Raw genomic sequence first — 72,089 nt, forward strand, 5'->3', positions numbered from 1 at the left:
AGGAATGAAGGCAAGAAATAATGCTACTAAATATGTCTGAGCCTCATACTGCATGACATCTGGACAAAGCCTGACATCATTTGGGGACAGAGGCATAAACACAGGTGTAGACTGGACATACTGCTGTCAGAAATTTAGACAGTTGCTGATGTTACTGGACTTGTTGTAACATATACTTTATGAGGAACATGAAGGCAGTAATACCAATAGAGTTTAGTATTTACTGACTGCATTCCCCAGAGATCCTGATTGATTTTTCAAGGATAACAACTGTCTGGGGAACAGACAAAACATAACAGGCAAACATGTGGCCAATGTGTTGATGGCATGCCAGGGGAGAGGTATGTAAGAGTCATATTACTGTCAGACGTGAAGTCACTCACTAAATGCATGTACACACAAACCCTGTCAACCTATCAAGTCACCATGTGTATAACAACACTGATGATGACATAGAATCTGTTCACAATTCTGGAGATATGTCCCCCATGTTGTTGTACTGTCTCCAGATGTCCTCTCCTGTGAAGTATTCCCACCTACTGTCTGCATATCTGTAGCCCATCACCTCTGTAATGTCCCTTACACAGGCAAGCAATAGAGCCAAGGCCCACATGAAGGACGTTCCATTTGTTGGAGCTAGCAGCAGTGCCCAGGCCCACAGCGCAAAACTATGTGGGCACCTACATAGTTGTATGGCGTTAGCAATACCTGACATCTGCACATCTGTACAGAGGACAGATAGGAAGTGGACAGCAAACATGTTATGCATTAGGATGAATGTCCTGAAGGATAGAAGTCTGAAACTGAAATGTAGGGCAGCATGCACAGTTGGATACGAAAGTACCCATGACACTCACATCTGCCCCCCCCCCCACAGTCCAAATAATAAAACCATGATAGGCCATACACAATGCCCATACATATGTGGTGACCTCTTAGCAACACAACTACAATGAGTGAAGATAGTAAACAAAAATACAAACAGCCAGTAATTCACACAAGTTCATTTTACTCTGGTGTCTTTGCCAAAGCCTTCAAGGAGTAACACATTACAAGAAATACGTGCCTTAGTTAGAAGAAGCAATTAATATTTAAGTACATTTAAATACACAGCCTCCAATTACACTTCTCAGTCAACCCCCTAGGGGATAAAGTATCACATTTAAAAACATACATTAATTCTGTGCATAACAATTGTTCTTTTATGACTGTTTGACCAAACTGAGAAACAGACTTTTTCCAAAGCAGTACCTTGTAACCCACTACACTTAATTACATGTATATACACAGCTTCCAATTACACTACAGATTCAACCCCCTAGGGGATTAAGTATCATATTTAAGAATTTAAACAGCTTCTGTACAAACAAATCTTCTTTCAAGACTACTTCCCCCATGGTGAGAATTATTGAAAGGTACAGCGATAGAACTGTCTTCTTCCTCATCAGTAATATGTCTAACATGTTCTAACAGCCTAGTTTTAAAACACTTCTTACTCTCCCCCACATAAAATATGTTACAAGGGAATAAAAGAGCATTCTCCATACACCAACATCTTGAATGTACAGAGTCCCACATGTTGTCCACCTTTTCTCTTCAGTAGGAATGACAGAACAAAATAATGGTAGACTCTACCTCTCAGCCTCCTACTGTATGGCATCTGTACCAAGCCTGGCATAATTTGGGACTGAGGCCCAAAACATGGGCATACTTGAAATATTGCTGTTATACACTGAGAAAATTGCTGGTGTTACAGGGTATGTTGTAACATCTTTTCTGAGAGATATAAAGCCTGAAACATAAATGGATGTTGGCATGTACTGATTGCAATCACCAGAGTATGCTACTGATTTGCCAAGGACAGCACCTGTTTGGGGAACAGACCAAATATAACGGGCAAACCTCTGGCCATTATGTGGATAGCCCTACAGTTGAGAGCTATGCAGACACAGAACATTGTCAGACTGAAACCCATGCAGGTGTAGCATGTTCAGACAAACCCTGTTAAACAAGCAATATTCAAAGCATATAACAGCAATACTCACATTCTGCCCCTAAATCTTGAATCTTCTCCACCATTTAGTTGGCCTGTCTACACAGGTGTTGTTGTAATGGGTATTAGCTTACACGCCTCCAGGATCTCTTCCTCACAGGTAAGGGAAAGGGCCAACACCCACATGGAGTACTCAATTATAGGGGTGTGTTGCCATGACATTGGCTATTGGAAAACTACACAGCTGCTCTGCATGCAATCAGCAACCCAGAACACCAATTGGTGCTCAGGCCATCACATGGTCATGAGCATTACCTACAAAAGACAAGCTATCATCTATTCAAACCATCTCTGTCATAGACAGTCCATCAGTGCAAAGCTGAAGTAGTGTGAGAAAATAAAATAAAAAAGGATATATCTGTGAAATATCCAGAAAAAAAGGTATGTGAAACAAGTAAGCATGTAAATGAATGCAGTACGTTATCTGTAATAATGGAAAATAAGGGTTTGAAAGCATATGTCTGAACAAGACTAGCTGCACTGATGTACCTATTAACAGAACTGATGGCCATAGCATGTGGCTCTGTCTGTAGTGAATATGCCAGCTGTTGGGATGTTGTACATATTCATATGTTACCTGTGCATATAACTATGATACACATTGTGTCTAGTAAATGTAAGACAACTATACAGAGCATGTGCAGAGTAAAATACTGCTGCAGATGTGTGTGTTGAACTCCATGTTATATACAGAGTTCATACCATTCAGCTGTCCAGTGTTCTGCATACTGACCATATGTGTGCCTCGTATTTGTATCATTTACCCATACAGTCATGTAATGTCAGTCAAATCCTTGCCAAATCTGTGAAGACTGACATTACAACATCCCCCTTCATTGTCTGCTGGCTTTTCACATTCAGGATTGCCACAGTGGATCATCTGTTGTCATTTCTGCCTGTCCTCTGAATCCTGCTCTCTCACACCAACTACCTGCATGTCCTCTCTCACCACTTCCAGAAACCTTATCTAAGGCCTTCTTCTATTCCTCTTACCTGGCTGCTACATCCTTACCATACTTTTCACAATATACTCAGCACCCCTCCTCAGCACATATGCAAACTGATGTAATGCTGCCACTCCAACACTGTCTCATATCTGTCTAACATAGCCTGAGCCTGTCATATACACGTTGCTAAACCTGTGCACCTGTGTCCTACCCAGTACAAATCATAACATCTGTAACTCTGTCATGGACAGCTCTGACCCACCTTTTTGTCAATGCCACTGTCTCCAACCCATATAACATAGGTGGTCTCACTACCCTCTTGTAGACCTTACATATCACATTTACTGGTACTCGTCTGTAACATATCACTCCTGACACTCTTCTACACCCTCTTCATCCTGCCTGTACTCTCTTCTACACCTGTCCTCCATAGTCCTCATTACTCTGAAATGTTGATTCCAATCATTTGAACACATTCACCTTTGCCAACTATACATGCATCCTCAATATTCTGCTATCCTCCCTCTCATTCACACACAGATATTCTGTCCTAGTACTGCTGACCTTCATTCCTCATTTCTCTAGAGCATATGTCCACCTATCCAGGGTCTCCAAAAGCTGTTCTATACTCTCAGTACAGTCATCTGCGAACAACACAGCCAACGGGGACTCCCATATGATCTTGTCTGTCAAGCTGTCCATCACCATTGCAAATCAGAAAGGGCTCACAGCTGATCCCTGATGTCATCCCACCTACACCTTACACCCATCCATCAATCCCAATGCAGACCTTAATGCTGTCACACCACCCTTGTACGTATCCTGTACCACTCTTACATATATCCCTTCCACTCATGACTTCATCATACAATACCACAACTCCTGTCTAGGCACCCTGTCATATGCTTTCTGTAAGTCCAGAGAGATACAGAGCAACTCCTGACCTTCTCTGTATTCCAGCAGTAACAGTTTCAGAGCAAACATCACATCAGTAGTGCCCTTTCCATGCATGACGCCATACTGCTGACCAGTACTCCTCACCTTCCTGCTTAACCTAGCTTCCACTACTCTTACCCATAACTTCATGCTGTGACTGGTCAATGTTATCCCTCTGTAGTTATCACAGCTCAGCACATCAACCTCATTCTTAACACCATACCCAAGCACTTTCTCCCCACTCCTCATGCAACCTCACACTTCCCAAGATATCAGTAAACAGTCAGGCTAACACACCACTCCCATTTCCCCTAAACAACCCCATGCTTCCACAGGTGTGTAGTGTGGACCAACAGGCTTGCCAGTATTCATCCTCTTCATAGCTGACTTTAAATCCTCCTTGTTAAGTAATTGCACTTCCTGATTCACCATACCCACATCATCCAACCTTTTCTGTCTCATTCTCTTCATTCATCAGCCTCTCAAAGTACACTCTCCATGTGCTCAATACACTCTCCTCGCTTGTGAGTACATATACCTCACCATCCTTTATCACCCTTATCTGCTGCATATATTTCCTAGCTCAGTGCATCTGTCCAACCAATCAGTACAATTCTTTTCATCCCTTCTTAGTGTCCAGCCTGTCATTAAACTCTTCATATGCCCATCCTCAGCCTTTGCCACCTCTCTTTGCCATGCACATCACCTCCTCATACTCCTGCCTACTTTCCTCATCTCTCTGACAATCTCACTCCTTCTTCCCCAACCTCTGTCTCTGTATACTGTCTAGCACTTCCTCAGTCCACCAACAGGTGTCCTTGTACTGCTTCATCCATCCACATGTCACCCCAAGCACTTGTCTATCTGTCTTCCTTACCAGCTCTTCTGTACTTAACCAGATATTTGTTAGATTGTCACTGCCACCCAATGCCTGTTTGAACTCTTCCCTGAACTCCACCTCACAAGCACACTTTTCCAATTCACACCATTTGATTCTTGGTGCTGGCCCCACACTCCTCCTCATCTCACTCACCAACATCATCTCACATACCAAAATTCTCTGCTGCCTAAATACACTTTTCCCTGTCACCACTTTACAGTCTTCAATCTCCTTCAAACTTGCTCTCCTACATTGGATATATTCCACCTGTGTACATCTTACTCCACTCTTGTATGTCACCCTATGCTCCTCCCTCATGTTATAGTGCATATTCACCACAGCCATGTCCATCCTTTTTGCAAAATCCACTACCATCTTGTCATCTCCACTCCTTTTAACACCATACATACGCATCAATCACCCATCCCCTCTGTTCCCTTCACCAACATGCCCATTGACATCTGCTGAAGTGACCAGTCTGTCACCTTTGGGTACAGGCATCACCACGACATCCAACTGACATCATATTTCTCTTTCTCATCCATTGCACAACCAACATGCATAGCATATGCACTAAAAACAGACATCATTACACCATCAGCTTACAGCTTCAGAAACATCACTCTATCAGACACTTATGTCATCCTCCAAAAACACTCTTGGCATACTGTTCCTTCAGCAGAAGCCCTACCCCCTTCCACCTCCAGTCCACACCTTGATAGCACAATTGTGACCTGCCTACCATATACCCAGCCATAATCCCCTAGCATGTGGTCTCTTGCACACATACAATATATCAACCATCCCCTGGCCATCATATCAGCTAGCCTGGTCCCTATACCACTCATACAGCAAACATTAACCATTCTTACCTCAATACCACCCTCCTAGCCTTTTCCTTCTCTTCCTGCCATATGACTGTTGGACATCCTCCAGGGAATGTCTGTCAGTGCAAAGGCTACTGTGCTATTGAATGTCTCAAGTATGTTACAGCAATATTGAGACACTGTCACTGATTTTGTCCCATTGCATCCATGTATGCATGGCATCCTACAAATGTCCTGCTGTAACAGGTTGAGAGGGATGACTGCACAGCAAGAGTGTGAATATAGTGTGGCATACTTGCATAGAACAGACATGTATGTAAAGCATTAGCTAGGCACATGTCAGTATGAGTAGGTGTCTGTGTCCACCTCATGAAAATAGACTTGGGATGCACAATGTCAGTTAAAACAGCTATACATGTTGTACATGTGTGTAATTTTAGTTACTGTGCACCCAAAAGAGTGGCATTTCTACAGCTACTGGTTGTTGCATTGCCCTGACAAAGCCATGGTTAGTACAATAAGCATGATTATCATTACTACATTAGAGAGGTGTCCAACTGTGTTATGACTTTGTGGTCATGCCCACTACAAGCAACTGATTGAACACATACATGGCTGTATGGACTCAGTAATACCTTACTTGTCATACCTGCCTCCACCAAGATAGAGTAATCCCCTTTTCTGGACAGCAGCATTACACAAACCACAGACTTGGCCCCTATGGTGGCTGTACAGGGCAAAGTAGTGGCAGGAACCAACCTGGCATCAAGTCAGCCATTGTCTGAACAACCATATAAGGTCACAGGTGGATTACTGTAAGGCTAAGTATGAGTACAAATTGGAGACATCCACCAGGGACAATCACAAGGCCATCTTCCCATATGTCTGCAATCTCGGAGGCAACATAATAACCCAATCTGTAATGGTGACCAATCAGATCATACAACATAGCTACAGGCAACCTGATACAGATATGGTTAGGGCAAACACCCCCCCCGGCTCAGCATCACTATAGGTGGATATGTACTGCACCCACACTCCTCCACTCATCACCAGTGAGCAGGTACATATTGCCTACTGAAAGGACAACAAATTTAAGTTTCCATGGGATGTCATATCATCCCTGTCTGCATCCTACATGAACGCAAGCATGTGCTTCCAGCTGCATTACACACTGTAGCCACACCAAGCTGCAGCACCATCCACACACCATCCACATGGAAGATGGCTAATGTTATCAATTTACACAGACCTGAATGAGGAATCATGGATTATGCAAACAACTTGCCCTCACTGTGGGCAATATGACTCATCAGGACCAGGAGTTCAATGCAAGCTGATACTGTGCTGATAGATTACATGGGTATGGTGTGGTTGTGAGTGGTGGCTACTGGTATGGTTGTGAGTGTTGGCTACTGGTATTCAAGGTACATGTGCAGGTACTGGACATATTGTTGCCAAATGTATGGGGTCCTGTGATATATTTCCCTGTTAGTGTATACCAGGTGCAATGTCACATCATCAGCGGGAGACCTTTTCACCAGTGGAATACAACTTGAGAACGGAAACCATAATACAGAACCACACAGTACTTGGGCCAGTGTCAGCAATATCTGTGGGAGAGACCACCCTGTGGGAGGACTCTGTCCACAGGGTGAATAAGGTGGGCCTGCACACACGTACATATGAGCAGGTGTGGAATCATGCCAACAATCTCATATGCCATGCCTGGCAAAGGGCTGCTGCCATGGCCAGAGACCCCACAACCACAGGTGGGAGCCCAGCCCTGCAGCCCACACTGACACCAAATGAAGATCTCATTGCCAAGCTTGGGCCACCCATCACAGCACAACACCAGGGTACAAAGATCCACTAGCTGGAGGTGGGTGGCACCAACACAATGGACAAGGAGCATGCAGGTAAGGTCCCAGTGGGGATTATTAGACTAATTATGAGACATACAAACACAAATGGGTCAATTACCCTAAACCAAAACTGTTTAAAAATAAAAAATAAATCCACCAACACTGGATAGCCGATAACGGTTTAATGCTCCAAAATACACAAATAATCACAGTTGCACCGAACAACTAAGCGCTTTCGCCGTGGTTAACAAACCTTGGCATCATCAGAGTTGTTCGCATACTCCGCTCCCATTGCTTATATTCAAACTTGATTAAAATTAATTAATACCAATTAATCAATTGAAACATTTTAAAACATTCTTTAAAAGTCTCTTAAATCAATCTACAGTCTTGCCTCTGTATTATTCCCCAGTGTCTATTTCTAACAATAAACCCACTAAACAAGTTAACATAAAAAAACCTAAAAACTATTTTAAACACTAAATAAAACATTTTAAATATAACAAATTACAACAAATTAATAATATATATTATATCCAGATGGTATTGATATAATATCATGATAGCATCTTGTACAATGCAAATTTTCGAGAGAAGGGTGTTGATAATAATTGAATATATGCTTAGCTGGCTGAAACTACACAATTTTATTGTGTTTCATTTTTAAAAAGGGCTTGATGGAAATATACTCATTAAGTCCCGGAGGGTTACTGGCATTGGTACGTATCTGCCACATAGATTCTCTTGCTTCCAAGATGGATTCCCAATCACCCCCCCATCCATTGTCATATACCTTATCGATGATAAAGAAAAGAAATTTTTTTAAAATTCAAACACTTCCCTGTATGTAAAAACAAAGCATTGTTGATATCCTTGTTTTTTATAGTTCTAATATGTTTGCTCATCCTGTCTTTGAGTCTACGTGAGGTCTTCCCTATATAAAAAGATGTACAGGACAAACAGGTAGCTACATAAACTACCCTCCTAGTACTGCAATTACATTTACCCGGACACTTAATTGGTCTACCAAATGTTTAGAAAATTTACCCAGGAGATCAGAACGAATAAGGAATCAGGGTGGTTCACGAGAGGTGAGGTGGACGTGGGGATGGAATCAGGGGAGACAACAACAGCAACAGAAACAACAACAACAGTGGAGACCGAGGGGGAACATTCAGGACAACAACTGGAAATAACAGTAATTAACAATGAACTAGGTGGAACAAATAGTTGGGGTGACCCCACCAGCTTGTTAGATGAAACTATTGAAATGTAACAGGAATTAAAATGCCAAGTGGTGGTAAGGGAAGGCTTTCGCATCTTTAACTATACTGAACTGATTCTAACAGAAGGGCATTTTGGTCTTTTTAAGAAAGGCATGTCCTTCGTTCCACTTATAGATTTAATGCAGCTAAAACTTTATTGAATATAAAATTATATTCTAGGCAATTAAATCTTAAAATATTTTTTCAGGGGATAAATGACAAAGATAAAAATGAAAGAAATGAATGTGTGCGGTCCAGTACATTCATCCCCCCTCAAAATCCAATTATACAATTGTTTGAAACATACTGTGAGAAGGAAATCAGAAACTTGGACAAAGGCAGAAGTTGTGTAGTGTACAATCTAAATGAACAGGAGAAAGAGATTTTAAATTGTTTAGCTAGAGATCGACAACTTCGTATCATGACACCAGATAAAGGGGGAGGGGTGGTGATCATGCAAAGTATAGATTATAACACACAGATGGAGAAAGTTTTGAATGATGAGAATACTTATAATCGAGTTTCTCAAAATGAAATCAATCTAGCATATAGATGGATTGATATCATACTGGAAGATGAAGTTATGAAGGGTAGAATTTCAATGAAGGAGAAGGAATTTTTATCGGTTCCTTTTCCTATTACACCTAAGATTTTTGGAATACCTAAAACAAACAAATCAGTAGAAAATCCACCTTTCAGACCCATAGTGGCTGCAAAGGGGTCAAAGACTGAACCCCTGGCAGCCTGGGTTGATAGAAAGATAGGTAAACTAACTGAGGGAGTGCCTCATATAATTAGAGATTCTTGGCACTGTCTCCAGCATTTGTCCAAGTTTCATAATATAGCTGATAATACTGTGAGTTTTTTGACAGTTGATGTAATAAATTTGTTTACAGTGATACCTCACACGGTGGGTATTGAAATGTTTGGAAACAGCATAGGGTTTTTGTCTGACATGAGTGAAGTGGAAGTTGATTTGATGACTAACTTTATGGATATTATTCTTAGGAATAATTTCATGATGTTTGAAGGTGAATTGTTTCACCAAACATCAGGTGTGGCAATGGGGGCTAAATGTGCCCCCATTTATGCAAACCTTGTACTTTTTGATTGGGAAAGAAGGTTTGTGTTAAATTCCAAGTATAAATCTTACATAGCGAGTTACAATAGATTTTTGGATGACATTCTTATACTTTGGAAAGGAGACTTTGATGAAGCTAAGGAATTTATTGATTATCTAAATGTAATAACTGAGTTCTTAAAGTTTACTTTCCAATGTAACAGTAAGACGATTAATTATTTGGACATAAAATTTGTTATTGAAAATGGTATTTTGGAAAGTTCTATTTTTAGAAAAGAAACATATTCAAATAATTTGTTGTATTATACTAGTCAACATCCTTTTTTTCAAAAACGTAGTGTAGTTAAAGGTCAGATGGTAAGAGTTTCCAGGTTAACAAGTGAGGAAACTATGTTTAGGGAAGAATTATATAAACTCATTGGAATGTTTTTAGAAAGAGACTATCCTCTTAAATTATTGATTAATGTAAAAAAGGAAGTGGTGAAGAAAAGAAGGAATATGTTTCTACCCATTTTGTTATCTGAGAATAACTTAAAAGAACATAAAGAAAATTTAGGTTGAACAGGAATGGTCTTGCAGTTCAGTGATAAGACCATTGAGGTAATGAATATCATCCATAAGGGTTGGGATTTATTTTTTAATGAAAACATAACCGCCATTGTTGGAATGAAACCACAAATAATTCACAGTAGGGGAAACAACATTAAAAATATTTTAGAGTCAGTATGGTAGTGACAGTATTATTTCTAAAATGTCTAAGTGTGAAAATTGCAGGTTTTGTCGATACATTAATGATGGACCCAATGTTGATATAGAAACATTTGGTAGACCAATTAAGTGTCCGGGTAAATGTAATTGCAGTACTAGGAGGGTAGTTTATGTAGCTACCTGTTTGTCCTGTACATCTTTTTATATAGGGAAGACCTCACGTAGACTCAAAGACAGGATGAGCGAACATATTAGAGCTATAAAAAACAAGGATATCAACAATGCTTTGTTTTTCATACAGGGAAGTGTTTGAATTTTAAAAAAATTCTTTTCTTTATCATCGATAAGGTATATGACAATGGATGGGGGGGTGATTGGGAATCCATCTTGGAAGCAAGAGAATCTATGTGGCAGATACGTACCAATGCCAGTAACCCTCCAGGACTTAATGAGTATATTTCCATCAAGCCCTTTTTAAAAATGAAACACAATAAAATTGTGTAGTTTCAGCCAGCTAAGCATATATTCAATTATTATCAACACCCTTCTCTCGAAAATTTGCATTGTACAAGATGCTATCATGATATTATATCAATACCATCTGGATATAATATATATTATTAATTTGTTGTAATTTGTTATATTTAAAATGTTTTATTTAGTGTTTAAAATAGTTTTTAGTTTTTTTTATGTTAACTTGTTTAGTGGGTTTATTGTTAGAAATAGACACTGGGGAATAATACAGAGGCAAGACTGTAGATTGATTTAAGAGACTTTTAAAGAATGTTTTAAAATGTTTCAATTGATTAATTGGTATTAATTAATTTTAATCAAGTTTGAATATAAGCAATGGGAGTGGAGTATCCGAACAACTCTGATGATGCCAAGGTTTGTTAACCACGGCGAAAGCGCTTAGTTGTTCGGTGCAACTGTGATTGTTTGTGTATTTTGGAGCATTAAACAGTTATCGGCTATCCAGTGTTGGTGGATTTATTTTTTATTTTTAAATAATTATGAGACATACTTGTATCTGTACAGTATCTACATGCATGTTCCAGGTCAGATTGCAGTTGTGGATGGGGATTTCTAATACACAGAAGTACAAATCTATGGTGAAGGACTACAAATTGTGTAGTTTTGGGTATTGTACTGTAAATCTGTAGACATGCTGCATCCATCCTTTACCAATTTTCTTAAAATTGCATTTTACCTGCCTCTGACCTAGCACACACGTGTTGGGGTCATTTATTGCACTGTTCTGACTAGTTTGCTACTTGTGTGTCTCTGCTATCTTTAAACAAAAATAAAAATCTTGCTATTTTCCCACTTTCTATAATTTAAAAGAAAGTTCAGTTACAGAGTTGCTGTTCTGAACTGTTTGTAAGTTTCCTGGAGGCCAGTGCTTGCTTCAGCTAAAGGGAAGTCTCTGTGTTCACCAGTGGCAGTGGTTAACACTGAGCAGCCTGCCTGTTCCTGTAGTAGTGGTTACTGCCTAGAAACTGTAGTTTTATTGGCCATTTTGGGTCAGTTCCAAACTCCTTGATCTCTCTCTCTTAAAACCCTGCAGCCTCGTGGTTTTGGCATCTTTCCAGGCTTTGGCATCTTTCCAGGCTTGATAGTTGTTGCTGAAGCACCTACCAAGAGGAGAAAATGCTGAGAGAAGAAAGGAGCCACTTTTGAGATTTTAAGTATTTTCTTGTGATTTATTTCTTAGAAAAACTGCATTGCCACCTACTTTTTGGCATTTTCTTGATTGCAAAAGTTGATATCTGGGTTAGAAACAGTATTTAGAACATACCTAGAGCCTGTTTACTGCATTTTTTGTGTTGCACTTAATTTAAAATTGTTCTTAAAATTGCATTTTACCTGCTTCTGACCTAGCACACATGTGTTGGGATCATTTATTGCACTGTTCTGACTAGTTTGCTACTTGTGTGTCTTTGCTATCTTTAAACAAAAAAAAAAAAAAAAAAATCTTGCTATTTTCCCACTTTCTATAATTTAAAAGAAAGTTCAGTTACAGAGCTGCTGTTCTGAACTGTTTGTAAGTTTCTTGGAGGCCAGTGCTTGCTTGGGCTAAAGGGAAGTCTCTCTGTTCACCAGTGGCAGTGGTTAACACTGAGCAGCCTGCCTGTCCCTGTAGGAGTGGTTACTGCCTAGAAACTGTAGTTTTATTGACCATTTTGGGTCAATTCCAAACTCCTTGATCTCTCTCTTAAAACCCTGCAACTCTCTTTTTGTGTGGTCTTGCACACAGAGCAGCGTTGGGCAGCACCACTTAAACAGGTTTAAACTATTCCTGGCTCCACAAAGTCTGCTCTTCACTTTTTCCCTTGGAACTACTCTAAATCTCAAAATAAGCACTCTATTTTCATTCTAAAGCCCTGCACTTGCTCGTATAAATAATCTCATAGGTAAACACTAATAAACTTAAGCACTACACCCTCTTATACTTCTTTTAAGTACTTGCTCCCTATTGGTTCTTTCTGATCAGTCAATAAGTAGTTCCCTATATTATTCAGGCATGTCCAAAGGTCAGTTTTGGGTTTACTCTCCAGTCTAGCTGGTGAATCTGGGAATCTTGAGGCAATGTTACAACTGTCTTAAGTACACAGACCACCCTCTCCTCCTCCTAACAAGCTCAAATATATGTGAGAGATGCAACTATATAGCCAAACTGGAGGCTGAGCTCTCTCAACCCAGTACTGGCACAGCCAGTCAGGAGGAGAAGGTAACCACACACGCACCACAAATCCAGTCTCACATAGACCTATCGCATCAGCAAACCAAACACATAAACACACAAAAACATACTTAGAGGCTCTAAATTAAAATCTTCCTAATCAGCAGAGACCACCAAAGCAAACATCCAAGCAACCCCTACCACGAAACAATACCCACGTAGCACATAGCTCACAAAGTCAGTGTGCCACGCAGTCACAGACCTTAAGGCTAAACAACACACCTAATACACTTGTAATAGGTGACTCTATTGTCAGACACACTGACGTCCCACTCACCAGACTGAACAAGGAGAAGGTCACTGTAAGCTGCCTGTCAGGTGCCAGGATCTACCACATAACACAAGCACTCAGGTCACTCCAAAGCAAGTACAAATATGACTCTGTCATTGTCCATGCTGGTGTGAATGACCTGAGACGTACCTCCCTGGACTACATGAAAAGAGACATAGAGGAGCTCTCTGATCATATAGCCCAGGCCGGTATGACCCTGACCTTGAGTAGCATCTTGCCCTCACCAAGAATGATGCCACAGTATAAAGACAAAATGACCAATTTTAACAGTTGGCTTAAGTATTGGTGTCATTCAAAGGGGATCCAGTGTCAGTCAGCCTGGGATGACATGCTTGACAAGCCATGTTGCTTTGCTAGGGACGGCTTGCACCTGTCACCGCTGGGTTTTCAAATACTGGCAAAGGCTCTTGCCTCCCCCATAGTGCCTTTTTTAGGCAAGGCTCAAAAGACAAACTCACCTCCATAGGCAACACAAAGAAAAAAAAAACTAAGGGTAATGCTGCTCAACGCCAGAAGTCTAAACCTCAAGATGCACATACTTGAGACTCTCCTCAGTATGAAGAATATCGATATCTGTGCAGTAATAGAAACCTGGTTCAAGGCTCCCGAGAGCACCCCAGCACTAACAGGTTATACTTCATACTATGCTTTTAGGCCCCAAAACTTAGACTGAACCACAAAAGGAGGGGGAATATCCATATTTATCAAAGATACCCACACCTCCAGGTTAGTGGCACTGCACGAAGCATCGGAGACCATCCATGTGCAACTAACAGTGGTCAAAACTGCCTTTCAGTTTATAGCCTGCTACAGACCACCCTCCCAAACACAGGAACCCCACTTGCCTTTCCGCAGAACACTGGAGAATATGAAGGTCTCTCCAAACACCATTATATTGGGTGACTTCAACTACCCAAACATTGATTGGGAAAACTACTCAAGCCCAAACACTCTCGCCCAACGGTTCCTAGAATTTATAAACTCAAATGCTATGGAACAATTGGTCACCACTCCCACAAGAGGGGAAAACATATTGGGTCTGGTCATCACCAACATGGGGTCTCTATGTTTCACAACAGAGGTATACCCCTCATTGGTAAGATCAGACCATAAACTAATCTCACTGGACATCCATATTCCATCCCCACCCCCAGCCAAGGAAACCACGGTGAAGAACTTCTCAAAAGAAAACTTCACACTTCTCAAAACTGAGGTGGAATCCTTCAAAGCCCCCAGGCCAGGGGAAAATATGGCCCAAATGCAGAATCCTTTACAAAAGCATTTTATGGACACCTACAGGAATGCATGGAGCATGCTATTCCAAATAAAACCAAGACTCACTCCTCCAAAGGCAGGAGACTTGTCTGGTGGACCCTGGCCATAAATAAGCTATACAACAGAAAGAGAAAGCTACTACATGATAGAGCAAAACCCTGAAAAGGGAAGGCGTCTCTGATCAGTACTAGCAAGAAACTATGATCCCTCATAAAATCATCTAAGGCCAGCTTCAAAAGAAAAATTGCACAAGACATTAAAGATAATCGCAAGGCCTTCTTTAGTTATGTCAGGAACCTGGGAGTCAACTCCCAGATATGCTCTGAGTTAGTGCAAAATGACAAAAAATACACTGAACCCACAGACATTGCCAACATCCTGGCAGAAAGGTTCAGTGCAAACTCCCCTCCCTTCCCCCCAAAAGAGCAAATGTCTATCCCAACAGAGTGTAGCCTTCCTGAGATCACAGATGCACAGGTGAGAGCTGCCCTCTCCAAAGCAAAAAAACACTGCATCAATGGGACCAGACGGTGTCTCGGGCTGCATCTTACACGAGCTCAAAGAAGAACTAAACCCTCATATAAAGTCACTGTTCGATCTCAGCCTTACTACGGGATATGTACCCAAGGAATGGCGTACAGCAACAGTGGTCCTGCTCTACAAAGGTGGTGCCACAACAGACCCCGGAAACTATATAAGCCTGACTAGCCTGGTCTGCAAAGCTATGGAGCGTATCATCATGGAAATCATAAACAAAGACATTGGGAACCTCCAGACACTGGATCCTACCCAATCCGGCTTTGTTAAGGGCAGATCTTGCCTCTTGAACCTGGTTGACTTCTTTGAAACAGTTACCAAAGCCATAGATGAAGGGAAGGTAGTCCACACAGCCTACTTGGAACTCGCAAAAGCCTTCGACACAATACCCCACTCGGGCATCATAAATAAGCTCACCAGCTTAAATATCAACCCCTATGTCACAAGATGGGTTGCAAACTGGCTCAGGGATAGAACCCACATGGTCAGAATAGCAGGTGCCATGTCAGACTCTAAACCAGTTACAAGTGGTGTCCCACAAGGCTCAGTCCTGGGACCTCTCTTGTTCGGTATATATTTCTCCGAGGTACAGGCTAACACGGGTGGACTATGGCTGACCAGGTTCGCAGATGACTGCAAACTGGGTGCCATAATCGACTCTCCGCCTGACACAAGCATCCTCCAAAAGGGTCTCACAGAGATGGATAACTGGTGCCAGAGCCATGGCCTAAAGCTAAATGCCAAAAAGTGCATAGTCATCCCCTTTGGGAAAAACAAAGTGCCCACAAATTACCTCATAGGTGGTAATCCATTAAGTACAGAAGAAGTAATTAGGGACTTGGGGACCCAAGTAGATAGCAATCTCTCCTTTGACAATCACACTGCCAAAGTGGTTAGAAAGACCTTCTATATAGCCCACCTTATCATGAAAGGGTTCACATCTAGATCTAGGGAGGTCATTGTGCCCCTCTACTCATCACTTATCAGGCCCATAATTGAATACAATGCCCCATTTGGGATGTACCTTACCTGACATCTGCAGCAACTGGAAAGACCCCAAAAGTACCTCACCAAGAGGATCAAGGGACTCAAACAGATGCCCTATGCAGTTCGGCTAAAGAAACTCCAGCTCTACTCAGTTGCGTACCGCCTACTCAGAGGCGATCTGTGTCTGACGTATAATGCCATGTCCAACCCAGCATTAATGGACATGCTTTACCTCAGGAAATACAAATCCCTTAGAGCTACACGATCCAGGGACTTGAACCTCAGCACAGAAATAAATAGGACATGCTGGAGGGACAGATTCATATCCCAGAGGCTCCCCTCTCTCTAGAACAAAATCTCAATCCATGTTAGGCAGAGCCCCTCACTGACCCTCTTCAACAGAAATCTTGACAAGTGGATGGGAGATTGTAAGTTTACCGCTGGGATCTCTTCTGTGTCCCTGCTTGACAGAGGTACAGTAAACTAACCTTAAAAGGGCTACCTACTATGTCCTACTATACAGAGGCACAGTCAACTAATCTAAAAGGGTGGTGAAAGCCAAACACACTCTGGCTAGGCTTAGAAATGCCCTAGGTCAGATGGCCTAGTATTGACCTATGAGCCTATGAACCTATGTGAGTCTGCTGAGAATACCTCTCTCCCACAACTTCATAGGTCACTCTGGTCTGCATATAGGACTGAAGCGTGAAGCTGGTAAGTATGGAATTGTTCAATTGTTCTTTGGCAATAACCCAGGCATATGGAGGGCATGCATTTTGCCATGCACACAACCATGACTAATAGCCATATTGCTTTATGTGCATGTTCACTTATGGTGGGGTTAACTGTATTGCATCACAGTGGTCACCACAGGGGCCTATCAGAAGAGAATGTAACATTCCTGTAGCATACTCCACAACCTGTCAGTGCAAGATGTCTGGACAGACACCAGCAAAATGTGTTGGATAAACTGACTAAGGTGGGGACATGTGTGAAACATCACTGCTATACAGTGGATATAAAATGTGTACACACACCTGTTAAGATGTCATTTGTTTCTGATATATACTGATTGAGACCACACTATGTTAGTCCACACCTTTCCCAACCTTTCATGAGACTCATGACATGAACAATTCACTTGTAAAACTAAGCATCTGGACTCATGTATTGCACCTACACGCCTGTACTAGTGTGAGGGTAGCAGACATTGTATCAGTATGCGGTTTCAGTCAGGTATGATACCTGATGCTGTCATATGTGTCAGTACACTCACTGTGGCCTATTTGGCAACTATATCACATACATGGGCATTGTTATGGCAGGCAGAGCACTAATTGGTTGCAAACATCTGGATGTTCCAAACACATCTGTACAGAGGACTGGTCCAATGATTTCACATGCTGTATGTGAGGCAAATGCCATTACCATACTATATAAAGTAATGGCATCGGGAGGTGGTCACCTGCCATGTATGGTACACACATCAAAATGGTATCAGCCACACAAGATATGATCCACACACACACACACACACACACACACACACACACACACACACACACACACACACACACACACACCTATAGTATTACACAGTTATCAGACACATTACAGAGCTTACACAATTTCACCTTGTCCAAAGGTACTTGTAAGGTGAATGACATCAACAGGACTACTAAATTAGGATGAGTATGGTGGTGCACAACTCAAAATGGTATAACCTTCACAGTACATGATCCTCACAACAAACACACCCAACAGTTACCAGTATTAAGATTAGAACTCCTGCCTATCTAGTTATTTGTATTATGGTAATACACAGTTAGCAGATGCACCATGCAGCTTGCACAATTTCACCTTGTCCAAAGGTACTTCTAAGGTGAATGACAACAACAGCACTAGTAAAGTAGTGTGGGGGAAGTGTAATGGGTGGTACATAAATCAGAATGTTATAAGCCACACAGTATCAAATTCACACACACACACACACACACACACACACACACACACACACACACACACACACACACACACACACACACACACACACACACACACACACACAGTTGCCAGTATTGGGATCAGAACTTCTGCCTATCTAGTTATTTCTACTATAGTGTTACGCAGTTATCAGATGTGCCACAGAGCTTATACAACTTCACCTACTCTAAAGGTACTTATAAAGTGAATGGCATCAGCAGGAGTATTAAATTGGTGTGAGGGGAAGTGTAAAGGGTAGTACGGAAGTCAAAAGTGGTATAACACACACAGTACACGATTCTCACACCCACACACACAAACACACTTGCCAGCATTGAAATTAGAACCCCTGCCTATCCAATTATTTGTACTATAGGGTTACACAGTTACTGCATGTGCTACAGAGCTTACTGGGCTTACAACTGGCCAAAGGTGCCAATAACTGCACAGCTGAGGTAGAGTATTGCAGGTGGCAGGAAGTCTGCCTTCAGTTTCTCCCATACATCTTGCTAGATCTTTCTGTCTTGCACTTCAAATAGCATTATAGCTTTGCACTTCCACAGGTTATTGTATCAATAAGTGTATCATATCTGGGAGCCATCAGCAGTACTCATTCATCATGAAATTAGCCCTAGTACCTGCTACTTATGACCACCCCTCCTGGCATGATTGAAGTGTGGTTGTCTGTGCTTTCACCCATTAACCTGGTGCGCTTGTCCATTCTGAGGCAACTGCCTCATGTACACAGACAACCCTCTCCTCTAAACTCCAAACACTCAGACCAATAAGAGTTACCTCTATATCACCAAATGTGGAAATATGCACTCTTCAACAAAGACTGGACTAGCTAGTCAAGAGGATGAGATCAACACCTGCACCACACCATGTGGACCACATAGCTCACCACAAAACCAACTATGACAGTCCTGACATACACTGAAAAGTCACATGACCACCTTGACAGAGGCACTCAAACAGCACAGACCAGCAAGACAGACACCCACTCAGACACCACAACACAGCACATGCCAAAGGACACATATTTCACCTACACAGTGTGCCCCTCAACCTAACCTCCTATGGCTGACCACCTTGCACAATACAGTGATCATGGCTGACTCAGTACTGCAGCACACAGATGTCCCACTCACTATGTTGATTATTGAGGAGGTAACAGCCAACTGTCTATCAAGTGCCAGCATCCAATACATGACACACCCAGTCAGGCCACTCCACAACAGCTACAAGTATCACACTGTCATCATCCATGTGGGTGTGAATGACCTGAGAGACACCACCCTGGGGTACATGACAAGAGATGTGGTTGAACACTTGGATTATGTGGTCTAGGCAGGTGTGACAGTAGCCCTGTGCAGTATACTGCCATCACCCAGAATGATGCTGCAGTACAATCAACAGATAATTGACTGCAACATTGGCTTATGTGTTGTGTGTCATTCTCAGGAGACCCAGTACCTCTCTGCTTGGGATAACATGATTGACAGACATCAATACCTTTCCAGAGATATAAGCCAAATAACCAGTCCCAGATGATTGTTTATTCCACAAATCCATGAACCAACACTGATAAAGCACACTGCAAACCAAAGAACATTAACGTAGTATAAAATACCCTAACATTTTTGTCATATCATTTCATCAGATGAATACCACAATCAAAATTGACTGTTTAAATAGAAGTTTAAAATGTTGACATCCAATGAAAATACAAAAACAATTAAAACCTTGTTAAAATTGTGACGTGTTTGAAATATTTTGTTAAATGCTAAAAATATATCATATATGTACGTATTTAAAAAAACTGAGAATATTATTCTAAAAACTGAATGTTCACTGTCAGGACCTGATTTTATAAATCAATAAAATCAATAAAGTAATAAAGAATTGAATAATATGTAAATGAAAGTGTGTCAAATATATGCAATAAAAACAGCTCCATCTGTTGGTGAAAGTAAAAAGCATTCTTAGAACATGAATATACTTTTCCAATGTTTCCCTGAGTTGTGATATGGATAACAAAAGTGAAAGCCATAACTGTTCAGTACTAAATCCTTAAAACATATTATGAACAAATTTAATGTTAAAACATTTTTTTAAAAAACAATAAATAATATAAATAATATAGATGCAAAGTAATAGTTTAAAAATATAAATAATATTGTATATGAGTGATATGTGTATATTTTATAACTTGGCAGCCCTTAGTTTCAAAACGGGCTTTACAGATACCATGTCATTAAGGCCTGGGGGATGACTGGCATCTAAAACCAGCTGCCAGTACAATTCCCTATATTCTAAATGGGTCTCCCAAAGACCACCTCTAGGGTCTATGGGTACTACCTCAATAACAAAGAACTTAAAATTAGCTTTCTCACAGATTAAAGTGTGTCTAAATAAAGCATTATTGTCGTTCTTTTTCCTTATATCATAACCGTGTTCGTAAATTCTTTGTTTTAACCGTCTCTCAGTTTTGCCTACATAAAATTAATCACATGAGGCATATAAGGCTAAATATACCACCCTTGAGGTGTTACAGTTTGCAAACCCATTTGTATTAATGTATTTGTTTCTACTTTTTATATGAAGGGTCTCAAGGTTCAATATATTACAACAGTAACCACAACTACCACACTTATGTGTCCCTTTCTTGTTGTTGTCATATACATTGTATAAATACTTATATGCACCCCCTTCCAAAATATTTTTTAAATTACATCCTTTTTTATAAATATACTGCAAAGGTCTCTCAAAAATAGTCTAGACGTTCAGAGAGATTAAAGAGAAAGGAACCAGTGAATTACAGGTACAACTATGGTCCCCACAGACAGAAAGTATGGGGCCCAATAACAACAACAAAAAAAGATTATTGGAAGTAAATTCTACTAATGAAATTTTAAGGAATGGTAATATTAGTACTTATCAAGGATTTAATATTTTTAATTACACCAATACTGAGATTAGCAAGGGATACTTTGCTTTATTCTCAAAAGGTTTCATTTTCATACCGAAGGTTAAGACTAATATTTTTAATTTACTAGTTGACCTTAAGTAGTTTATTCGACAAAAAAATTTGGAAATATTCTTTTCAGCCCAAGAAAAAAGACATGTAAAAAACCCTTTGACCAGAAAAGCACTTTTAATCCACCTTTACACCCTCAGTTAAAAAACTTTGAAACCGTAGTGGAAAAAGAACTGAGGGAGCATTTAAAACACAGTAGAGTAACCCCAATCTTACAATAGAAGAAAGGGAAATTTTACAAGGCTGTAGAGACAACAAGAATATTAGAATAATGAAACCAGATAAAGGTGGTGGTGCTGTTTTCATGGATGATATTACATACGAGGGTAAAATGTTGGATATTTTAAATTATGAAGAAACTTATGCTAGGGTGTCATTAAATGAAATACACATAGCTTACAGGAAAATACAGGTGTGTTTAAATGATTTACTTTTTGAAGGATTGATTGATTTAAGTATATATAATTTTTTGACTGTCGAAAAACCAAAAGTCCCTTCAATTTTTGGTATTCCAAAGGTGCATAAAGATTTAGTTGATCCTCCACTGAGACCAATAGTTTTGGTTGAAGGCTCAGTGACTGAACCTTTTGCTAAATACATAGATTCTAAACTTAAATCAGTTATTTTGGAAAACAAGACTATTTTAAAAGACTCCTGGGACTTTTTAAGACGTATTGACAGTTCATTGATCAACACAAAAAGTTTCATTACTCTTGACGTGATAGATTTATTCACTTGTATTCCTCACAATATAGGTCTGGTTTGGTTTGAAGAATTCCTAGCAGATATTCACACTATTCCTTTTAAAACATTTCGAACATGTCTTGTATTAATGGACCTTGTGTTAAAAAACAATTTTATATTCTTTCAAGGTGAATATTTTAAGCAGTTAAAGGGTGTGGCAATGGGGGCACATTGTGCGCCCACTTATGCCAACATTGTTATGTTATACTGGGAGAAAAAATATGTTTTCTCCTCAGAATATTACAATTGTTGGAATCTATATGGGTGCTTCTTGGATGATATTTGTTTATTCTGGGATGACTCAGAAACTAAATTTGTAGAGTTCCTTGAATATATTACTGGAACTACTGACTTTCTGAGGTTCACACATCAAATTAACGACAATGAATTGGTATATTTAGACATTAATTTAGTTAGAACAACAGATGGATTTAAGTCCAGAATACACAGAAAATCAACCTTTTCCAACTCTTATTTACATTTTAATAGCACCCACCCACCACACCAAAAAAGGGGGTCTTTAAAGGTCAACTAGTTAGAGCAAGTAGAATGACCTCTTTGGACAAGGAATTTGAAGAAGAAAGTGAAATCATTATAGATATGTTCAAAACTAGAGGTTATCCAAATGAAATGTTAACAGAAATTTATGCACAAGTAAAGGATGGTAGGAGCAATAGATTTGCTCCCATTTTAGGCATAAGATTGCCCACTACTAACATGGAAATTGTAAACTTAGGACATGTTAACACAGAGCAAAAATTTTTGTCTGCTTTTACTATGACTTATACGGGTGAAACCAACATAATTAAAAAAGTAATAAGTACTGAATGGTCTAGATTTGCAAAAATTTCTGATTTAGAAGTTATTTTTGAGAGACTTTTGCAGTATATTTATAAAAAAGGATGTAATTTAAAAAATATTTTGGAAGGGGGTGCACATAAGTATTTATACAATGTATATGACAACAGCAAGAAAGGGACACATAAGTGTGGTAGTTGTGGTTACTGTTGTAATATATTGAACCTTGAGACCCTTCATATAAAAAGTAGAAACAAATACATTAATACAAATGGGTTTGCAAACTGTAACACCTCAGGGGTGGTATATTTAGCCTTATGTGCCTCATGTGATTCATTTTATGTAGGCAAAACTGAGAGACGGTTAAAACAAAGAATTTATGAACACGGTTATGATATAAGGAAAAAGAACCACAATAATGCTTTATTTAGACACGCTTTAATCTGTGAGAAAGCTAATTTTAAGTTCTTTCTTATTGAGGTAGTACCCATAGACCCTAGGGGTGGTCTTTGGGAGACCCATTTAGAATATAGGGAATTGTACTGGCAGCTGGTTTTAGATGCCAGTCATCCCCCAGGCCTTAATGACATGGTATCTGTAAAGCCCGTTTTGAAACTAAGGGCTGCCAAGTTATAAAATATACACATATCACTCATATACAATATTATTTATATTTTTAAACTATTACTTTGCATCTATATTATTTATATTATTTATTGTTTTTTAAAAAATATTTTAACATTAAATTTGTTCATAATATGTTTTAAGGATTTAGTACTGAACAGTTATGGCTTTCACTTTTGTTATCCATATCACAACTCAGGGAAACATTGGAAAAGTATATTCATGTTCTAAGAATGCTTTTTACTTTCACCAACAGATGGAGCTGTTTTTATTGCATATATTTGACACACTTTCATTTACATATTATTCAATTCTTTATTACTTTATTCATTTTATTGATTTATAAAATCAGGTCCTGACAGTGAACATTCAGTTTTTAGAATAATATTCTCAGTTTTTTTAAATACGTACATATATGATATATTTTTAGCATTTAACAAAATATTTCAAACACGTCACAATTTTAACAAGGTTTTAATTGTTTTTGTATTTTCATTGGATGTCAACATTTTAAACTTCTATTTAAACAGTCAATTTTGATTAGTGATATGATGAAAGCGTTTAAGATGTTTTGTACTACGTTAATGTTCTTTTGTTTGCAGTGTGATTTATCAGTGTTGATTTGTGGAATAAACAATCATCTGGGACTGGCTATCTGGCTTGTACTTTTTTTTTTTTTTTTTGGTTTATCAGTGCAGTTTCGGGTACGTGTGACCAACTTGCTTGTTTCCAGAGATGTTCTAAATCTGTCAGCCCTGGGTTTTCAGGTACAGGGTAAGTGTCTTGCCACCTCTATAGTGCCTTATTAGGCAGTGTTCCAAATCAAATTCCCACCATAACAGCTAGATATGTATGCAATCTGAGGGTCATGCAGCTCAACAGTAGACATATAACTGTCAAGATGCAGTCACTCAAAGCACTCCTCAGAGTGGAGGACATTGACATTTGTGCTGTAACGGAGAGGTGGTTCACAGCAGCAGACAGCAGCCCTGCACTAACAAGCTATGACACATTCCACAGCTGCCAGTGATAAAACATGGACCACACCTTGACAGGTGACGTTGTCTCCATATCCATAATGGATATATCCATCTCCAGACTAGTATCCCAGCATAATGCATCGGAGGTACTTCTGGTAAAACTGCCTTTGGGGAATAGTGCAATCCACACCACAGCCTGCTATCGGTCCCCAGATATGTCCCTAGCCTATCAATGCACATTCCTCAACACCCTGGCATCTAGGAAAATCCAACCCAACACTGACATAGTAGGAGACTTCATCTACCCCTCCATCACCTGGTGAAAGTAGTCAAGCACCAGTACAGTGACCCAACGCTTCATGGAATTCATCAGTTCCAATGCCCTGGACTGCCTCTTACTGACCCCCAGTAGAGGATGCAACAACTTTGACCTGTGTTGATTACTTACATATGGGACTGTTGCTCAACCACAGTTGTCAATCCCTACCTGGTCAGATCCAACCAAGAGGTAATCAACATGGAGCTCAACATCTCACTCACACCCCCCACAAAGGTAACCACCTTGCAAAACCTCCCCAATGCTGACATTGCAATCATAAAACAGGGGTGGATGACTTCACTGTACCTATGCCAATGGGAAATAGCTGCATGACTGTTGCATCATATACATATCCCCTGTACAAACATGTACATGGATGCATGGTACTAGCCATAGCCAACAGAACACAGACACAGTCCTCCAAATACTGGGAGACATTGTGATGATCTCCTGACATTACTAAAGTGTTCAAATGAAGAAGAACACTGTTGCAGAACATGGTTGTGTCCCAAGACTGGTGAACCACCTTATTAGCTTCAAACACAACTTGGGATCCCTCATGGAATCATTTACAGGCAGCTATGAAGGTAGATTTGCAGCAGACACTGACAATCACAAAAATCTTTGATAGTTATATTAACAACCTCCACAGCAATAACCACAAGTGATGTGAGTTACTGCACAATGAAGATTCCTATCCTGACACAACAGATATTGGTCACAGTCGTCCCAGCACATTCAGTGCCAGCTTTACCACTCTCTCTCCCCAAGGGGACAATCACAATGGCAGATGAATGCCAGGCATCCAGCATTACTGCAGGCCAGGTTAGAACTACATTGTTCACAGGCAAGGATACAGCTTCCATGGAACCCCAACATATCCGTGGCTGTGTTCTACATGACTTACAAAGAGACCTGGCACCACATCTGTGTGCCCTGGTTAGTTACAGCCTACCTCAATCTGGTACCATTCCTTAGTCAGGGATTAATGGTAAACCCAACAAACTAGGCATCAACCCCTATATCAGTGGGTGGTTTGCAAATTAGTTCACAGAACACACAGTGTGAGGGTGGCAAAATCCAAGTCAGATTGGCAAGAAGTCACAAGTGGAGTTCCACAGGGATTAGTACTGGATAGTGTCCTGTCCATCATCTACTTCTCAGAAGTCCAGCCCAACACAGAGGAACTCTGTATAACCAAGTTCACAGAGGACTGCAAGCTGGGAGCTATCATGAACTCCACAAGTGATACAGACATCCTACAGAAAGGCCTCACTGAGACCAATGAGTGATGTGGAAACCATGACCAGAAGCTTAACACCACAAAATGCATCATCATCACCCTTTGGTAAGACACTCAGTTCCCAGTAAGTTCCACATCAATGGGAGCCCAATGAACACTGTAGGCATTATAAGATAGCTGGGGACACAGGCTGACAGCAACTTCTCCTTCATGCACCACATTGCCACTGTGATCAGGAAGTCCTTCTATATGGCACATTGCATTACCAAGGGTTCTACATCCAGGAAGACAGAGGTAATGATCTCTGTCCACTATACCCCTCAGTAGACCACTCCCCAAGTATTATGGTCCATTTGCTATGTACCTCACTAGACATCTACTACAGCTGGGGAAGCCACAGAAGCACCTCCCAAAGGGGTTCCTAGGCATTAAACACACATCCTACACAGACAGACTCTGAAGACACAAGCTATTCTCTGTGTCATATCACCTAATCAGCAGCTATCTGTGCTTGACTTACAAACCCATGTCTGACCCAGCTGGTTTAGAAATGCTACATATAAATCCATCCACACCACACACTACAGAGACCTCTACCTCAGTACCACAATCACCACAAGATGCTGTTTGGACAGGTCCCTCACCATGAGACTCCACATGTCCTGGAATACACTTCCCATGCATGTCACGCAGAGCACCTAGCTGACCCTATTCCAGAGAAATCTTACTGAGTGGATGGGTAATAGACAGTTCAACCCAAGGATCATTGCAGTGGCTATACTTGATACAGACACTGGGACATAACATCAAGTGACACAATGGAAGGGCCCTTCTATGTGCTAGGCTTGTTAAGGCTCCTGGGTCATTACCTTCTACACACTTGTGACCCTATAAAGGGAATGACATCAGCAGGACTGATAAAGTAGTGCAGTGGGTATTTAACCTATCAAAATACTTTGTCCTACAAACAGGCACACACTCGCCAGATGTGAGAGTAGAACCCCTACCTAACTAGTGACTTGTACCACAATGTTGCACAGTTACCACACATGCTACAGAGCTTACTGAGTTGAGAGTTGGGCAAAGGTTCTGATATGGGGAATGACATCAGCAGGACTGATAAAGTAGGACAGTGGGTGGGAAACATATCAAAATACTTCTACTTACAAACATACATTCCCACACACACACATTTGCCGGACACATGAGTAGAACATTTGTCAAACTAGTCATTTTTACTATAGTGTTAAGCATTTATTACATGCACTACTGAGCTTATAAGGATAACAGTTGGCCAAGGTTGCTGATAAGGGATTGACATCATCTGGATTGATAATGTGGGGCACTATGAAGTGTCATGGATGGGAATGGCATAAAACTGTTTCATCTATAAACAAACGCACAACTCCATCAGTCTTGCACACACAACTGTCACACACACACACACACACACACACACACACACTTCTACATTTGCCAGGAATGAGATTAGAACTCCTACCTACGTAGTTTTTGTACAACCATGTTATGCAGTTATTGCACACACCACAGAGCTTATGTGGCTAAAACCTGATGGAAGGCACTTCTAAGATAACTGATATCTGTAGGACTGTAAAAAGTAGGGACAGGGGAAGTGTACTGGGTTTGAATGGACCCAAAAGCTTTTAGTTGTAAACACACACACACACTTTTACATTTGCCAGGACTGAGATTAGAACTCATACCTAACTAGTTGTTTGCACTATCATGTTATGTAGTTATCACATGCACCACCGCACTTATGGGGCTGAGACCTGACGGAATGCACTGCTAAGATGACTAATATCTGCAGGACTGCTAAAGTAGAGAAAGGGGAAGTGTATTAGGTCTGAATGTACCCAAAAGCTTTTAGTTGTGAACACATGCACACACGTTTACATTTGCCAGGACTGAGATTAGAATCTCCTGTCTAACTAGTTATGTGTACTATAGTGTTATGCAGTTATCTCACATGCCACAGAGCTTATGGGGGTGGGTCTAACAAAAGTGACTTCTATGGTGACAGACATCTTCAGGACTGCTAAGGTGGGGCAATGGGAAGTGTACTGGGTGGGGAATGCTTGTTCATTCATAGATCCTACTGAGATTTATCTAAGTGCATGAGCATGCCCAGTGTGTCCTTCTATAGTACATGTGGGACTCCATTCCAGGGATTGTTGTCCTCCAGTCCAGTCCAGTTTGTTTTGTACTACAGCCATAGCTCTCAACCTGTTGGTGCAGTATAGCTAGGGATAGCCTATCAAAATGTGGGAACAATGGGCCATACAATGATTGTGACAGTTTCTCTCAGTATTGTATGGGCTGCTAGGGTTACAGGGCTTCTTTTAACAGACATCTGTCATATATGCCATTTGACACTATTATGTATTGTTTCAGTACCTCGTGAAATACCTCTTCAGATCATCACAGTGATTTACCAGAGGAATACAGGATGGATGATGCACACACCAGGTTCATAGGCCAAATGCTATGCATTCTTGCTCAATCCAGCCTGTTGAGGTGTGTGCCTACAATCAGTTGACTGCTGGTGCTGTGGAAATGGTCCAGCATCTTGGTGATATATTACAATGGTGGAATATATGTGTATTTATGTTCTGGCCTGGTCTGATTTCCAGTCCACAGCTGGGTAATATAAGTCAGCAGAATCAGGGTGACAGGCAGACTCCAGATAGGTTTGTAGGGGATAGGATATGTGTTGGGGGTGCCGTGGGCAGAAGTGTTTGCCTATATCTACCAGTACTTTGCATTTGTCTCTCCTCGATGGTTGACTGCACTTGGAGGGTCTTGTGTGTGTCAAACTGTTTGACCAGCCTGGAGGTGTGTGTTTGTTGTTTGTCACACATATATGTATGGCCAACCTCATTTTGCTTGGATGGCCACATGTTGGGGTCAGGATGTTGCATAGGATGAGTGATCAGAGAGGGGTGTGTTACTTCCCATGGCTGTGGCCCAGGGTTCTGTGGGTCCACATATTTCACCATCTTTCAGGGTTAGGCCTGCATGCAGTGAGTGCATTCCCATGTTTAAACTCCAAGCCCTGCCTGTCGACTGTACAGAGTATCACAGAATGTCTATATCCATTATTCAAATATCTTGTTGGTTACCCAGACAAGTGTGGTTTTCCAGCAAAAGTCTTTTGCAAGTCACTCAGGGTTGAAGTCAGATATTACTGACAGTTGACATTGCAGTTTCAGACTTCATACCCATCAGACATCCCATGCTATTACAAATCATTCCATCAACTTTTTAACATTATTAGGACAGTATTTCACAGATGTCCTTCTCTTTGGACTTTCATTACCCCATTATTCATGACTTTGTCCTGATTTCTGGCTCCCTGAGGCTGGCAAGTTTGCTCCTAGCAGTTGTCAGCATGGCCTTTCTTTGTATTTTGTGGACTGTGTTATGTTGGTGTTATGGACCACATGACACTCCCTAAAAGGCACTGTGGGTGAGGCATAGGCATTTGCCAGAGGCCTGTAGGCCAGGTGTGTAGCAAGGCAGTGCATTCTGATGATCATATGTTCCCAGGTTACCGGCAGGAGACACTCTAGGGATGGCACCAGTAAGTTGACTGTGGCTGTTCCTGACAATTGCTTTCTGTTACTATTGTGCCATCACTCTGGGTGACAGCTGGATGCTGCTTAAGTCTAGGAATATGTTACATTTCTATGGCACTGGGGGGGGTGACACGACTGTACACGATACACATCTACAGACTGTGCTGATATTTGCTTAACACTTTGGTCCCATGTAGCATATTGGTGTGCCCTATCTTTCAGACTAAAGGCATAACAGTATCAACCACTGGTCAGATTGTTCTGGCATAGACATTTGTAGTTTCAGACATCTTACCTTTCAAAGCCATACTGGCACTGCCAGACCTGCTGTGATATCACTGTGTAAAGGTCTGTGGGTGGGTATTTCATGGATGTTGCCATGTGGGGGCCTTTGCCAGACATTTCTGTATGGTTGTCTACAGCTGATCTGCTGTGTGGGGTTGGTGGTGTGTATGGGACCCCAATTTGACATCCATGCATGTGACCTATGACCCACCCAGTTATTTGGCTCACCACATATACTGCAGTGGTATTTGTTGACTAGGGTAATACTGCATGGTGTGAGTAGGGCAGTACTGGGGATACACATCCTGCTATCCCACAGAGCTGTCAGTTGTCTGCTGCTATCCCAGTTATCCACCCCATTCCCTTACATGCTTGATCAATATCATAGATATGCTATCAGAGAATTCCACTCCATTAATTTTTGTTACAGAGACTGGCTTACCTTGTGCCTACAGCTGTTGTGAGGGTGGTGCTTGAGGACTGACTATGTAGGATGCATGCAATACACTGCCTATACATGGTCAGATATAGGTGGTGTGATGTTTGGTATCCATTTTACTGTGTGTGTGAGTCAGACAGAGAGAGATCAGTCCCTGAGGCCCTACAGTGTCAGTGTATGTGCTATGATTGCCTTTTTGCTAAGGCCAGGGCATATTGGGAATGCCTCCTTCTGCCTACAGGGGCAGGCTCAGGATGTTCCTCCTCCGAGTCACTATTTGCCTATGGAGGCATTGGCAATGGTGGAGGGGGGGGTGTGGCCCTTCCTCATTTTGTTCCTGCTGCAGCTGTTTCCACAGGATCATATTGTGTAGCATGGCACATCATATGACCATGTGTGCACATGTGGTTGGAGAGTGCTTTCAAGGCTCCATCGGATATGTCAAGGCAGTGGAACCATGACTTGACCATTCCAAACACATGCTCTATAATGATCCTGGTTTGAGCGTGTGCCTCATTATGGCATTCTTGTGTGGGTGTGCGTGCATTTCTGATGGGTGTCATCATCCACAACTCCAGTGTGTATCCAGTATCCCCCACTAAATGGCCATATGGGATGTCCCCCCGGCAAACCACTGATACAGCCTTGAGGAATGCCAGATGTGGGAGCCATGATAGCTTCCAGGGCAGGTGCTGTGGGATCTTTTACATACATCTGAGCTACCACTAACTCAAGCAAATGGGGCGTTGGTTTATTGTCTTATACAAAGGATGACATACTCAGGAGTGCAGCATCCCATCTGCCTGGTGGGGAACAGAACCACAACCTTCTGTATCAAAGATGACTGTGCCAGCTGTTGGGTCACTGACACTGCTGTTATGATGTGCAATTTGATTCATTGTTTACTGTTTTTCCTCTCATTATTATGAATTGTTCAGGTTTGTAACAGTTATGACATAAAGGTATTATTATATTTTCATTATTTCAGACATACAACTGTAACACTGAATTAAAAATATGTGTTTTAAAACATCTTCTAAGTCATAACAGTTTTGAGTGTCCATATTAAGTGAAAAGGAAAGTAACCATACTTACCGCTCATATTTATTAAGAAAAAGAAATATAGAATTGCACTGCTCAAGTGTCAGTATATACCTCTCTTTCAGACCTTTATGATAAATTAGATAAGCATTTTTGATACTGACTTCTACAATAAACAAAATTGCTCAAATGGCTCTACAAACGTCAGTGTGCATCTTCCTATTAACAGCTTGTGGTAAGAAAATAGTCAGAAAAAGGTAGTAAACAATACATAGCTGGACTATTCAGTTTTACAGTATATATCTTTTCAGCTTCCCATTTATGTTGACTGAAATGAACACAAAACAGAACTACACAAATAACAATTAGTACCTATTTGACACCTACAGCCTAAATGTTAGGACAGAACACAAAAAAAGCTGAAAGAGTAATAATAAATATTTTCAGATGTGCTTGTGGTATTGTATCTTTCAAAACATAGCAACTGTAGTGGCAACAGAATATATTAATGCTTGGCAATTTGTTATACATTGTTCTTCCATTGTCATGTTATCATGTAATCACATGCCATTCATTCATTATGAACATTTAAATAAGCAGAAACAGTAGTTCTGATTGCTTAGAGCTGCTAACAGTCATGACTAGCCCACCAGGAAGCAAGTAAACAAAGAAAAAAGTATTTCAGATGTCTTTAAAAGGTGTAGGATAAAGGAAAATGTTCTAAACCCAATGTATTTGTGCTTCATTGGAATCCCAACTGTTTAAGATGTCACGGCATTAAAATATACATAAATTATCATTAAACTAAATACTTATTACCAGGACTATAGCCAAGAGAAGCCCTACAGGGTGTGCCATGTTACAACATCCTACATTTGTATTGCTCCATGGAAGCAGTATTCAGAAGATAAGCTGTAGCAAGTGTCCTATATATAGGATGCCATTTACAGTAGACTAGCATTCCCAAAGCATAACAATATAGAAAGCTAGCTAGCAGGCCTGTAACAATAATCACACTCAGACACATAACTAGGGTGGGGAAAAAGGGGCAACTTCCTTTGGTGCAAGCTGCTAATGGATGCAATTAGCAGTTGCCTATGTGATATGAGTGCAGTACAGACAATATTTTAAGCAACTAGGTGATGCCATGGCTTCTTAAACGAATGCCAATACCTCATTTACTACTGTTGTTACATCATGTTAGTAAACATAGCAAGCTTTACACTATTTTTGCCCCCCAAATTTTGCAACAATTAAAGTTGAATATGAGTTTTTTTAATCTTTTTTTCTGGTCCTCAACTTTGGCTTGAGGGGGAGAGACAATCTAATGTGGGACACTATTCAGGAAACCAGATGACCTGGCTATGGTTCTGATCACAGTGAATCAAAATGAGGCCTGCGATATTCTTCATCTACATATTTCCATGTTTTTTTACCCAAATAGAAAATGTATGATGCAACATTACATGATCACATTTGCCAAGACAGCAAAAACGAAACAAGGAAGCTGTGGATTATTGTGAAGTCCTGGTTATAATTTCAGAAAGCACTGATGCAATATATGTTCAAGTAATAAAAAGAGTAATTGCAGCAGAATTAATGTTATGATCTGATGAGAAAACATCATGTTGGCCTTGGCTAAGGAGCGCAAATAATAAGGGATACTGCACTTATATTTATTTAGTTGTAATATATTTTTAAACTTCTCATTGACACAGCAGTTTATGTGAACTCTGGTTCATGGAATGAGGTGGCACAGTCTTACCTTTCCTCTCTGTTTGGATTTACTTGTTTTACTCTGCTGGGGGTGGAGTAAGAAGGTGTTTCAGCACTTTGTCCTGCCTAGTGAAACTGGGTCATAGTTGTAAAAGATTCTAGAGACTAACCCATGCACTTGGTAAGAAATAAAAAGATAAACATTGTTAAAATATAAACACAAATGTAAAAAAAAAATAGATGCATGTATGCATACATACATACGCTAATATGAAGGTGTAGGTGTATTCCTTCTGCTGTTGTAGGTTTGTTTCTGTCACATACATAGGAGGGGAAGATGCTTCAAATGAGCATCTTGACCTCAGCACTTTCAATAGCTTAGAAATAGAGCAGTCTGAACAGTGAACTGAGAAACCTAAGTTTGATTCCTGACTTCAACACCCAGTACTTAATTACTGCGATCCTACTCTTTATAACTGATATAGCAGTTTATATGAGTGCCATCGCTGGGTGGAAGCTGAGGCACACTCTCCCCTCCTCTCTTAGTCTGCTTATTTGATGTGCTGTGATGGTTGGAAGAAGAAGCTTATGCAATAAATACCATTTGTTCATTTTATATATATATATATATATATATATATATATATATATATATATATATATATATCGTTCCACTTCATATGATTGAAAGCTCATAACATCTAAATTCAAAACAGTGAGACCAAATGATCGAAAATCCAAAACATCTATAACTCATAACAGGTCGAGGAAATTAACTTTTTCCCCCATCGTAGTGCGACCTCGGAGTTGGTATATTTAATTTATGGGGGGATGTGGGTGGCATAGGGGGTGCAAAGGGGCTTGCCCTCTTGCATAAACGTAGTAAACCCTCTGTGGGATGTTATTTATAGTTGCTTTGTAATTTTCAATGTTTTGAGATTTGATGTTATGAGTTTTAGATGTTTTGGGTTTTAGATGTTGTGGTTTAGATGTTATGAATTTAGATGTTATGGGTTTTCGATGCTTTCAAGTGGAACCATATATATATATATATATATATATATATATATATATATATATATATATATATATATATTTTTTTTTTTTTTTTTTGTAATATATACTCAGAGAAAAAAAGAACACTTTCTGTTTTTGCTGGTTTGTCTACGTGCATTACATACATGAAGAAGAAAGGAGGCCTCAAAACATTTCTCAGTTCTGAGCTGCTGAGTAGCTGGAACAGTACTCCAGATAGTCTATGTTCAATTCTTCTATGCAGGGCTTCATGACATTGGCCTGGGTCTTTGTTTCAAAAGGTTTTAACTGCTATTGAAATGTATGTGCGTTCTGCATCACTAAGCAATTTAATGCAATCCTTCTTTTCTTCTTTTTGATTACTGAATATATTATGCCACAGTGACAGTTTCGCTCATGAAATGCTGGTCTGATGTGCTGTATATATACCATGTGCTAAGGTAAGAACTAGATAGTGATGTGTATAGCCATCACATTACCTTACTAGAAACCTGGAATAGCATCATATAATATGAATCACTTTTGAGGAGCTGTTAAAAATAAGGGCTAGAAACCAAAAGTGTCAGAAGCATTTAGCTCTCACAGAGGGGGATTTTGAAGCCAGGGGTAGAGTTTCCTGTATCCTGTCCAGAAGAAGCTGTGAAAAATACCAGGAGAGTCAACTGAAATCCTATGCATCTACCCAAGGGGTACCAAGAGCCTCATTGTGGATTTACTTAAGGAGTACTAGAAGCCTTCATGTGAATGCATTTGGGGTGGCAAGGCACTTACAGTGCGTGGCATGGCTCAAAAATCTACATTTGTATTCCTCTAAGGAAACAGTATTCAGAATATGAGCTGTATCAAGTGCCCAACATATAGGACATCAATTATAGTTGACTAGCATCCCCAAAGCATAGCAATATGGAAATCCAATTAGCAAGCTAATAACAGTAATCACACTCCGAGATATAACTGGGATGGCAAAGGGGGCAACTACCATGGCAAACGTTGCAAATGTGTGCAATTGGTAGTTACTTAAGTTACATGAGTGCAGTAACTACAATCTTTTAAGAAAATGAATAATATCATGACTTCCTAAGTGAATGCCTATGCCTCATTTATTTAACATTTATTTACCAGGAAAGTCTGACTTGGAACGAAGCCAGTTTTCAGCAGAGGCCCGGGAAGAAACGCTCCAGACACATGTCTTTTATAATGTGGGAGGAAACCTGAGCACCTGGAGGAAACCCACATGAACACATACAGACTCCATACAGAAGGCACCCCAGCTGAGAATTGAAACAGAGAACTTCTTGCTATACGGTGACAATGCTACTGGTGCACCACTGCACCGTTTACTACAGTTGTTATGATCTCAGCATTTAGTAAACATACCTACCTTCTCACTACAGTTGTAATAAAGAGTTTGCAACAATTAAAGTTGAAAATGATTTTTTTTACCTTATTTTTTGGTCCTCAACTTTGGAATACCAATCCAATGACTGACACTGCCAGGGACACCAGATGACCTAGCTATAGCTTTGATCACAGTTAATGAAAATTAGGCCTAAAACATTATTTTTCTACTAAATTCCATCCTTTTTCACCAAAATGAAAAACAAGTGATACAACATTACATGATCACACTTGCCAAAATAGCAATAACAAAACAAGGAAGCTGTGGATTATTCAAAGTCCTAGTTATCATTTCGACAAACACTGATGCAATATCTGCTCAAGTAATAAAAGGAGTCAGTGCAGCAGAAACAATGTTATGATCTGGTAAGTAACCATCATGTTGGCCTTGGCTAAGGAGCATGAATAATAAGGGTTACTGCACATATATTTATTTAGTCATGATATTTTTTTTTAATTTCTAATTGGCACAGTGGTTTATGTGAACTCTGGTTCATGAATGATGGACACTACCTGGAACACCAGATGATCTGGGCACTGTATGTATACTGTACATATACATGCATACATACATACATAAATATGAATTTACCATTAAGTACCTGATTCAATCACAGCCTAACCACTGGCTTTGTCTGTGTGGAATGGAGAACAGTAACAGTAATTCCCCTGCACAAAGGTAGCTTAGCAACAAACCCAAGGACTTATAGCCCCATAAGTCTGATCAGCCCCATCTGTAAGGCCATGGAATATGTCATCATGGCCCTAAGAAATAAAGATATAGGAGACCTCCAAACCATGGATATAAACGAATTTGGCTTTATCAAGGGGAGATGCTGCCTGTTAAACCCAGTTGATTTCTTCAAAAATGTGACTAGGGCCACTGATGAGGGCAAATCTATGCACACAGCATACCTCAACTTGGCAAAAGCCTTTGACACAATCCCGCACTCAGATATTACCGATAAACTGAATGGAAACCCCATTGTTGTAAAATGGGTTGCCAGCTGGCTCACAAACCAGTTACACACTATCAAAGTGGGTGACTTCACATCAGACTGCAGACCTGTCAGTAGCTGGGTACCACAAGGGTCAGTGCTGGACCCATGACTGTTTGGTATATACTTCTCAGAATTTCAGGACAAAACTGAGGGGCTGTGGCTGACCAAGTTTGCTGACAACTGCAAACTGAGTGCAGTTATTGAATCCCCAAATGATGTCAGTATACTTCAGGAGGGTCTTATGCAGAACATTGACTGCTGTCCTAGTCATGGTCACAAATTGAATGCAAAGAAATGCATCATCATTCTCTTTGGTAAAAACAATGTCCCTTCATCCTATGTACCCTATGTACCTATGCAGTGGTAAGAAATCTGGGATCACAAGTAGACTGTGACCTTACCTTTGACCACCTGTAGTAAGGAAGGCTTTCTATGTAGCACACTTGATTAGCAAAGGCATTGCCTCTATAGCAAAGGAGTTTATAACTCCTCTATACTCATCACCAATCAGGCCCATAATTCAGTATAACACCCCTTTCAACATGTACCTTACAAAATACCTGCAGCAACTGGAGAGACCTCAGAGGTTTCTAACTAAGAAGATCAACAGTCTCCAGCACATGCCTTATACAGACCAACTAAAGTCCCTGTCACTATGCTCAGTAACTTATAGATTTCTTAGAGGAGACTAATGAATTTGCTGCAGAACTCTAAATCAAACAGGACTAGATTTACCCTTTCCAGGGACCTAAATATGGCCTGCAACTTGAACAGGATATGCTGGAGGGACAGATTTGTCTCCCAGAGACTGCCTCAGCTTTGGAATAGGCTGCCAATTCATGTAAAGCAGAGCACCTCTATGACAGTGTTCAAAAGAAACCTGGACGAATGGATGGGGCACCATAAATTCCTACCTGGAATAGCTCTCACAACCCTCCTGGACATGGACAGTCATTAATAAATACAATCCTGGGTATTGACTAGAGTATCTATGGTATTACATTGGGATGAAATGGCTAGGCTTGAAATGACCTCCTGGTTGATAGCCTAGAAACCTCCCATGATGCTATAATCCTATGAAACATGGTGGCACACTCTTTCCTTTTTCCTCAGTTTGCGATTACTTGTTGCTGTCTGCCGGGAGGTGGGATAAGAAGGTGCTTCAGCATTTTGTCCTGAATACAGAACCTCAGTCATGGTTGTAAAAGGATCATGGGACCAGCCCACATAAATGGTAAAAAAAATAAAAGATAAACATAGTCAAAATATAAATACAAATGTAAATGAATTGATAAATACATGCATTGCATACATACACATATAAGAATGAATGCATAGGGTTACTTCCTCTGTTCTTATAGGTTTGTTTCTATCACATAAGTAGGGGGGATTAAAGATGCTTCAAATAAGCATTTTGACATCAGAACTTTCAATAGCTTAGAAAGAGAGTAGTCTAAACAGTGATCCAGGGAACCTAGGTTCCTAGCTTCAACACACAAGATTTAGTTCTGTCTCAGGGTGGATGTTGAGACACACTCTCTTTTACCCTTTAGCCTGATTATTTGATGTACTGTGATAGTTGGAAGAAGGAACTTATGCAATAAATAACATTTGTTCTTCAAAGTTTGCCTTAGCCATGTGTGAAAAATAATCTGGTGATCACCCAACAGACCTAGTATAATACTATATAATATATATATATATATATATAGAGAGAGAGAGAGAGAGAGAGAGAGGGAGCACTTTCTCTGTTCCTGATGGCCTCAAAACATTCTGCCACTTCTGATCTGCTGACCAGATTGTTCAGGTTCAGTTCTTTTATGCAGGGCTTTAGGACATTGGCCTGGGACTTTACTTCAAAAGGTCTTAACTGATAGAGAAGTTTATGTGTGTTCTGGTTCACAAAACATTTTAATGCGCTCTCTCTTTTCCTCCCTGTTTACTGAATATATTATGCCATAGTGAAAATCTAATTCATAAAATGTTGGTTTGATGTGCTGTATATATAGCATGTATTGTGGTAAAAACTAGAGAGTTATGTGTATAGCCATCGTATTACTGTACTAGAGACCTGGAATACCATAGTATCATATGAGTCACTTTAGAGGGTCTGTTAAAAAGAAGGGCCAGAAGGTTAAAGTGCCAGAGGCACTTAGCTCTCACAGAGGGTGATTGTGAAGAGTAGAATCTCTTCTTGCACCCTGACCAGATGAAGCTGTGAAAAATACCAGGACAGTCAACTGAAATCCTATGCATCTACCCAAAGGGCACCAAGAGACTCATTGTGGATTTACTCAAGGTGAACTAGAAGCCTTCATGTAAATGCATTTGGGGTGGCAAGGCAGCTTGAAAATGACTGCATTACTAAACCTGTAAATTGTAAGGAACCTTGAGCTTTACTGAAAGGCTTTAAAAGTGGACTAAAAAACATCTCAGTAAATTATAACTAAACACAAGTATATTAAGCAAAAGTGTACTTGTTTTCTTTTAAGTTGAAAATGAGCTTTGCTTTGACTTTTTCACTCTAACTAAATTGCAGCTAACTTGAAGAAAGTGTTTAGAGTGTACTGCATTTGCTGTACTAGAAGTCTCAGTGAACATCATTTGGAAAATAATCATTATACCTATTTATTGATGAGATAAGGTCATTGGATACACTTATCCTTTATCAGGGAGACCCAGGAGCACTCTCTTGTTAAAGGAAATGCTCAGTCATACAACAGGCAAATGACAGAAGAAAAAATCAGATCCTGTACACTGGGCACAGGAAGCAAAACAGTGCTTTAGTCTGTTGCACTAAATGCCAGATGCTATATACAACCTTGTACAGTTCTTCTCTTATGGCATCACAACCTGCAGATGAGCTAATATTTTGAGTTAATTACTGTAGCAGAAAAAGATGAGAATGAGTGCCACTTTATCAACAACCCCAAAGACACCCTACTACATAAGAAAATGAATAATGCTGATAAGATCAAAGTATGCCACGTTGCTTTTGAGAGATATGCCAGTGAAAAAAAAAAAATTGGTCCATTTTGAATGGGCTAAATTTTTAACTTTGCAACCTGCAGGAAAAGTACACAAAGCTTATATGGACATATAAAGTACTTATTGTATGGAATATCAATAACTAAAAGAGAACTGCTAGATAGAGCTAGTCTGTCTTCTAAAACACATGAAATTTCATAAACAGACCTCTATCACAGCTAAAATAATGAGAGCAGCTTGTGGCAACTTAGGCTGAATGGCCTTCATTTTTTAGGACTTAATGAATATCTTTCCATTCGACCATTACTTAAACTTAATGCCATGAAATTGCAGGATTTTGGATACATGCTAAATACTGGACACGGATATTATGTCTTTTTGCAAACTGTTTTTTATATATGCATTTTTATTTACACTTTTTAGGTACAAGTGATTTTTATTTAAAGGAAAAATGTTAATGCATAAAGGTTCATAGGCTGGTACTAGGCCATTAGCCCTAAGGCCTATACAAGCCTAGCCATAACAATTCCCTGGATATTTCTTCCCACAATATTTACTTCCCTGGACCACTGTCTAGTAGGGTGACTGATGTGATCCCCGGGGTGAATTTACTATCTCCCATCCAATCGTCAAGGTTCCTTTTGAATAGGGCCAAGGAGGCAATCTGCTTGACATGTATGGGCAGTCTTTTCCAGAGTATGGGGAGTCTCTGGGTCAGGAACTTATCCCTTCAGCATGTTTTGTTCATTGTTATGACAAGGTTTAGATCCCTGGAGCATGTGGCTTTGAGGGATTGGGATTTCTTTAAGTGGAGCATGTCCAACAGCTCAGGGTTTGACATGGCCTTGTATGTTAAGCAGAGATCACCTCTGAGTAGACGATATGCCACATAGTATAGCCAGAACTTTTTTTAGATGGTCAGCATAGGGCATCTGCTTTAGGCCTGTGATTTTTTTAGTGAGGTATTTCTGCGGCCTTTCCAGCTGTTGCAGATGTCTTGTGAGGTACATACCAAACAGGGCGCTGTTCTCTATAATGGATCTAATGAGGGATGAGTACAGTGGGACAATGACCTCCTTTTTCTGGATGAAAAGCCCTTAGTGATGAGGTGTACCAAATAGAAGGATTTTCTGACTGTTGTGGCGATGTGGTTATCGAAGGTGAGACCACTGTCCACCTGTGTCCCTAAGTCTCTCATCACACTTTTGGTGTTTAATGTACTGCCACCAATGTGGTAATTCATGGGTACATGGTTTTTCTCAAAAGGGATAACTATACATTTCTTGGCATTAAGCATGAGCCCATGGCTCTGGCACCAAGCATCTGTTTCTGTAAGGCCCTTTTGTAGAATATCCACATCGTTTGGGGATTCAATAATGGCTCCCAGTGTGCAGTCATCTACGAACTTTGTTAGACAGAGTCCCTTAGTGTTGGCCTGTACTTCAGAGAAGTAGATGCCAAACAAGAGCGGTCCCAGGACTGAACCCTGAGGTACTCCACTTGTCACTTGTCTGGAGCTGGATTTGGAGTCGGTTACTTTTACAGTCAGGGTTCTCTCAGTAAGCCAGTTGGCAATCCATCGAGTGATGTAGGGATTTATGCCCAGCTTAGTAAGTTTATCTATGATTCCAGAGTGGGGGATCATGTTGAAGGCCTTGGTGAGGTCCAGATAGGCTGAGTGGACTGCTTTACCCTCGTCCACAGCTCTGGAGACTGATTTGAAGAAGTCAATCAGGTTCAGGAGACAAGATCGGCCCTTCACGAGCCCAAACTGGGTGGGGTCCAGTGTTTGAAGGTTGTCAATGTCTTTGTTTATAAGTTCCATGATAATGCATTCCATGCCCTTGCAGATCAGGCTCATCAAACTGATGGGAAGGTAGTTCCTAGGATCCAAGGTGGATCCCCCCTTGTGGAGTGGGATAACTGTAGCTGTGCACAACTCAGTGGGCATGAAGCCTGAGTTGAGGCTATGATTAAACATGACACTTAGGTGAGGTGCCAGTTCATTTTGTAGTTCATGTAGTACACAGCCCAGGATGTCATCTGGTCCCATGGATGCTGTATTCTTAGCTTTGGAGAGTGCAGTTTCTACCTGTGTGGCTGTGATTACTGGCAAACGTTTGGTATTGAGATGGGCCCTTTAGTGGGTGAGAAGGGGTTGAAGTTGGCACTAAATCGATCTGCCAGGATATTGGCAATATCCTTGGGATCAGTATATTTAATGCCATTCTGTTGTAGCTCATAACAGATCTGAGCATTGCCATTTAGATTCTTGACATAACTATAGAATGCCTTGTGGTTGTCTTTGGAATCTTTGGCAATTTTATTTTCGTAACTAGCTTTGGAGGATTTTATGAGAGATCTCAGCTTCTTACTGAGGCTGGTAAGGGAGTTTTTTGCATCCTCGGATTTTCCTCTTTTCTGCAACAGTTTCTTCCTTCTGTTGTATAGTTTTTTTTATGGCAGGGGACCACGAGATTGGCTTCCTTTTTTCAGAGGAGCATGTCTTGGTTCTATTTGGGATGGCACGATTCATGCACGAGTGGATGTGCTCGTACAGAGCCTTAGTGTAGAATTCAGCAGTCAAACTTTAAGCTCCTGGCTGCATGGGTGTCTTGAAGTTTGTCACTTCTGACTTGAGTAGCATGAAGTTGGCTTTGGAGAAGTTTTTTTTGGTGGTTTCCTTACTGGGGGGTGGGGGTGGGATGTGGATGTCAAGGGTGATTAGCTTATGGTCAGACCTGACCAATGAGGGGGTGACCACTGGTGTGGACCATCTATCTCCCATGTTGGTAATGTCCAGGTCTAGGATATTTGAGCCCCTGGTGGGACAATGGATTAGTTGATCCAGGGCATTGGAATTTATGAAATGGTACACGAGTAGTTGAAATCACCCAATATTAGGGTGTTTGGTTGTATCTTAATATTTTCCAGTATGTTTTGAAAGGTGTAGTGAGAATCTTGGGGCATGGTGGGGGATCTGTAGAAAGCTACAATTTGGATTGCAGTCTTACCTAGTGTTAGTTGCACCTGGAGAATTTCACATGCATTGTGTTGGGCAACTAGCCTGGAGGTGTGAATATCCTTGGTGAGTATAGACACTCTTCCACGTTTAGTATTTCGGTCTTGGTTTGGTGGCCGAAAAGTTTTCTAAGAGTTGTAGCCTGGTATTTCAGGGGTGCTCTCTGGAGCCTTGAACCAGGTCTCAGTTACTGCACAGATATCGATGTTCTCCATTTTTAGGAGTGCCTCAAGAGAGAGCAATTTGAGGTTTAGACTTCTAGCATTGAGTAGCATTACCTTCAGATTTTGCATGCTTGTATCTGTTATGGTGGTGGTTTTGTCCTTTGAACCTTGCCTAAAAAAGGTGCTATAGGGGTGACAAGAGCTTTAGCCAGTAACCTGAATCCCAGGGCCGACAGGTGCAAACCATCTCTGGCAAAGCATCGTGGTTTGTTGATCATGTCATCCCAGGCAAACAGATACTGGATCCCCTTTGAATGACACCAGAAGCTTAGCCAATTTTTGAAGTCAATCATTTTGTCCTTATAATGTGGTATCATTCTGGGTAAAGGCAGGATGCTACTCAGGGTTAGGGTCATACCTGCCTGGGCCACATGGTCTGTGAGCTCTACCATGTCTCTTTTCATGTAGTCCAGGGCAGTACATTTCAAGTCATTCACTCCAACATGGACAATGGCAGAGTCATATTTGTATTTGTTGTGGAGTGTCTTGAGTGCATGTGTTATGTGGTGGATCCTGGCACCCGACAGGCAGCTGACTGTAATTTTCTCCTTATTCAGCCTGGTGAGTGGGACATCTGTGTGCCTGACTATAGAGTCACCTATGACTAAAGTGTTGGGTACGTTGTCTTGCCTTAGTGGCTGTTGTTGGGTGGCACACTGGTGTTGTGAGCTATGTGTCACTTTGGTTGTGACTGGTGTTTACGTTTCAGCTTTGGAGGTCCTTGTTGATTGGGCAGGTTAATGTTAAGGGCCTCCGCATATGTGGGTTTAGTGTTGCTATGTGTGGCTGTTGATATTTGTATTAACTTTATTGCTCTACTTATTTTAGGCATAGTTCTTAAGATTTTATTGCTTGGTACATGCAACTTATTATTCTTCATTTTCTTAATAAGCTAAAATTGTATTTAAAAGGAACTAAAAGTATTGCATGGTTTTATTCTGATGAAGTCCTTGCACAGGACAAAAGCATTCAATAAACAACATTTTTCTACAATTTATTTTGCATGAATTGAATTCCTGGTGACCACATTTTCCAACCTTATCCTATACTTTGTTGAAAATAGGGATAGCATATATTTCTTCCCCAAAACATAATTTACACTTAGAGATTGAACCATAAATGAATAGTAATCATAAAATGGCAGACATTTTTGCAGTTGATAAATTCAAAAGGCCACTCTTAAGTAATGTATTTATTTATTTTTTCTGGATAACAATATGAGTTCTGGAAAACTGGTTATGTTAACTGAACGAGTACTACCTAGTGATATACTTTTTAAAACTGATTAACCTATGCCTACACTTAAGAAAGTACAAGTATCTTTGAGTACAGAAAAACTGTCAGCAGCTGAAATGCTGCATTTTATATGAGCTAAGAGGGGCACATTGGTAAACATTGTTTATTTGTAACAGAAATCTTGTACCTCACAAAATGTGATTTCTGACAAACATACTAATGAGGAAAATGGAAAAGCTGTGCCTACCAAAAAGGTAATTTCTAACCAACATGCTAGAAAATAAATTGCCCCAAATGAGGATGGTACAGTAGCTTCTAGAATAGTAGAATGAATTATTGACTCAACATATTGGGCCGGATTCATGATGGCTTGCACGGAGTGAACGAGTAGAGTAAGACTTCATGTAGCCATCATGTCCGACGAGCGATCTAGGAACAGCTTGTTGGGGTGTGTAAGAGAGCTCCTAAAATGTCTGCTACACGGACAGGGCTGGGATATGCAAATTACCTCACTTGCAGCTGAAAGGCATGCAAATAAGGTAAATTTGTGATCCAGGAAGCACAAACCTGTCCGAGTAGGAGCCGTGTTAGCTGCAGAAATGTACTCAGTTGACAACTGAGTACCATTCTGCAAATAGCAAAATGGAGCCTTGTCAGCTCCAAATAAAGGTTGCATATGGTTGAGCAAGCATGCCAATGGCCAAATATACGGCCATTGGAAAAGTTCCCAGATGCAAAATTAAAATAAAAATATTTTTTTTTCGCGATTTCCGATGTTTAAGCGGAGTGCAGAACCGTGCAAATGGGGTGCGCAAAAAAAAAATCATAAAATAAGAAAATAAAAGCCACAAATGTGGAATCTATGAAAACTGTTAAATTACAATGTAAGGGAATAGCAGGCTGAAGACAACATGGCCACCGAGTAGGGGTTGCTAAGGGGAGAAGCCCAGTCTAAGACATGTAACCAAGCATTAGTAGGCAATCCTATGTAAATCAGTGTTAGGATAGTGAATCGCAATTTTACATAGCAAATGAGCACAGTCAGTGGAGTGTAGGAGTAGGATATGGGGAGTAACAGAGTAGGAGATAGGTGACATCACAAGGGGGGTATGTATGAAAGTAGTGAAGCTCATAGGAGCAGAGTGGCATGTGTCAGCTGTCAGACATCATGGAAAGTGGTGTGTCAACTGGTAGGCCAGGGAAAGCCAAGAAATGGAAGGTGTATACTGTGGATAACACCAAATTTTCTTGCTGAGTGGGTATGCACGCGTGTGTGTGCCTGTAAACCCGAGTAAGACAGACTGCGCGCGTGAAAGTGTGAGTGCGCGCATTTAAGCCAGAGTACGCATGTATAAGGCTGGTTAAATACCTCTAAGCGTGTTTGCGCTGGTGTAAGCACGTTTTGACCCAAATAAGCAAGTTGTAGTCTGTCTAAGTATGTGTGTGCGCGTGTGAGCTGCTGTGAGCATGTTTGTATTTGTATGGCCGTCGCTCCCCCCTGAGGAAACAGAAAGGAAAAAGGAAGCACAACAAATCGTAGGAAGCTACCAGGGAATACTAGTAGAGCTAGTAGGTGAAAACAATCAGAATCAGGCAATTACACAGGCAGAACACTAGCCCAGCCCAGCACTTAAAACTCTGCAAACAATAGTGCAGTTTGTTACTCTCAAGATAAACTGCAACACTGAAGTAAGCTACTAGAAGTGAAAATTGAAAAAGCTACACTCAGACAAAAATGCTAGGGGCTGCCATTGCTGTTATAAGGTGACATATGCAACATGCTGAGGGTGGTGACAATGCAAATGCTGCTGGACAACCCACAGTGAGGAAATGGAGAAGAGTGTACAAGCCTAGGGTCACCTACCAGGGTTTACATGAGCTGGAGACAGTGGAGCACTATAGAGTGGACAGAGATCTCCTGCAGCAAATTGCTGAGCTATGCAGGCCACACCTCACACACAGAACCAACAGAGGAACCATCCCAGTGGAAACCAAGGTATGTGTTGGCCTAAGTATACTAGCAACAGGTACCTTCCAGAGACCAACTGGTGATATGATGGGGATATCACAGGCATCAGCATCCAGGGTACTGCACCAGTTCCTGGATGCCATGTCAGCACATGTCGGTGATCATGTATATTTCCCCAATTCCCGTGAGGTATTGGCCAGCAATATGCGTCTCTTCCAGCAAATAGCAGAATACCCTGAGGTAGTGGGTGCAATAGACTGCACACATATACACATCAAAGCACCAGCTGGTGAGCGGGGTAGGGCCTACATTAACAGCAAGGGCTTCCCCTCCATTAACTGCCAGGTCGTGTGTGATGCCCAGGGCATAATAATGAATGTGTGTGATGGCTACCCTGGAAGCTACCATGATTCCCACATCTGGCATCTGAAGCAGCTGTACCAAACATTTGCCAATGGGGACATCCCACATGGACACTTAGTGGGGGATGCTGGCTATGCACTGGAGCCGTGGCTGATGATGCCCATCAGAAACGCACACACACCTGAACAGGAACGCCATAATGAGGCACATGCACAAACACGAAATGTAATTGAGCATGTGTTTGGGTTGCTCAAGTCAAGGTTCCTGGACACATCTGGTGGAGCCTTGTAATACTCACCAACTACATGTACCCAAATTGTCATGGTATGTGCTATGCTACATAATATGATTCTGTGAAAACAGCTGCAGCAGGACCAGCATAGGCCTGGGCCAAACAGCCCCCCACCATTGCCAAGGCCATCACAGGCAGAGTGTGACTCGGAGGAGGAACAACCTGAGCCTGCCCCAGTAGGCAGAAGGAGGCGTGCCCAGTATGCCTTGGCCTTGGCAAAGAGGCAACGCATAACACATACACTGGCTCAGTAGGAACCCTGGAAATGATACCTTTATCTGACTCCCACATATAGTGAAAGGGATGCCTAAGTTGACACAACCTGCTTTCAAACATGTGCAGGGAGTGTAGTATGTGCATCTGACATAGGCAGCCCTGCAGCACCACCTGAGGCATGATTGCCATGTGTTAAGCAATGTAAGGTAGTGCTAAACAGCATTTACCACCATGTAGTATATGCAAACTTGATGACCTTGAGTATCATCCTACCCTCACCAAACATGATGCCACAATATGAAGACAAGATGATCAATTACAACAATTGGCTTAAGTATTGGTGTCAGTGAAAGGGGATCCAATGCCTGTCAGCCTGGGATGACATGCTCAACAAGACATGATGCTTCGCTAGGGATGGCTTTCACCTGTCACCTGTGGCCTTTTGGATATTGCCAAAGGCTCTTGTCACCCCCATAGTGCCTTTTTTAGGTAAGGCTCAAAAGACAAACCCACCTCCATAGGTATCACAAGGGATAAGAAACTAGAAGTAATTCTACTCAATGCCAGAAGTCTAAACTGCAAGATGCACGCACTCCAAACTCACCTCAGCATGGTGAATGTTGATATTTGTGCAGTAACAGAAACCTGGTTCAAGGCTCCCAAGAGCACCCTAGCACTAACATGTTACACCTCATACCATGCTTTACAGCCGCAAAACATGGAACAAACTACAAAAGGAGGGTGAGTATCAATATTTGTCAAAGATGCCCACACCCCCAGGTTGGTGGCACAGCATGAAGCATCAGAGACTATCCATGTGCAACTAACAGTGGGTGAAACTGCCTTCCACTCCTCCTAAACCCAGGAACCACACTTGGCTGACTGGAGAACACATGAAAATATGAAGGTCTCCCCAAACACCATTATATTGGGTGACTTCAACTACCCAAACATAGACTGGGAACATTACCCTAGCTGCAACACCCTAGCCCAAAGGTTCCTAGATGTTATAAACTCAAATGCTATGGAACAACTTGCTACCACTCCCACAAGAGGGCTGTGTGTAGTTCCTGTGTTGGCCATTGCCTTACTTGGATAGAAGGAAGTTTCTGAGCTCACCAGTGGGAGTGGGGAGCCTTGAGCAGCCTATCTGTCCCTGGGAGAAGTGACCTCAGCACTTGAGCTGTAAATTATTGGTTGCTTGGGACCATTTCTAGCTCTTTTCAAGTTCCCTGTATAAAAATCTGCCTCAGGGCATTTTTTTCTGGCTGTATACCCAAGCAGAGCTCCACGTGGTCCTGCAGAGGGGTCCTGGCGACAGAGAACTGAAAGAAGCGACCACTTTCCAGATTAAAGTATTTTTTGGCTTTTTTTATCTGCATTGTCCTCTCTGGCTTTCATTTAACTAGCTAAAACTGTTTTTTGTGTCTATCTGCTGATTTCTAAAGTATCTGCACTTAAAAGTAGCTTTTTGGTCGACTCTGGTCAATTACTACTGTTTTTTTGTTAATTTAACTGCTGAGGCTGCTCACTAAAGTGTGCTAGCCTGTGTAAATTGATTTTACTGTTTGTTTAATTGCATTTCTGTGTGTTTTCTTGAAAAAATAAAAAACAAAAAAAAAATACTCCTTGTTTTCCCGCCTTTGCTCGACTAGTCTAGACCAGTATACAGGCTTTGCTGTATTCTGGGCTGTGTGTAGTTCCTGTGTTGGCCATTGCCTTACTTGGATAGAAGGAAGTTTCTGAGCTCACCAGTGGGAGTGGGGAGCCTTGAGCAGCCTATCTGTCCCTGGGGGAAGTGACCTCAGCACTTGAGCTGTAAATTATTGGTTGCTTGGGACCATTTCTAGCTCTTTTCAAGTTCCCTGTATAAAAAATCCACCTGGGCATTTTTTGGTTGGGCCTTCTGAGTTTAAACTATTTCTGGCTCCGCAAGTCTACTCTTCAAATTTTCCTGAAGCTCTACTCAGTCTGTTTAGCTGTATATATTAGCACTTGTTTTCGGGACTTCTATTCTTAGCAAGCACTCTTATACTAAAGTAAGCACTCTTATACTAAAGTAAGCACTACAGCCATCCACTACCCCCATGAATACCCACTTCCTTTAAAGGCACAGCACTCCTTTTAATATTCTATCATGTCGAGTGGTAGACCACTAGCATCCTCTCTTGTTCAGCTGGTTAATCTGGGAATCTTAAGACAATGTTACAATTGTCTCATGTACACAGACAACCCTCTCCTCCTTCCTACTAACACATATACTTGTGAGAGATGCAACTATATAGCCAGACTGGAGGCTGAACTCTCTCAACTCAGGACTGGCAAGACCAGACAGGAGGAGAAGGCACCCACACCCGAAGCAAAACCAGTCACACATAAAACCACCACTACTACAAACCAAACACATAAGAACACAAAGACATACTCGGAGGCTCTTATAAAAAACTTACCAAAACAACAGAGACCTCCAAAGCAGACACCCAGAAATACACCCTCACAAAACATAACACCTACAACACATACCTCAAGCAACAGGTGTGTCACACAATCACAGCCGCTAAGGCAAAACACTATGCCAGAGACATTAGTAATAGGTGACTCTATAGTCAGACACATCGACGTCCCACTTACCAGGCTGAATAAGGAGAGGGTAACGGTGAGCTGCCTATCGGGAGCTAGGATCTGCCACATTACACACGCACTCAGGTCACTCCAAAGCAAGTACAAGTATGATGCTGTCAATGTCCATGCTGGTGTGAATGACCTGAGACTTACCTCCCTGGACTACATGAAAAGAGACATTGAGGAGCTCTCCGATTATGTAGCCCAGACTGGTATGACCCTGACCCTGAGCAGCATCCTGCCTTCACCAAGAATGATGCCTCAGTACAAAGACAAAATGATCAGTTTTAACAATTGGCTTAATCACTGGTGTCATTCTAGGGGATCAATGTCTGTCAGCCTGGGATGACATGCTGGACAAGCCGCGTTGCCAAAGGGATGGCTTGCACCTGTCACCACTGGGCTTCCGGATACTGGCCAAGGCTCTTGCCACCCCCATAGTGCCTTTTTTAGGCAATGCTCAAAAGACAAATCAACCTCCGTAATAAAAAAAATGGAAAAAAATTAAGGGTAATGCTGCTCAACGCCAGAAGTCTAAATCTCAAGATGCAGGCACTCGAAACACTTCTCAGTATGGAGAACATCGATGTCTGTGCAGTAACTGAAACCTGGTTCAAGGCTCCTGAGAGCACTCCAGCACTACCAGGCTATACCTCATATCATGCTTTTCAGCCTCAAGTTCCAGGCCGGACCACAAAGGGAGGGGGAGTGTCCATTTTCATAAAGGACACCTACACCTCTCGATTGGTGGCTACCCAAGAAGCATCAGAAACCATACAAGTTTTACTCACCATAGGCAAAACTGCCATACAACTGGTCGCATGTTATAGAACACCCTCCCAATCCCAGGAATCCCATCAAGCATTCCTGAAGACACTGGAGGATATGAATGTCACACCAAACACCATCATATTGGATGACTTCAACTACCCCAACATAGACTGGGCCCACTATTCTAGCCCTAACACCCTAGCCCAAAGATTCTTGAATTCATTAACTTTCGAATGCTATGGAGCAACTGGTCACTTCTCCTATGAGGGGATAATATACTTGACCTGGTTATCACTAACATGGGCCCAAATGCTCCGGATGTAAACCCCTCACTAGTAAGATCTGACCATAAATTGATCACGTTGGATGTACATATCCCACCCCCCCCCCCCCAACAAAAAACTACAGTGAAAAAATTTTCAAAAACTGACTTTACGCTCCTTAAGTCAGAAATGGTATCCTTTAAGCCTACTGGGTTAATGGAAACCACTTCCCAAAATGCTGAATCCTACACAAAAGCCTTCTACGGACATCTCCAAGAATGCAATAATCAAGCAATCCCAACTAAAACCAAAACCCTCTCCACCAAAGGAAGACGCCTGGCTTGGTGGACCCCGGCTATAAACAAACTGTACAACAAAATAAGGAAGCTACTGCAGGACAAAGCCAAATCACACAAGGAAAAGGCTTCCCTGATCAGCACAAGTAAAAAACTACGTTCTCTCATAAAAACATCTAAAGCCAACTTTGAGAGAAAGATTGCCAAGGATACCAAGGACAATCACAAGGCCTTCTTCAATTATGTCAGAACCTTGGAAGGAAATTCTCAGATATGCTCTGAGCTGGTACACAACGACAAAAAATTCACTGACCCTACCGACATTGCCAATATTCTTGCAGATAGGTTCAGTGCAAATTTCTCCCCTCCCTCACCCCCGAAAGGTGAAATAATTATCCCTGCTGAATGTAACCTACCTGTCATCTCAGACGTACAGGTAAAATGAGCACTCAACAAAGCAAAAAACACAGCATCTATGGGACCCAATGGTATCCCCGGTTGTGTGTTACGTGAACTTCAAGATGAACTAAACCCGCACCTAAAAACACTATTCAATCTTAGCCTCACTACAGGATATGTACCGGAACACTGGCGCACAGCAACCGTGGTCCCGCTCCACAAAGGGGGAAATTACACTGACCCTGGTAACTACCGACCCATAAGTCTGACCAGCCTGGTCTGCAAGGCTATGGAAAGAATCATCATGGAACTCATAAATGGCGACATTGGGGATCTGCAGACCCTTGATCCCACCCAGTTTGGTTTTGTAAAAGGCAGCTCCTGCCTCTTAAACCTGGTTGACTTCTTCAAGTCAGTCACTAGTGCCATTGATGAGGGCAAGGCTGTCCACACTGCCTACTTGGACTTGGCTAAAGCCTTTGACACAATACCACACTCTGGCATCATAGACAAGCTCAGCAGCCTAAATGTAAATCCATATGTCACAAGATGGGTAGCAAACTGGCTAAAAAACAGAACCCATAAGGTCAAATTGCTGGAGCCATGTCCAGACTCAGAAACCAGTCATGAGTGGTGTCCCAAAGGGCTCAGTCCTGGGACCGCTCTTATTCGCATTTACTCAGATGTGAAAGCAAATATGGGAGGATTATGGCTGACAAAAGTTTGCAGATGACTGCATACTGGGTGCCATAGTCGATTCACCTGCTGACACACATCCTACAGAAACTCACTGAAACGGACAACTGGTGCCGGAATCATGGCCTCAAACTTAACGCCAAAAATGTATAGTCATCCCTTTGGGAAAAACAAAGTACCCACAAATTATCACATAGACAATAACCCACTGAGTGGGGAAGAAGTAATCAGAGACCTGGGGACTCAAGTTGATAGTGACCTCTCCTTTGACAACCATGTTGCCAAAGTGGTCAGAAAGACTTTCTACCTTGCTCATCTCATCATGAAGGGATTCTCAGCCAGATCAAAGGAGGTCATTGCACCTCTATATTCCTCCCTTATCAGGCCCATGATTGAATATAATGCTCCATTTGGGATGTACCTCACCTGGCACATATAACAACTGGAAAGACCCCAGAAGTACCTCACCAAGAGGATCATGGGACTCAAACATATGCCTTATCCAGCTAGATTAAAGAAACTCCAGCTCTATTCAGTAGCATACCGCCTGCTCAGAGGTGATTTGTGCCTAACATATAAGGCCATGTCCAACCAAGAACTGATGGACATGCTCCATCTCAAAAAATCCAAATTCACCAGAACCACGCGAGCTAAGGATTTCAACCTCTGCACAAATATAAATAAGACATGCTGGAGGGATAGATTCATAACACAGAGGTTACCTGAACTCTGGAACAAAATCCCAGTTCATGTGACAGAGTGTTCATTGGCACTGTTCAGAAAAATCTCGATACATGGATGATGGGAGATAAAGTTGCAAGGATTCACACCCCAGTGTCACTACTAGACATAGGTATAGTATACTAAATAATGGGGTCCCACATGTGTCACTACTAGAGAGGCGCAGCTATATATCTGTGTGGAAGCCACATCACTATTGGCTAGGCTTGTAAATGCCCCAGGGCAGATAGCCTAGTACACTACTATGAAACTATGAAACTAAGAGGGGAAAACATACTGGACCTGATCATCACCAACATGGGGACTCTATGCCCAAGACCAAAAGTGTATCCCTCATTGGTAAGATCAGACCATAGAGTAATCTCACTGGATATTCACATCCCGACCCCAGCCAATGGCCAGAAAATCACATTGAAAAATTTTCACTAAAGCAAATGTCACACTCCTCAAAACTGAGGTGGAATCCTTCACAGCCCCTGTGCCTGTGGAAAATACGGCCCAGACCTCAGAACCCTTTATAAACGCATTCTATGAACACCTTCAGGAATACATGGATCATGCAATCCCGAATAAAACCAAGATCCAATCCTCCAAAGGCAGGCATCCTGTCTGGTGGATCCCAGCCATAAAAAAACATGCAATACAAGGAGGAAGCTACTATATGATAGAGCAAAATCCCAAAAAGGAAAGGCATCTCTGATCAGTATTATTGAAAAACTACGGCCACACATAAAATCGTCTAAGGCCATCTTTGAGATAAAAAATGTACAGGACACTAAGGATAATCACAAGGCTTTCTTTAGTCATGGTAGGAACCTGGGTGGGAATTCCCAGATATGCTCAGAATTAGTCCAAAATGACAAACAATACACCAAACCCACAGACGTTGCCATCATCCAAGATGACAGGTTCAGTGCAAACTTCTCCCCCCCCCCTCCCCACCAAAAGGGCAAATATCTATCCCAGCAGTGTGCTGGCCCCCTGACATCTCAGATGCTCAGGTAACAGCCAGCCTCTCCAAAGCAAAACACACAGCATCAATGGGACCAGACGGTGTCCTGGGCTGTGTCCAACATGAACCTCAAGAAGAATTGAACACAAGCATAAAACCACTGTTCAATCTCAGCCTTAACACATGATATGTACCCAAAGAGCAGTGTACAGCAACAGTGGTCCCTCTTCACAAAGGTGGTGCCTCAATAGAAACTGCAAACTATTGCCCCAGAAGCCTGACAAGCTTGGTCTGCAAAGCTATGGAAAGGATCATCATGGACCTCAGAAATAAAGATATCGGGGACCTACAGACACTGGGTCCTACCCAGTTCGGCTTTGTTAAGGGCGGATCCTGCCTCTTAAACCTGGTTGAGTCATTTGAAACAGTCACCAAGGCCATTGACGAGGGGAAGGTGCTCCACACAGCCTACCTGGACTTTGCAAAAGCCTTCCACACAATACCCCACATGGTCATTATAGATAAGCTCAACAGCTTCAACATAAACCCCTATGTCACTAGGTGGGTTGCAAACTGGCTCAAGGACAGAACCCACATGGTCAGAAATGCTGGAGCCATGTCAGATGCGGCACTGGTGTTGTGAGCTATGTCACTTTGCTGTGACTGGTGTTACGCGCGTTTCAGCTTTGGAGGTCCTTGTTGATTGGGCAGGTTAATGTTAAGGGCCTCCGCGATATGTATTTAGTGTTGCTATGTGGCTGTTGATATTTGTATTAACTTTATTGCTCTACTTATTTTAGGCATAGTTCTTAAGATTTTATTGCTTGCACATGCAACTTATTATTCTTCATTTTTCTTAATGTCAAAATTGTATTTAAAAGGAACTGAAAGGATTGTATGGTTTTATTCTGATGAAGTCCTGCAGGACAAAAAGACTCAATAAAACAACATTTTTCACAATTCTTGCATGAATTGAATACCTGGTGACCACATTTTCCAACTCATCCTATACTTTGTTGGAAAATAGGATAGCATATTTCTTCCCCAAAACATAATTTACACTTGGAGATTGAACCATAAATGAATAGTAATCATAAAATGGCAGACATTTTTGCAGTTGATAAATTCAAAAGGCCACTCTTAAGTAATGTATTTATTTATTTTTTCTGGATAACAATATGAGTTCTGGAAAACTGGTTATGTTAACTGAACGACTACTACTTAGTGATATACTTTTTAAAAATGATTAACCTATGCCTACACTTAAGAAAATACAAGTATCTTTGAGTACAGAAAAAACTGTCAGCAGCTGAAATTCTGCATTTTATATGAGCTAAGAGGCATTATAAATATTGTTTATTTGTAATAGAATTTGCACTACAAAATGTATCAATAAATGTACTAATGAGGAAAATGGAAAGCTGTGTCACCAAAAGGTGTACTTCTAACCAACATGCTAGAAAATAACTGCCCCAAATGAGTATGGTACAGCAGTTTTAGAATAGTAGAATGAATTATTGACTCAATATATTAATGGATTCATGATGCTTCGTAACGGAGGAACGAGTAGAGTAAGACTCTCATGTAGCCATCATGTCCGAATGCAGCCATCTGTGAAGCTTGTTGGGTGTGTAAGAGAGCTCCTAATGTCTGGCGCACGCAGACAGGGCTGATATGCAATTACCTCACCTGTGCTGAAAGGCATGCAAATATGCAACTTGTGATCCGTGTGCTAACAAACCTGTCTGAGTAGGAGCTGCGGTTAGTTGCAGAATGTACTCAGTTGACAACTGGCGCCATTCTGCAATAGCAAAATGGAGCCTGTCAGCTCCAAAATAAAGGTTGTATATGGTTGAGCAAGATGCCAATGGCCAAATATACGCCATTGAAAGTTCCTAGATGCAAAATTAAATAAAAATATATATTTCTTTTTTCGCGATTTCCGGAGTGTTTGTTGAAAAGTAAACAGGTGCGCTAAAAAAAATCATAAAATAAGAAAATAAAAACCACAAACGAGGAATCTATGAAAACTGTTAAATTACAATGGCCACCGAGTAGGGGTTGCTAAGGGGAGAAGCCCAGTCTAAGACATGTAACCAAGCATTAGTAGGCAATCCTATGTAAATGAGTGTTAGGATAGTGAACTGCAATTTTACATAGCAAATGAGTACAGCTGCGGAGTGTAGGAGCAGGGGGATATGAGTAACAGAGTAGGAGATAGGTGACACTGCTGGAAGGGGTATGTATGAAAGCAGTGAAGCCTGAGGAGCAGAGTGGCATGTGTCAGCTGTCAGTTAGACATCATGGAAAGAGGTGTGTCAACAGGTAGCCAGGGTGCCAAGAAATGGAAGTATACTGTGATAACACCAAATTTTCTTGTTGAGTGGGTATGCACGCGTGTGTGTGCCTGTAAACCTGAGTAAGACAGACTGGCGCTACGGTGAAAGTGTGGAGTGCGCGACGGCCAGAGCACGTGGCGTATAAGGCTGAAGGCCACCTCTAAGCGTGTTTGCGCTTGGTAAGCACGCTTGACCCAAATATGTTGTAGTCTGTCTAAGCATGTGTGCGCGGTGAGCTGCTGTGAGCATGTTTGTATTTGTATACGTCGCTCCCCTGAGGAAACAAAGGAAAAGGAAGTGACAACAAATCGTAGGAAGCTACCAGGAATACTAGTAGAGCTAGTAGGGTGAAAACAATCAGAATCAGGCAATTACACAGGCAGAACACTCACGCCCAGCCCAGCACTTAAACTCTGCAAAACAATAGTGCAGTTTGTTACTCAAGATAAACTGCACACTGAAGTAAGTCAATAGAAGTGAAAATTGAAAAAGCTACACTCAGACAAAAATGCTAGGGGCTTCCATTGCTGTTATATGTTATTACATGCAACATGTTGAGGGTGGTGACAATGCAAATGCTGCTGGAAACCCACAGGAGGAAATGGAGAAGAGGCAGGCTCAGGGTCACCTACCAGGGCTACATGAGCTGAGACAGTGGAGCACTATAGAGTGGACAGAGATCTCCTGTAGCAAATTGTTGAGCTTGCATATGCCTCACACACAGAACCAACAGAGGGAAACCATCCCTGAGTGGAAACCAAGGTATGTGTTGGCTCAAGAATACTAGCAACAGGTATCTCTCAGGAGACCAACTGCAGATATGATGGGATATATCACAGGCATCAGCATCCAGGGTACCGTACCAGTTCCTGGATGCCATGTCAGTGCCGATGTCGGTGATCATGTATATTCTCATTTCCCCGTGAGGTATTGGGGCCAGCAATATGCATCTCTTTCCAGCAAATAAAGGGTGAAATTATTCTGAGGTAGTGGCACAGACTGCACGCATATACGCATCAAACACCAGCCGGTGAGCGGGTAGGGCCTAATAACTGCAAGGGCTTCCTCCATCAACTGCCAGGTCAGTGGCTCCATGGCATAATAATGAATGTGTGCTGGCTGTCTCTGGAAGTCACCATGACCTATCTGGCATCTGGATGCAGCTGTACCAGACATTGCCAATGGGGGATGATCCCCACATGGTCACTTAGTGGGTGATGCTGACTATGCACTGGAGCCATGTATGATGACACCCATCAGAAAAGTACACACACCTGAACAGGAACGCCATAATGAGTACATGCACAACATGAAATGTAATTGAGTATGTTTGAAGCTGTTTCCAAGTCAAAGTGTTCCTGGACACATCTGGTGAGCCTGCAATACCTGCCCAACTACATGTACCCAAATAGTCATGGTATGTGCTATGCTACATAACATGATTCTGCGAAACAGCTGCAGCAGGATCAGTATAGGCTCAGCCAAACAGCCTCCACTATTTCCAGCAAGGCCACAGGCAGAGCGTGACTCTGGAGGAGGAACAACCTGAGCTTGCCCCAGTAGGCAGAAGAAGGAGCGCCTAGCATGCCTTGGCCTTGGCAAAGAGTCAACGTATAGCACATACACTGGGCTCAGTAGGAACCCTGGAATGATAATTTCTCTGACTCCCCACATAGTGAAAGGGATGCCTAAGTTGACACAACCTGCTTTCAAACATGTGTTGGGAGTGTAGTATGTGCATCTGACATAGGCAGCCCTGCAGCACCACCTGAGGCATGATTGCCATGTGTTAAGCAATGGCAGAAAAGGAAACAGCATTTACCACTAAGGTAGTATATGCAAACTTGATGACTCTGAGTATCATCCTACCTCACCAAACATGATGCCAACATGAAGACAAGATGATCAATTACAACAATTGAATAAGAATATGTCAGTAAGTGATCCAATGCCTGTCAGCCTGGGATGACATGCCTGATAAGACATGATGTCATTAGGGATGGCTTTCACCTGTCACCCAGACTCGGATATTGCCAAAAGGCTCTGTCACCCCCATAGTGCCTTTTTAGGTAAGGCTCAAAAGACAACCCACCTCCATAGGTACTGCTAAGTGATAAGAAACTAGAAGTAATGCTACTCAATGCTGTAGTTTGGAACTGCAAGATGCATGTGATCCAAACTCACCTCAGCATGGGAGAATGTTGATATCTATGCAGTAACAGAAACCTGGTTCAAGGCTCCTAAGAGCACCCTAGCACTCAATATAAATACACCTCATACCATGCTTTACAGCCGCAAAACATGGAACAACTACAAAAGGAGGGTGAGTATCAATATTTGTCAAGATACCCACACCCCCAGGTTGGTGGCACAGCATGAAGCATCAGAGACTATCCATGTGCAACTTAACAGTGGGTAAAACCACCTTTCCAGTTCATAGCCTGCTACAGACCACCTCCCAAACCCAGGAACCACAATTATTGACTGGAGAACACATGAAATATGGAAGGTCTCTAAACACCATTATGTTTGGGTGACTTCAAATCATCTAGACATAGACTGGGAGCATTACCCTAGCTGCAACACCCCAGCCCAAAGGTCTTGTGAAGTTATAAACTCAAATGCTATGGAACAACTTTACACACTCCCACAAGAGGGAAAACATACTGAATCTGGTCATCACCAACATGGGACTCACGCCCAAGACCAGAAGTGTAACCCTCACTGGTAAGATTGACCATAGAGTAATCTCACTGGATATTCACATCCCACCCCAGCCCATGGCCAGAAAACCACAGTGAAAATTTTTCACTAAAGCAAATGTCACACTCTCAAAACTGAGGTGGAATCCTTCAAGCCCCTGAGCCTGTGGAAAATACGACCCAGACCTCAGAACCCTTTATAAACACATTCTATGAACATCTTCAGGAATGCATGGATCATGCAATCCCAAATAAAACCAAGATCCAATCCCTCCAAAGGCAGGCATCCTGTCTGGGTGTCCAGCTAAAAACATACAATACAAGGAGGAAGCTACTATATGATAAAGCAAAATCCCAGAAAGGGAAGGCATCTCTTATCAGTATTATTGAAAAAACCACGGCCACACATAAAATCGCCTAAGGCCATCTTTTGGAGATAAAAATTGTACAGGACACCAAGGATAATCAAGGCGGGGCTTTCTTTAGTCATGGTAGGAACTCTGTGGAATTCCCAGATATGCCTGTAGAGTTAGTCCAAATGACAAAAAATACACCAAACCCACAGACATTGCCAACATCCAAATGACAGGTTCGCAACCCCCCCCCTCCCCCCCAAAAAGGGCAACATCTATTCCAGCCGAGCGCTGGCCCCTGACATCTCAGATGCCTGCAACAGCCAGCCTCCAAAGTAAAACACACAACATCAATGGACCAGACGGTGTCCTGCTGTGTCCAACATCACTCCCCAAGAAGAATTGAACACGATAAAACCACTGTTCAATCTCAGCCTTACCACAGGATATGTACCCAAAGAGCAGTGTACAGCAACAGTGGTCCCTCCACAAAGTTGGGTGGTGCTCAATGGATACTGCAAACTATTGCCCAAGAAGCCTGACTTGCTTGGTCTGGGTAAAGCCGCGGAAAGGATCATCATGGACCTCAGAAATAAAGATATTGGGGACCCACAGACACTCGATCCTACCCAGTTTGGCTTTGTTAAGGGCAGATCCCGCTCTAAACCTGGTTGAGTCATTTGAAACAGTCACCAAGGCCATTGACGAGGGAAGAAGCCCACGAGCCTACCTGGACCTCGTTAAAAGCCTTCCATACCATACCCCACTTGGTCATTATAGATAAGCTCACCAGCTTCAAACATAAACCCTTATGTCACTAGATGGGCTGCAAAACTGGCTCAAGGACAGAACCCACATGGTCAGAAATGCTGGTTGCGTCAGAACTTCAAACCACATAAGTGGCATCCTCAAGGCTCAACTTGACTTTACTTGGTATATATTTCTCGGAGGCATGACCAACATAGAAGGATCAGACAGAATGGGTTTGCAGATGACTGCAAATATGCCAGCACCATCTCTCCAGCTGACACAAGCATCCTACAAAAGGGCCTCATAGAAACAGACAACTGGTGCCAGAGCCATGTCCTCAAGATAAATGCAAAAGTGAATAGTCATCTCCTTTGGCAAAACTATGCTCACAAAATTACCACAGTGGTGGTAACCATTAAGTATGGAAGAAGTGATATGACCTGGGGACCCAAGTTGATAGCACCTCATTTGACAAACCACGCACAAAGTGTTTGGAAAACATTTACATAGCCCACCTAATCATGACAGGTATTCACATCTAGATCAGGGAGGTCATTGTGCCTCTTATCATCCCTCATCAGGCCCATAACTGAGAGTACAATGCCCCTTGTGGATGTAATTTTATCACACCTGAAGTGAAGGAAAGATCACAAAAGTACTCACCAGAGGATCAAAAGCGCTCCAAACACATGCCATTTGCTGCTCGGTTAGAAGAAACTGCAGCTCCACCAGTGGCATACCGCCTGCCCAGAGGATCTGTGTCTGATGTGGCAAAGCCATGTCCAACCTGGAATGGACATGCTGCACCTTGGAAAATCAGAATCCCATCAAGCTACATGCTCAAGAGACCTTGAACCTCAGGGACTGAAATAAATAGGACATGGAGGATACAGATTCATAACCCAGAGGTTCTCCACTTTGAGTAACCCCACTCCAGGTTAGCCAGAGTCCTCATTGATTCTCTCTGCAAGAAGAATCTGGATGAGTGGATGGGAGATTGTAGGTTTACCCTGGGTACTACCTATGTCACTGTTAGACAGAGTACAGTATACTAACCTTGGAAAATGTCACAAGTAAACCCACTAAAACGTGTGTTGAAAGCCAAACACACTCTGGCTAGATTATAAATGTTCTAGGCAGATAGCCTAGTATGAACCTATGAACAGAATCACACACACCAACTAGTACAACTGTGGTCAGTGTGGAGAACAAGTTTGGCAATGTCCACCAAGTTGGTGTATACAAAAGTAATGCTGGATGTTTGGTTTAAGTAGGGCCATAGCTGAACAAAATGCAACATGCTCATAATTGCCCAACTGGCCATTAACCAGTCTGGTCTGCTCAGTATGAACATTTAAAGCAGATGGGACTCAAACCCGATACTGTGCATCATAGTGTGAAAGTACTGAACCAGTACACCATGACAGTATTGCAGGGCCCAGCCAGTATGAAAGAATGTTGACAAGTCTTGCAAATATCCATGGAAACCCTGCAGGCACAGCACAATCCCTGTTGAGTTATGACACAAAGGAGTCTGCGGTAAGAACAACATGACTCCAACACACACTGTATAAATGTCAATATTGGTCATGTTCACACAGCCACAAATGTAGTGGACTCTCAGATCAACATATGGAAAAGTCACACTGGGCATGCTCACACACTTGGATAAAATGAGACATATGTCAGGTAACAAACCATGGAAAGCCTGGAACTGGGCATGCTCACACACTTAGGCTATGTCTGAGACATAGCAGTCGTCAATACATCTGGCAGTTGTGGCTGTGTTAAGCCAGGAACCTCCTTACAATCCAGCAATCTGCCCTGTGCACACAGTTAAATGACAACAGACACATATATTAATATACTGGAACTCCTGTCATGATCAAACATGTTATGAGATACGTTGTCGCAAACTGGGAAAGCTGGTGGCAATAAAGACTGCAAACAGTATCAGCAACAAATATTGTGCATCCTTACAAACATAGGTGCAGAGGTCGATACTAGGCTGTCTGCCCTGGGGAAATTTTATAAGCCTGGGAGAGTGTATTTGGCTCTGCCTCCCCAGTAGAGTAGCCTACTGTGCCTCTGTAAAGTAGGTCACAGAAGGCCCCCTTTTAAAAACTAGTTTGCTGTGCCTCTGTCAAGCAGGGACACAGTGGAGATCCCAGGGGGGGTTTGCAATTTCCCATCGATGCGGTTGGATTTTGCTGGAAGAGGGTTGGCGAGGGGCTATGTCTAATTTTAATTGGGATTCAATTCCAGAGTGAGGGGAGCCTCTGGGTAATGAATCTGTCCCTGCAGCATGTCCTATTTAGTTTTGTGCTGAGGTTTAAGACCCTGGAGTGTGTGTCTAAGGGTCTTGGATGTTATGGGTGGAGCATGTCCATTACTTCTGGGTTTGACATGGCTTTTCGTCAGGCATAGATTACCTCTGAGTAGGCATTAAGCAAATGAGTAGAGCTGGAGATCCTTTAGTTGAGCTGCATAGGACATCTGTGTGTAGCCCATGATCCTCTTGGGAGGTACTGTTGTGGACACTGTAGTTGCTGCAGGTGTGGGGAAAGGTACCCCCCAAAGGGGGCATTGTAGTCAAACAGGGGCCTGATGAGTGACTAGTAGAGGGCCACAATGACCCCCCAGGACCTACATGCAAACCCCCATGTGAAAAGGGAAGGGCTATATAAAGGTCTTTGCAATGACTCTGTCAATGTGATTAGCAAAGGAGAGGTTAAAATCTATGTTGGTCCCCAAATCTGTAAATAAACTTCTTTCTTAATGGATTACCACTTATGTGGTGATTTGTTATTTTTTTCCCCAAAGGGGATGACTATGCATGTCTTAGCATTTGTGGGATGGCTCTGGCAACAAGCCCCTCTCTTTAGACCCTTATGGAGGAAGCATTTTCAGCTGCAGTGTTGCTTATCCCCAGTTAGCAGTCATCTGTGGCTTTTTGAAAATAATCCCCCTGTTAGTCTGAACCTCAGAAAATATATACCGAACAGGACAGGTCCCCCAACTGAGAGTGAGACAAGTTGTAACTGGTCTGGGTTTGGGCACACCTCAATTTTACCATGTGGGTTCCATCCCTGGGCAGATAGCCCCATCTAGTGATATAGGGGTTGATATTTAAGCTGGTAAGCATATGTTATGTAGTGGGGTATTGTGTTTCAATTCCAATACAGGTGACTGTGGTTTTCCCTCATCCATGGGTTAGTAACCATTTAAAAATATGAACTATGTGTAAAGGAAGATCTGCCCCTTTAAAAAATCTGAATTTTGTATAAACCACTTTTGGAGGCTTGTTTTGATTATGACTTCCATGAAAAGTTTCCCTAGTTTTTCCCACTAGTCAGGCTTATGGGGTGATAGTTCCTGTGGTCCATTGTGGCACCACCTTTGTGGAGTAGCACTGTTCTGTATGCCATTCTCAGGGTACATATCCTGTAGTAAGGCTAAATTGGAACAGTGACTTAATGTGGTGTTATTCTACTCAGAGCTCATGTAGGACACAGCCTGGGAAGTCCCGTCCCATACATATGCTGTGTTATTTGCTGTGGGAGGGCACCTTTCACCTGTGCATCTGTGATGTCAGAGGGTTCTTCATTTGGGATGGGGATCTGTCCCTTGGGGGTTTAAGGGGGGCATTTTCAGACTCTGTCTGGGGTTTAAACTATGTCCGTAGGTTTGGCATATTTTGTGCTGTTATGCAACAATTCAGAGCATATCTGGGTTGTTTTACACATATTCCCGACATAACTGGAAAGGGCCCTTTTGATTATCTGTAGTGTCTGGTCAATTTCACTGTCAAAATGTGCAAGTATGATTATATGAGGGGTTGAAGTGTCTTGCCAATACTTTTAGAGATGTCCTCCTCTTTGGGGTATTGCTCTGTTATGTAGTAGCCCCCCTTCTGTTGCAGCTTTTTATGGCGGGGTCATCAATGCATACCCAGGTGCTCATACAATGCATTTGTAAAGGTTCTGCAAATTTGGGGTGTATTATTCCCCACGGGGCCTTTTAAATATTCCCCCCGTCTTTGTGCAAAGTCTGCTTTTAGAAATTCTTTTCAGTGATTTCCCTTTGGGGGGGGGGGGGGAGGGGTATGGATGTCCAGGGAGAGTTTTTATGGTCTGATCTTCAATGAGGTTCTACCTCTTTTGGAACATAGAGTCCCCTGTTTGATGATCAGGTCCAAATTTTTCCCCGGGGGTGGTGACTGGTTTTGCCAAACACATGGATTTCCCAAAATTTTACTGGCTGTAGGTGATTTGTTGAGGGCCCGGTAGTATCCCCAGTCAATTTTGTGTACCTGAAGTCAACCACTATAATGGTGTGTGTGAAACCTTCATATCCACACTGTTCCCAGGAAAGCTGAGTGGTTCCTGGGTTGGGGTCTGAACTAAAACCCAAAACCCAAAAACAGTTTTGCACAATGGTAGTTGTATATGTATGGCCTGTCATGCTTTGTGCAACCCAACCCAAGGGGGTATCTGTATGTAATGGATAATACTTGTGTTGTGTGTTACAAGTCCTGTGGTCATGAAGCATGGTATAGAACATAACCTGGCAGTGCCAGTGTGCATATGTGACCCCGAACTAGGCGTCTGTTAATGCACAGATATTGTTATCCCCATACTGAGGGGTAGTAAAAGATGTACATTCCTCTTTGGGACTGATGATGTCAGCACCCCATAAATACAGCAGGGAAAGGGAAAACATCAGTTTTGGGAAAAGCTTGCTGCTAATTCTCTCTCAAGTTTCATAACATGGGTTTGGAGGGGTTTTAATCCTATAAATGGCATGTCTGTGTTTGTCAATGTGTTGTGTGTTTTGCTTTTTTGTTGACATATTATTATAACAGTAATTTAAAGCACACATCAAATTTTGTGCCATTTAAAAATATGTACCTTTACCAAAGGTTCCTATGTTAAAAATGCCTCATATGATTACAGTTGTTACCTTTGCCACATGTGCGCAACACCCGAAGGCCATATGTGGGTGTTGGTGACAATGCAGGCTACTGCAGTGATCTGTGTCCTGGGCCCAAATATGTGACACACACCCCTGAAAACTTTGATAGATTAATGTGGGTGAGGGTTCATGTCTGGAGTATATGTCAGACATGTTAAAAACAGCAAAGTCTGTCAGTGATGGACATCCAGTGTAGGTGTATGGCAACTGTTGCCAAATGCATACAGACACCGTCTTGCTTAGGTGATACACCAAATGCAGATTACCTTTGGAAATGTGAATATCCAAAAGACAAGATAACACTTGTCCATATGTAAAACCCTTACCCATTCTACATAATGGGGGCTACCACCATGGTACTGTTGGAATACTATGTTAACTACATGGATGACAATGCTGGCTCAAAAACAATGGGTTGGACAACAGGTATCTGTCTGCAGATACCCTTTGGTGGTTAGGTTTGTCATTTTAGAATGCATTGTGGCCACTGTATGCATTTGCAATTTGGGTGGACATATCAGGGGTTGACATTTTCTGAGACAATATAAAAAAGCATTGTTCCCAGGGATGTGTGGGGGTCAGTAAGAATGGCTACTGGGATAGGGGTACTGCAGGGATATCACTGACACCAGGTTCCCATCTGTGTATCAGTTGAGGAGACACCATGTAAGACCAGGGTGTCAGGCTATGTGGGGTTTTATAGTACCAGAATGCAGACCATTGACATATGGAAACCATATCACCCACAGCCCCGTCAAACCATGTCATGTTCCATGCTAACATGTTCACAAATGTACACCTGCAACTCTGTGCTGCAAACATCACACATGTTTCCCACCCCCAACACATGGGCACAGGTACACAAACAGCCAAAGGCACATGTGCAGACAACACTTTGGGGAAATTTAAAACTGGTGTATACAAAATTACAATGACAATCATAGTTAATGCATCATGCATGCTCGAATATACCCCCAATGATATCATTACACTGTACTGTTAACAACATGATATTATTACTACAGTGCTATGTAGTCACCCTGTGCATCAGCACCATGCCCCGTTCCTGCATCAATGTTACAGATGGCAGGAGGTGGCACAGTTTCATCATATGCACAGGGGTGTACCTTTTTTCCAGTCTGCCCACATCCAATGACAAAGTGTGTGTGTGTATGTTAGTGAGGGGCAACAGTACAACATGGGGCAATGTTGATGTGTGTGTGTGTTTTGTTAGCCTAGGTGTTAGTATTATTTTTGTTGCGCACACAGTTCCACCTTTGGGTGCCATATAGGTGTTTGTGGACAGCCACAGACTGTACCTGCCAGGTCATACAGATCATTTCTGGCCACGGACATGTACCTGTGCCTGGCAGGGTGCTATGGACAGTATCAGGTACTAAGCCAGACTGGGTACTGTCATCAGAAGCAGTGGGTTGTTGACTGGAAAATGCCCCCGCTGGGACTGTCCAGAGCCACGTGGGGTGGTCTTCTAGGACGGTGTAATGACAGCACAGACCCAGCACACAGCCCCACACACATGTACATGCACATGCACCATGGGACAGGCCCCATGCACACATTTTCACACATGCCATGGCACAAAGCACACATGCACATGCAACCCCACTCCTCAGTAAAATACAAACACAGACACAGGCCCCCATACACAATACTGTTTGGTGGGGGACATTATCCAGGAAAAAATCACTGCCCCGTGTCCAGCTTTTGTGTTGCAAGGCAGTGCCTGTGGGGGCCCTTGTTAATAACAGGGACACCTTTTTTTTTGTGTTTTTACCTAAACAACTGTTTGCATATGGTTGGGCCCCAACACACACACACACACACACACACACACACACACACACACACACACACACACACACACACACACACAACAATGCTACAATAACTGCTATTTTACTGGTCAGTGGAACTGGATGTGGTGGGAAGTGAGCCATGATCAACATGTTTTGTGGTCTGTCAAAAATAATTTGTGCCAGAAGGCAGCTGCATGCTGTACCTGAAGTGCAGTAAAAGACTACATCCACAATTAAAAGCCACTTGTTACATGGGGGTGTAAGGGAAATTTAGCATTCCCAACATGAATGTATTATTTGCAAAACTGTTGCACAAAAAACATGATGGTTCCCCCCAGGTATATTATGTGTGCTGCATAGAGGATAAGTGGGATACTGAAGGGTGGCCATAAAGGTGTCATAATTGGAAATGTGTAACTAAGGTGTAGTGACATGCCAAACATTTTTGTGTTGTGTACATTTTATCACCCTCATACAATGTCCCGTACTTTTCCACAAATTTTTGTCATGCTCTGTGTATTGCATTTAGTGAGGCAGCTACAGAATAATGGGATTCCATGTCTCACAGCAAACATGCACAGCATGCATTATGGGGGGTGCTACATGTGCACACACTACACCTCCATATGACATGCACATGTCATTTGCAATAAAAAAATTTTTTTAAAATCCCCCATGGATTGGCTGCCTTGCTGTCACCCCGAGGGACCTGCAAAAATATGACAGTGATTGCCAGTGGCCCCTTTTGCCATTGATACTGTGAGTATGATAAAGTACAATGTACAACAGGTGGCTTTCACAGGTGTACAGATTATGCTCAGAATATCAATCTTGCAGAAGAACAGGCAGGTTAACAGCTAAAACACAGTACATATCTCCCCATGCATAAACTACCAGTACAGAGAACAGTCCTAAAATATGGCATGTTAATTTCCCCACTCCATTTTAACATGCTGGGTGGGTCCGGGCCCCCTGATGAAAATGTTTGTGGATTTTTTTTGTTGGCCTGGAGCCACAACACTTTTGGGGGTGTCCTCCACACTGGTGAGGGGTGGATAGGGACCCCCCCACCTGTGGCAAGCTGTTTCTGTGGATATCAGGCGCATGCTGCCCGACATGTCTAATTAAATCACTGCAGTGATGGGCCTGCTCATATGTCCCGGGTTTTGCATGCCTATGTCATTTACCCGGGACAAGATCTTGCCCAGTGCAGCCCCCTCATGCTGGTTCTGGCTGGTCCTGGGGAAAAAGCACAGAAAATTTTGCACCAGGCTCTGGTGGATTTCCCGATCCCTCTGCTGTATAAGGTTGGGTTGGGTGATGCCCCTCACCCTGGAAGGGGAAAAAAAAAATATGTGAGCAAGTCATGTGGTTAATATTCTAATGTACATATCACTTAACTGCCATATATAGCATCTGTCTGTCCTAGGGGTACAGTCTTGATACCAAAATCAGTGCTCAGCCCCAAATGTCTGACAGTGCCCATTCCATACAACAAACTAGTATACACCCCGGGGCCCCTTTTGGGGTACAATGCACAACCTCACACTGGGGGGATGTATCAAGCTAATGGATGATGAATATTGTCATCCCCTGCAATGAATGCAATGCACATTTAACAGTTTTAAAAGGTAATCCTCTAGTCTTTGATGCCATACCCTACCTGACAAAGTGCACAGTTGTTAATATGGGATACTGCTGTCACAGAGTATACATGCTGGGGACACACATACATTGTAAACACATGTGATTGTGGCCATGGTAACATCATTTCCCCACATTTCACATACAAACAACACACAAATGTATGACAACACAGATGAGCATTAACTGTGTACCTTATAGTACTTGTGTTCTTAGATACCTATGCATGAGGTATGTAATCTGTCAGACTACAGGAAACACACCAGTGTTACCAGGGAATGTGAACATACACCATACTGTAGTGTTTGGCCTACAACTTCAGGTAGTACAACAGTTCATATGTGAGCTGGATTCAACAGCAGTACCACTTACTGAGCATACATGTATTGCTTCTGCCTATGATGGGACACCAGTCGTAAAAGGGGAAACCAAAAACATATGCCAATCTACTATGTTTGCATCCCCCTAACTGACACTCTTTCTCTGGCCTCACACCTAAAATAAAATACCATGACAGAAAAAACTCACCAAACTATCACACCTTTACAGACCTTGCACACAGTCAGTGTCACACTCATTCAACCTCACATAGCTGGTATTTTACTGAGTACATGTGTGGTTGTCATAGGTAGGGACTATGCTACCCCGGGGCCCGCAGCCCAGCCATATGCTACCCCGCCCGGGGCACATGTAATGCATTTTTTCTTGCTCCTGTGAAATAGTTACACAGAGGTGACTCACAGGGCAATTTCCTATCTCCATAACATTCATCAAGGGTTTTATGACATCTACTAATAAACCTTGTTTTTGTGGTATGGGATTTTGTTTATGAAACCTCTACCTCCAGCATGTGCTGTTTAGTGTGGTGACAAGGATTAGGGCCCTAGGTCATGTAGGCTGGGGATTGTGAGGGGTTGCCATGGTGGTTGGCCACTGGTATGGGTGTGACATAACTGTATGTAGCAGTGGTAACCTCTTTGTAATATGCAAGGCATTCTAGCTGTGGTTTTGTGGGCAGTCTGGATAGGGAATGTGTTTGAGGGGGAAATTTTCAGTCTTTGTTAGGTATGTCTTTGGGCCCTTTTCCCCTTGCTGTAGTTCCAATAAAACCATAGGACATTGTGGGTGAGGGGCCCCTGACTTACATTTCCCCAGCTGACACACCAGTGATGCAAACCCTTTCAGGGATTACAAGACTAGTGTGCCACTTTGGGTATCAAAAGGGGGGCTATTTACACCTGTGTCCCATGTTCCCTTCTGACACCCCCGTGGTAGGCAGGCAACCACCTATGTGGTAGTTAGTGGGTAACATGTTTTGGAATGGGGTATGGTACTGCAGTATCCCCTGGTGTTCAGTCCATGCCTTGGTCACCAGGCACCCGTTGCAGTACATCTTCTCCCATGTCCCCTATCTCACTCTCTCTTTTTACATATATATATATATATATATATAAATAAATATATATATATATATATATATATATATATATATATATATATATATAAAATATACATATATATATATATATATAACACACCACTTATATATATATATATTATATATATATATATATATATATATATATATATATATATATATATACACACATTTTATAGACATTCATATCTATTTTTATATGTATGTTTTTATATTTTATTGTATTTTCTATTATATCTATATGTATATACATATTCTATCTTCTATCTATCTTCTATCTTCTATCTTCTATCTATCTATCTATCTATCTATCTATTTCTTTTATTTTTCTATGTACATATATATATATATATATATATATATATATATATATATATATATATATATACAGATATGTATATGAAAAATATATATATATATATATATATATATATTTATATATATATATATATATATATATATATACATATATATATATAAAAAAAAAACACACACACACACACACTACTAAACATCCATTGCTGTACATATACATGCACATGTAGGCACATAGGCTACCCACCTTTCATGGTGGGAATATCACTTAAACAGTTGTGAGACATACCATTCTGTAATGATATTGCAGTGTTGTGCAGAATGCATTATGCTGTCCTCAGGCCATATAACTGTAGCAGGCCTCACTGGCTCCACAGACGTTCCCCCCACATGACATATACCTGTACCTTTTTTCCCCCAATAATTTATTACTTCAACCTTAATAAAATTTTTATGTCCCCTTCCCTAAATTTCAATTCCCCGCTTTTTGCCTTTCATATAGATACAGACTGCTAACACATATGGAGGGTTCACAGTATGTAGATTATTAGATTATTTGTTTCATTACCTTTGTCTCTGACAGCTTTTTTTTTTTTGGCTTGCTGGCTGGCTTGCTTGTGGCTTGTTTTTTTGTCTCTCTCTCTCTGTCTGTCTCTCTCTCTCTCTCTCTCTCTTTCTCCCTCCAGTTGCTGCAATGAAAATTTCATGTTTGGACTGGCAGTACAGGCTGCTTTTTTAGGTATCTGCACATGTGCATGTGATGGCCTCTGCAGCATTTAGTAATTGCATGCAGTCTGCTGTGTGGTAATTGCAGTTCTCACTGTGATTTCAGGACACTGCTATAAAAAGTAAGGTAAGGTAGGCAAAGGCCATTCAGTTTTGCAAGGGGGGGACATGCTGGTTTGCTGTGGACACTGTTGTGTCAGAAAGGTTGGTTTTCTCTCTTTCTGAGGCTGTGTTGTAGCCACTAAAAGGGCTGAAACCTGACTGTTGCTTCTTCGAGTGCACTCTTTGCAGTGTGTATGTTAACTCACACCTGATAATGCTAACACTGTTTACATGGGAGTATGTACTTTCCTGTGGGATTTGTGGATTAACTGGCATACAACAGTAGTTCTTGCAATGTGTTGCTATTTCTCTTTTTTCCCCTTTACATTCACTCCTTGAATGCCTGATATTTGTCTTTACTGGAATGTGTTGCTATGGCTTTTCCTTTTCCCTTTTTAATGCATGATATATTTCTTTCAGCACAAATTTAAATTTTGTTTGCTGTGGCTTGGTGGTCCCATGCAGTCTGGTGAGCCCAAGGTCTGGGGTTTGACACTTACAAAGGTATTTTATTTTGCTGCTGAGCAGTACGGGGGCCTTTGTCATACAGAGTGAATAAGGCACTTTTAAACAGTTGTGGGGAAGCAGGAAGTCAGGGGGGAAACCAGCTGGGATGTGCAGGCTGGGTTTTGGAAGGTCCATAGCTGCACATTTCTTTAACTGTCTGTACATATGTTTGACATTTGCTGTGACATTTAAACCTTCCATGAGGGGGGTGAGGACAACTAAGTATATTGTACTAACAATTATGAATATCAGGCACATGCAGTGCTTGTGAACTGCTATACTGTCATTAGTATGTTAGATGGCTACATCCTTTGATATTTCTGTTTGTACTCCTACAAAAGGGCATGCTTGTGGAAGTAATTCTACAGCTATTAATTTTAACAGCAGACAGGCTGATATGCCTGTGTGTTTCTGACATTTCCCAGGCCTCAGATACCCCAGGTATTTTTAATCCTCGGGGAAAGGTACATATCAGTGGGATACACCTGTGATATATTTCAGATATTCTGCAGTTGTGACTGGGGGGTATTTTGAGCATATGGATTACTACACCAGTTCTGACATGCAAGTAGTTTTACTGTAACTTATTGACAGTTACCATTATTTTCCCTTTTTATTTATTTTCACGGGGAGTCAGTGGGGCACAGGTAACATTTGTTTGCAAATCAGGGACACCCCTGTAAATAGTCACAGTTGGGAGGTCTGGCCTCTTACCTATTCAAATATGTGTT

The sequence above is a fragment of the Protopterus annectens genome, chromosome 1.part1 (genome assembly GCF_019279795.1).
Source record: "Protopterus annectens isolate FY-2018-M chromosome 1.part1, PAN1.0, whole genome shotgun sequence".
In the NCBI taxonomy this organism is placed as follows: domain Eukaryota; kingdom Metazoa; phylum Chordata; order Ceratodontiformes; family Protopteridae; genus Protopterus; species Protopterus annectens.